At 35.1% G+C, this 71,488-nt stretch overlaps 3 protein-coding genes and 1 long non-coding RNA gene across 6 annotated transcripts; 1 reads left to right on the forward strand and 3 right to left on the reverse strand.

Moving 5' to 3' along the window:
- The first annotated feature begins 32,572 nt into the window (after positions 1 to 32,572).
- On the forward strand, positions 32,573 to 42,545 carry LOC147486068 (uncharacterized). Of its 2 annotated transcripts, none has more exons than XR_015201018.1 (3): positions 32,573 to 32,852; positions 32,981 to 33,080; positions 33,182 to 42,545. It is a non-coding gene; the product is annotated as an uncharacterized LOC147486068 (long non-coding RNA). The 2 variants fall into 2 exon arrangements; XR_015201019.1 differs by having other exon boundaries at positions 34,257 to 42,545.
- LOC147486069 (uncharacterized) lies at positions 36,614 to 42,591 on the reverse strand. Of its 2 annotated transcripts, XM_086570599.1 has the most exons (5): positions 40,891 to 42,591; positions 38,264 to 40,627; positions 38,014 to 38,111; positions 37,395 to 37,443; positions 36,614 to 37,309 (listed from the first exon to the last, which is right to left on the reverse strand). In XM_086570599.1, exons 2-5 carry the CDS (start codon positions 38,563 to 38,565, stop codon positions 36,763 to 36,765), a joined length of 996 nt encoding a protein of 331 aa, XP_086426725.1. In that variant the 5' UTR covers positions 38,566 to 40,627; positions 40,891 to 42,591; the 3' UTR covers positions 36,614 to 36,762. The 2 variants fall into 2 exon arrangements, with proteins under 2 accessions (XP_086426725.1, XP_086426724.1); XM_086570598.1 differs by lacking the exon at positions 40,891 to 42,591 and having other exon boundaries at positions 38,264 to 40,884.
- Positions 42,592 to 43,091: 500 nt separating this feature from the next.
- LOC147486070 (uncharacterized) lies at positions 43,092 to 51,112 on the reverse strand. The gene is given in 13 exon segments (XM_086570597.1): positions 43,092 to 43,477; positions 43,604 to 44,149; positions 44,810 to 44,907; positions 44,910 to 44,975; positions 44,978 to 45,467; positions 45,719 to 46,207; positions 46,295 to 46,507; positions 47,267 to 47,556; positions 47,877 to 48,016; positions 48,313 to 48,532; positions 48,719 to 48,896; positions 49,493 to 50,101; positions 50,962 to 51,112. Coding segments are annotated over 12 exon segments (3,225 nt in total). The 5' UTR covers positions 49,763 to 50,101; positions 50,962 to 51,112; the 3' UTR covers positions 43,092 to 43,252.
- Positions 51,113 to 53,513: 2,401 nt separating this feature from the next.
- LOC147486071 (RNA binding (RRM/RBD/RNP motifs) family protein) lies at positions 53,514 to 57,880 on the reverse strand. The gene is made up of 8 exons (XM_086572979.1): positions 57,723 to 57,880; positions 57,532 to 57,635; positions 57,358 to 57,433; positions 56,272 to 56,337; positions 56,114 to 56,179; positions 55,627 to 55,961; positions 54,669 to 54,792; positions 53,514 to 53,868 (listed from the first exon to the last, which is right to left on the reverse strand). The coding sequence occupies exons 1-8, from the start codon at positions 57,726 to 57,728 to the stop codon at positions 53,848 to 53,850; spliced, it is 798 nt and encodes a 265-aa protein (XP_086429105.1). The 5' UTR covers positions 57,729 to 57,880; the 3' UTR covers positions 53,514 to 53,847.
- Positions 57,881 to 71,488: the final 13,608 nt, after the last annotated feature.

Raw genomic sequence — 71,488 nt, forward strand, 5'->3', positions numbered from 1 at the left:
TTGGCAGTAGAGGATTTTACCCAAGAAGTAACAGCACAAAGAGAATGGAGTAAGATATAAGAACTTCAATTCCGAACTCAACACTGTTCTCAGTGGAGGATTTGACCGGAAGAGAAGAATTCCTTTACCTTTTCAGAACTTACACTGTGATGCAGCGAAGGATTTTGCCTGAAAAGGAAGGGAAAAGAGGTTTGAGACGATAAGTTGTTTTCCTCCTGACTTTTTTAACTATAAGCGGCAAAATATTTGCGCACTGGATCATAAGCGAAACTTAAGTTATCTCACATACGTTCGCCCACTTTTTGGTCCCCATTTTCCTCATCTGCCTCTATCAAACGTCACTAAATGCAAATGCATTGAAATAACCTCAAAGAATAGTTAACGGGAAATCAGAACCCGGATATAATTGTATCGAACTAACCTCAAAGCATAAATAATTAAAAACTAGATGCAAATGTATTGAACTAACCTTAAATAGTTATTAACAAGAAATCGGAAACTGGATCCAAATGCAATGAACTAATCTCAAAGACTAATTAACGAAACATTAAAAAATGGTTGAACTGCACTGAACTAACCTAAATGAATAATTAATGGGAAATTATAAATTTGATGTAACTGCATTGAACTAACCTCAAAAAATAATTAAAAAAAAATCGGAAACTTTATGCAAATGCATTGAACTAACCTCAAATAACAATTAACATAAAATCGGAAATTGGATGCAACTGCATTGAACTAACCTCAAAGAATAATTAACAGAAAACCAAAAACTGGATGCAACTACATTAAACTAAAATCCAAAATTAACTAACGGAAAATTAGAAATTGGATGCAAATGTATTGAAATAACCTCAAAAAATAGTTAACTAGAAATCAAAAGTCGGATGTTACTGCATCACACTGACCTCAAAGCATAAATGTCCCTTTTTTAGCCTTCTCACATTAGTAATTACGAATAATTAGGAACCCAAAACGAAAGTGAGTTTATAAAAACAGATTCTTACATGTATGCAAACAAATTGTAAACTATCGAACTAACCTAGAAAAACAATTAACAGGAAATCAGAAACTGGATGCAGATGTATTGAACTAACCTCAAAGAGTAATTAATGGGAGATTGGAACCTGGATGTAAATGCAATGAATTAATCTCAAAGACTAATTAACGAAACATCGAAAACTGAATGCAACTGTACTGAATTAACCTTAATGGATAACTAACGGAAAATCATAAATAAGTGGATGCAATTGCACTTAACTAACCTCAAATAATAATTAACAGAAAATCGAAAACTTGATGCAATTGCATTGAACTAAGATCAAAGAATAATTAATGAGAAATTGGAAACTGGATGCAACGTACTACATTAAACTAACATCAAAGAATAATTAATGGAAAATAAAAAACTTGATGCAAATGCATTGAACTAATAACCCTAAAACATATTTGTATTATATGTAGGGGGAATAAATGTCTCGACAAATATAGTTTTGTGTTTTAAATAGTGTTTATTATAATTCTTTTATTGTGATTGGGAATGTCTTGATATTCAAGTAGTTTCAATATTATCTTCGTCATATTGGGCATTCTCAAAAAACTTCAATCAAACTTCTATTATTAAACCTAACAATAAAAAAAAAGTCGATGAGTTTTATCAAGGTTTGGTGCTTCCTTTTTATAGAGAGTGGTGTAAGAAATTTAAATGAGTAATTAATATAATTTTCATATCTCATATCTATGCATAGTTGCTAGTATTTTTTAAAATAATTTAATATAATGACACCCGTTCGTAGGACACGTTCATGTGATAAATCTTTTCAAATGGGAGTAGTGTATTATTTGAGGATAAGAAAACAATCAATCTGTTTTAGTGATTTGTACACATTACGTAAGCCGAATGGTGATGATTTATCGCTAAATCACCATAAATCTAATAAAACTATTATACAAGCTAGATCGAGTTTAAGATAATTTCATTTGAAAATTACGGATTAATATTCTAAACCACAATGTGAAGAGGCTATCTCAATTTGATCCCTTAGTTTCCAAGTACTTATACACCATAATCACTGCTCATTAACGTATTTCGGTTTATTTTCAATAAAAATATTTTTTTATTCGAAAATTTGCCGCTAAATCACCATAAATCTAAGAAAATTATCATACAAGCTAGATCGAGTTTAAGATAATTCTATTTGAAAATTACGGATTAATATCCTAAACCACAAAGTGAAGAGACTATCTCAATTTGATCCCTTAGTTTCCAAGTACTTATGCACCATAATCGTTGGTCATTAATGTATTTCTGTTTATTTTTAATAAAAATATATTTTGATTCGAAAATTTGTGTGAGACATTTTGTAAAGCCTTTTCAACATACAAAATATTTAATAGATCCCGGGTGTATGCCCGGGTCCAAAATCTAGTTATTGTCTATAATCATTTAAACAAATAACATACGATCATATAGCTATATAAACTAATAGTTTTTATGCGGAAAATGCACCTCCCCCTTATTGTAGTGTGTACATATTAGTGAAAACAAAGTATACATACATATAGTTTAAATTTATGTTCCAAAATATCGACATACATCATACATATAAAAAACCCAGGTTGGCGCCCACATATAGCTCTCTTTGGAAAAACCTACCGAAAGTACATTGAGGCCTACACTAAGGTGACATGAAAAATATCATCTGGATGGATTTTATTATTTTAAGACGACTAAGCTACAAATGACTTTTGGGATGTCTAAATACTACAATATATGATAATTAGACGGTGGTTTGTAATTGTAATAATTCAATACTGAGGGTTATCTTTATATATTCTAGAACATTTTAATTGCCTAAAAAAAACATCTTGTATTTTGGTTATTTGGGCATTCCGCTAAATCTTGATTTTGTATGTTTTGTTTTGTTTTGATGGTTTCAAAAAAAAAAAAAAAAAAAAAAAAAAAAGGGTATTTGCATGATGTTTTTCGATGGCTCAACAACATTTTTAAAGTGATTAATGATGTTAATGTTCATTAAATATACTAGCAAGATGCACGTGCTATGCACGCGATGTCAAACAAAACTTAAGAAAGAGTGTAAACATAATTTGCTTAACACCTTTCTTATTTGGTAACCAACTCGGGGGGAAATTGATGTATTGTTCGTAATTGTGTTTATGGTTGCTAAATTTTCTTGTTGAGGGAATGAACTTAACATTTAAAGAAGGATATAGGCAAACGTCTTGCTCTTCAATATTGTATACCTGAATTTTGCAAGTTAACTAACACCATTTATTCAAATTGTAAGAAACATAAAGCTTCTCGTCCGAGTAAAAACCATAGTGTCATATACGATAGAAATCATAATATTATTCTATTACGATTTTTGTATTTCATTATTCAAACTTTTTATTACATAATCTCCTTACCGGTTATGTTTGGTGCACTAATGCCTGGAGTACTGCACTATCGTCTACAAGAAATGCTTAAATTTGATTTAAGCCCCGCTTCTTTAAGAATCACTGCGAGAACCGAAAGAGGCTTCTCGATTAAGGTGCATTTTATGGGCATATTCACAACAAAGTTAGCTTCTTAATGGCTCTGTTTTGTGAAGAGTTATATTTAGTTTGAGAAACTGTAAATTCTATTGAGCAACAAATATGTGGAAGACAATAGTTTATGAAAATTTTCATTGATTTTGTTAATGATAAAATGGAATTTTTCCATTGCTAAGCTAGGATCACCATATATACAGAAACGGTTTTCCAAGCTGTTTTGCACAAAAATAAAATAGAAAAATATGTACAAAAAGAAAGAGATGGGAGACCTCATACTATACAGTATTGAAGATGTGACAGTGCTGGTCCAATATGCATCTATAAATCTACAGCTTGAGCCTTGCAGATTGGGCACCAGTTCTTCTTCCGCATGGCCACCTTGATTGATCTGAGACCAAATGATAATGATGATCGACTGCAAGTTGCCCATCTCATCTCCCTCAAAGATACCCCTTCCTGCAACAACCAACATTAATAAATTTCAAGGATTGAAATTTCAGCACAATCTTGATTCCATTACTGAGATGGAATCAAAGCAGTTCTGATTCGATCATCGCAATCTTGGTATACTATTGGAATTCAGTTACTACCTACACTAATAAGCACCTCAAAAGAACTCCCAAAATCCCATACAAACACTACCAAAACCCACTTTATGATGATTGAGGTTTGAACTTGTTATTATACGGGTTATGGTTAAGAAGCACCGCACTGCGACAAACTTTGCATTTGGCATCATCACCTCTGTCCCGATCCCTGAAGTTTGGAGGCTTGGCATATAGAAGCTCTTTTTCAGGCAGTTTGAGAATTTTTCTTCCGTAAGGCATGTCTGTGCTGACAGTACCCATCTTCTCACCTAGTGCTAACAATTCTTGTTATAGCAATAAGCATATATAAGAAAATCACTACTCTTAAATCTTAGATTAAATATTTTATACAAAGAATTTAGATCATAAACAGGACGCATAATGCCTCATTTAAGGAAGCAGGATTTGACACTACAATTAAAAAATTCCTTTGTAAAAAGCTCCACGAAATATTATTAGAAAAAGAGAACTAATGAAAATGAAAGGAAAAAGAAAAAAAAAAAGTAAAGGGAATATGATCTGCAAAAATCCACGGCTATTAAGAAAAATAACAAAACCTCATACGACATGTTGTCAATGTCAAGTCTCATATCCCGATGCTGATCACGAAAACCAAGACCACTCAAGAACAAATTTGTCTCCAAAACCAATAATTCTTTGCATTAGATAAAGAAGCTCGAGAGAAAGATCTCAAGAAGAGGAGAAAAGCACAAAGACAAACAACCTCATATGTGAGCTCCTCATCTTGTTCGATCCTTTCGAATGCCAGCAATACCTACAAAATGCAAAATATAGCTTGAGTTAAAATTCCAAGTCAAGTCACAAACAACAATTTTCTGCTCTACCAATTAGGCCATTCCCCCAGGCAGGGTTTAGATTTGATCAATTATAATGATACCTCTGCAATTCCATCCCTATTATAGTGTTGATAGAATTTACTTGGTGTATAATTTGAACTCCATAAAGATGTATATTCATCTTATTCGCAGAAGTTAAGGTAAAGGGAAACACAATCCTATAAAGAAAGCGAGGCACGAGGCTAGGCTTGTCATTGAAGGTGTCAAGGTTTCCAACTATAATGGTTGCCCCACCATTGCACTTCCAGGGACCTCAAAGTAAGCAGCATTTTGACCTATCAAAATTAGAAGTTCATAATAATTTGAGACAAACCAGATCAGGATTTCCTTGTAAAGACACCAAAGTAAGAAAGACCACCAAAAGGATTTAACCATAATACAAACTGCACACGGGTTAAGGTTGTTGTGACTTGTGAGACAGTGAGAGTGTTTTCTATAATAAAGGTTGCCCCACCACGACATTTGCATGGACAACCAAGTAATAAAGTAGCATTTATTCTATCAAAATAAGAAGTTCTCAATTAATAGAGAAATCAGATCAAGATTTCCTAGCAACCACGCCAATAAGGATAACCACCAGAATCAGTAGGCTAAGCTTGTTGATAGAGTGTTGAAGTTTTCAACCACAAAGGTCGCCCAACCATAGCACTTCCATGGACGGCCAAATATGCAGAATTTAACCTGACATATAAGGAGTTAACAATGAGTGTAGATTTAGACACAACCCATGAAGTAAATAGTAGACCTGATTGAATAAAGTTATGAAAGCTGACGAAAGGGGAAAAAACTGACTTGTCAACGTTAGGTGTAGCCAACAGATCATATAGTTCTTCTTTCTGATCCATAGATGGGACATCACCTGCCATAGCTACCATCTCTTGCGTGCCTTCCGCCTGAAAATGTCTTGAGAACAGTTAGGTTACCAATGGAATTATATTCATGTATATTATACATTTCTTCCATCATTTAGTCCTCCTTTGTTTGAATCTAGTATCGCACACCTAATTTACATTGACACGGGTACGCATACCCATCCGACACCGATACAAAGTGTCTGATATGGCGAATAACCAAAAATTAGGTATATCACATACAACACGTGTGTGCCGTGTTTGACACAAATACATGGATACATATCCGACATGGATTATTTTTAAAATATGGAGTGTCCATAATACATAGACGCATACCAATTCTCGAGTGTTTCATAAACCTATAAATAAGAAGTAACACTAATAATCAAATTTTTAGGCCAATCAAACACATGCCAAAAAATTCTCTAAAGAAGCGTTAAACATAAGGATTATTTGACAAATTAAGTGTTTGCAATATCTTTCCTGTTGAGGATACCGCCCATATCCCGCGTATGCACCGTATGAATATAAAGAAGGGTCTAGAGCAGCCCCATAACCATATGCATCATAGCCTTGCCCATAACCATAATAAGCACCATTCCACTGATGGGGAGCTGATGGCTGAGCCCAGCCGCCAGGCTAATCCTGTAATTTGGACAGTAAAACATCGGTCAATGGCCATGTAAAAATGGAACTCCAACATTTTAGAACAGTATTTGGCGAGTTAAAAATCAAGAAAAGAACTTTGAAGGAAGTCGGGGTAATTGTGTTCCAGTCATGATTAATATGTGAGGAATGTGACAATGAAACATCATGCACTTGTTGCTTTGAAACCCGCCGGGGAATAAATTATTCAAATCCTCAACCTCCTCAAAATGTTCATAAGTATGGAAATAGTTACAGTAAACAAAATTCACTGGTTTCTAAGAATAAAACGTTATAGAGTTCATCCTCACACCATATATGCACAAATAGAAATCTAATTCAAGACCCTCCCTATTCAATAGCAAGCATATATCATAGATTTACATGTTTAGCTGCCATACTTCTACCCCATGAAAGGCATACGGTTTGCTGGCCAATCATAGTTCCATTCAATCTCTGTATTGCTACTTCTGCAGATTGCCTAGACAGAAAAACATAGATTTAAAACCTTAAAACTGTCAAGCTGACCTTATGGGCACTTTCAAGTGTTTGGCCACCTTTGATCAATACACCTTGAGAAAAACCAACTCCGGTACCAACCACAACTGCAGTGGGAGTTGCCAGGCTGAAAGCTTAGATTAATACAATTTTTTGGCAAGTATATGGCGATAACAGATATTCCAAACTGAAGAGTCAGCTGAAAGCTACCCATTGAAGAAGGTATCCAAGATTTGGGGTACCAACTAAGTTTACTGGCCATATACCAGGTGAGCCAAGTGGACAACGAAAGCATAATGACCTGCAAAAGTATAAGATATCATAAGATTCTAAATGGAGCAACACTGATTCAAAAAAGATAGCAGACAAAATTAATAGTACCGTCTAACTAAACTCAGTAGGTCTATGAAAATGTTTCAACTTCACAATAAAAATTATTGATCCAATCCCAAATGGCCCAACACTTTAATTAGGAACACTGAATTGTAATGTTGTCTACAATAAGCTGTTAAAGAAAAAAATGGTATGTTATTTTAGTCTGTCCATTTATTGAAATGTATAAAAAAGTTAATTGGCTAAATTTATCCAATAACAAATTTTCGCGAACTTTGCGAGTAAAAAAAAAGGAAAAAGATAAAGAGAAATCTCCAACAAACTGAAAGGGAAGAAGAAAATGGCAAAAGTAAATACTAACCATAGGCACAAAGTACTTCGAAATAGAAGGTATAAAGCAGAAAATAAAAGTAAGCACATGGAAAACACAAGTCCCTCTAAATAGATTACAACTTTAAATATATTACAACTCTAAATGTAGATCGAGTCTCACATACTACAAATCCAATAGGAAACCAAGGTATGAAGCAGAAAATAAAAGTAAGCACATGAGCACATGGAAAACACAAGTCCCTCTAAATAGATTACAACTTTAAATATATTACAACTCTAAATGTAGATCGAGTCTCACATGCTATAAATCCAATAGGAAACCAGCCACCATTGTGTTACTAAAAACAGATCATTGTAGTGGCAAAGCGAATTGATTTGATCAAATTTAAATAATAGTGGATGGAGCATGCACACTCTCACACATGCTTTTACACAAAATTAGGGTAATACTGAACTACGCGAAACAATGGTCAACTGAAGAACATCTACTTTAGGTAGGCAAAAGCACATGTTCTTTTGTTTGAAATCCAAACTTCATTACAACAGTTACTTCCAAAAGATAAAGTTAAACTACCATACCTCAACAGACTCTGCGATTCTACCGCAATTATGCAAGCTTCCAGTGCCTTGCTGATTGATTTTTTGTTTTCCTTTGGGTCTTCCATGATGAATACCTATTTTAATTCAAACACAAATGGAACTAAGTATATATATATTACATAAATATCCGGAAAGCTTTTCCACATAAACTTGTTCTAGTAAGAAAGATTTTTAATTTTTTTCGAAATGCTCAAGGTTTTTAATGAAGTACATGTGATGAAACCATATGTAGCTATTCACTCTAGGTATCATAACTATTAAACCAAATGTAAACATTTTATATTGAGTAGACCTCTGTGATAACTGATACAAATAATACAAAACAATTATAAAGTTATTCCTTCCTATACAAATATATACTAATATTTGTATGATCAAAATAACGGAATAACAAAAGACTAAAATGGACTGAACGGGCGAAAAGGGTAAATATTTCAGCCACCTACACCCTCAAAGAAACATCAATATGGAAAATGTATTATTGGTTTGACTCTTGCTCACTTAGTTTTGCATCTTTGTGAACTGGGCAGGCATGGAGCAAGCTTCCCAATAGTTCCATGTTTGGTGTCATGGCATGCCCCTTACCAGCTCTAAAGCCTCTCTAAGGAAACCAACCCGCAAAGGAGATGACCATGTAACCATAGTACTCAACTTGAATTTAAATATTATGACACCCTCTTAAGCAAATCGTCCTCTCCCACATTCATCCTATATCATGAAAACCCAATTTAACCCATGTAGACCTTAAAACTTAGACAAACTATGTGTTTAATATTGAAACCATGACAGCTTAATTAAACGGAAAAATTTGAGTTTCATACTGACATCTTTGATAGTTTCCCATTCCTATATATTGAGTGCAACTAAATCTCTAATCCACATAATCGATATGCATACAGGCCTTTCTAGAAGAGTGGCATATCAAGTAGATAGTCGAGTGAATCTCTAAAGCTCCACGTACTCAAAGGATGGACGACAGATACATAAGCTCCAAGACATTATATTACGACAAACACACCATGCATATTAAATATCGATTAGTCTGCGAAAAATATTTATCAAAGAAAATATCGAGTAGACCACAAATAACAACACTTAGAAACAATTATATTTGGCGTTAAAATTGAATTAGACACGCTAATATCTAATAGAATTGAAATAAAAATAGACTCTGGAATGACCACATGGCTAAAATTTCAACAAAAAGGATTTTCTTTTTCTATTTTGGTTAAAGAAAACACTTTAATGACAAAAGAAAGGATTAGCGGAATACGGCTAATCTAGCACCATGAATTTGAAACCATAAGTTGTGAGGCAGATTCGAACATTGCTTTCAAGCTTACCGCGCAGACTGACTCACTTTTGTAGAAAACTGTAAAAAGTTTAATATATATATATATATATATTATCAGTATACAGTGGAAATAAAGACGAAACAATACAATGCTTACTTCCAATAGAATGAAGATGTTTCTGTTGACCAGAAGAAAGAACATGCATACCAAGTATTAGGCGTAATTATTCTCTTGACAAAGACTGATGAGAACACAAATTAAACAAATAACTAATTCCGATTGAGAGAAATGCAGTCATAGAACCACAACCAAAAAACTGATTTCTAATGAAATTATCAATGGAAGCATGTGAAAAGATTAGAAAAGAATAGACAAAATAAAGTGAAGGCTAGTGAAATCCAATCCAAAAGCATTATGCATCTATATACACTATGACATAGCAATGAGAGTGATCTCGATTACTGACCATGAATTGTGTGAAATTGGCAAAAATTTAGCTAGTTGTGAGCAACACAACATCATGTCAATCTTTCGTAAAATACAAAGCGAATTAATTAGCTTAGAAAGTTATGCGTGTAAATTTTAAAAAGGGTCTTAGACTATAGAAGCTTCATAAAAGAGATGGGGAAGTTGCCAAGAGACTGCAAATCTAATTGAGAGTTTGGCATACCTTATTCAACACACTATGAGTCAACTGCAAACCCCATCCAACCTACTCGCAATGCATAAAATCATTCAGGATAAGGCAATACTTATTATTAAAAAAAACAATTATTTAAATAATTTTATCTTTCATTTTTTTCTCAAGTTCCTAAAGTTATTGACTAAACCATATATGACTTCGATAAGCATCCAACAATTTACTTGTATTTTAGCTGAAAGAATAAAGCAGTCAGTATGTCAGTATCCATAACAAAAACAAATAATGATCCGTCAAGTTAATACCTACCAACTCCACAAAAATTCGCATAACCTCAAGAGGAATTCTCATAAATAATAATTAAAAAAAAAAATCAGAAGATTGAAAGAATAAATCAACAAACATGAAGAATGATCGACAGGACAGACCGAGCCATCAGGACTCTACAGCAACAACAAATTGATCAACTCTCTAGCCAAAGCAGAAAAAAGGATGTTAAGAAACAAAAAGGCCTACCTGAATTGTCTTGAGTGAAGGCTTGATAATCTTCCTTAGATGGGCTCTTACTCTTTTTAGCTTGGTTGAGACGTTTGATTATTTGTGGAAGAACTCAATTTGAAGAGAGAGAACGATGACTGATTTTATTTTATTTTCTGTTTGCAAAAGAGGGGGAGACGTAAAGTGGAGAATTGAGAGGGCGAAGGAAGTTTGAGGAAGAGGACGAAGAGGGAGAAGAGAAGCCAGAAGTAAATACTTGGGAGAGAGAAGAAGAGAAAAAGAATAGACGGTTGGTTTTTTTTAATTTAATTTCGGTATAAAAGGTAATTATTTGGCAATTAATGAAGGGTAAGTCGCGAACAATTGAATAGGGGCGTATAGTTGATTTCCGACCTGAATTTACACATACGTCCTTAAGTTATTATATAATCTTAAGGGTATAGATAGTAGTAAATTTTAAAATGACTAATTAGTCTTTCTTAAAGACATTGAATAATTGATTTTAATATTTTATCAAGGGTATTTCATGGTAGAAAAAAGGCTGGTCCAATTTAAATGTCCATATTAATTATGGTATACTCTACTAATTGAGATAAATATTTCATCAATATTTTTAAGGTTTTAAAACTAAGGATAATAAAATAAAAAAAAACCTAAATAGAGGTGACAGGTGAGGACCAATTGATGCCTCAGTAGGTAACTAAATACTAAAACCTAAATAGAGGTGAGGACCAGACCAAAATTCTCGCATCAATAGAGATTTAAGTTGTTTTTCATTTTCGGAACTTTCCGTGGATTTTGACTTTTCATTAAATTTTGTTTTCGATCACTCTTAAAAGACCAGCAAAAAATACGAGTTTTCATGTGGACACTAGTCCATAAACGGATAAACCTAAAGAAATACACTCGGTCATCACGTGTGGACATTTTACTCATCATATGAAAGCCCACATAGGCCCAATCTGCAATGACTTGGGCCCTGGGTCTCAAACCCCGGTTCAAATCTACTGTTATTTTTTTTTGGTGTTTTACCGCGACTTGATCCCATAGTCAACCACACTAGTGTTATTTTCTTAGGGAACAAAACGAGCTCTATGATGTATTTCCTCGTCTTGCAAAATGGAGTATAATTGTTAACTCCTGATGATGTGAAGCTTCTATATATAAATCTCAAGTGTATGAATAAATTGTTGTATATAATGATGTATCACAAAGTTGACTTCACTCTACCCATTTTTTTTTGTACGACTTAGAACTTTAATTTATACTTACGTAATAGGAAATTTTTAGGATTAAGAAAATGTCATGCAAACATTGGACTTAGACCGTTGTACATTTTCCCCTTGAGTTGTCTGTTAAAATAGTTTGCATATCGAATAAGTATTCAGAACGATATATAGGATCCTAAGTATTTTTTGTTCTGATATAAATCCACATGCTGTAAGAGTTCCTCAGTTGCCTTTCTGGAGTAGTGGCAGCTGAAATGGAAGCATTCTATTTTCTTTATAGATTACAGTGTGTTAGCAATTTTTTCTTCTCACCCATCATTTATACTGGTCAGAATTTTGGAGTATGTGATTGTTAGATATTGAAGGTACTCCAATAACACCTAAAAATCAACTTGTTTTCTTCTGCTCTTCCATAATATTGGTTTCAAATTTGTAACATCTTTTCTTCATGAGGCTATTTTTTCCTCTGATTGTATCTGTATAAATCTCATAGGTTTCCTTGTCTAAAGAAGCTGAGGACAACGTGAAGAAACTTCAGAAAAGGAATCTGAAGTTATAAAGGAAACTCTTGTGGAGGTTCTTTCTAGGCACAGGTAGTGTATAGGACGTACACATGACCTAGGAGGTTAGTGGTGACAAAGGGACCGGATGCGGTATAGCGTGGGAAGACAGGTTGCACAGGATCAGATCCGCGGTATCCCAACCGCTGGGAAGGCCGCTAAACGTGGAGAGTGGAGAGGCGGAACGAACCGCAAGATAACCGCTGCGGTACGTGGAAGGAGAGAGAGATATATAAGAGAGGGAGAGAGAAAGAAAAAAGGAAAGAAAAAGAACGAGAGACGAGTAAGATTATAAGTTGTAATCACAGTTTATACATTTTGGCGCCGTCTGTGGGGAATAGCGAGATAAAATGGCCACCATAACAAAAAAGGGAGTAGGAAGACCTAGAAAAGAAGTTGTTCGAGAGGTAGTAGAGGAAGAAGTGAGTGAAGAAAGAGAGGTGGGTAGAGAGGAAGACATATCGATGTGGCGTGGGCCACCGGACTTATGCAAGAAGAAATAGTCGATTAAGAAACGAACGATGAGTTAAGAAAGGAAAGAGACACCGCACAAGATGACATGGAACATGGGGATCGCCGGGGCAGTGAGATGGAAAGGGAGAATGAGGTATACCAGTCTAGGGGAGTAGATACGGTAGAGGGCATCATATTTGGAAGTGGTACGAGCCATGATCGAGAAAGATAGAGAAGCTAACCGCGTCTTTGTAGAAAAAATGAACCAAAGTGCTGCTCAAAAGGAGGTTGCTAACCTCAACAAGAATCCACTGGCGGATTCGATCTGGAATTCAGAGGTACCTAAGAGATTCAGTCAACCAAGATTCGAAAGGTATGATGGGAAAGGCGACCCAACTGATCATTTGCATCATTTTAGACAACAGATGCCATTGTGGCAGGAAAATAAGTATGACGGACTGCGCTGCATGATGTTCCCTGCAAGCCTTAAGGGGGGCGCTTCGGATTGGTATTACCGCCTATCTTCGCGGAGCATCAGTAGGTTTGAAGAACTAGAGCGAGCCTTCGTGGACCATTTCATCCACCAGAAACGGAGGGTAGTGGATATCGCGGCATTGTTTAACATCAAACAGAGGTCAGCGGAGTCGTTAAGGGAGTTTCTGTGCAGATTCAAAGAAGAGACCCTGAGGGTGGAGAATCTGGAGGAGCATACCGCGGTCATTGCATTTCAGCACGGCTTGAAGCAGGGGACTAGGGTGCACGAATCAGTGTCCAAAATCGAAATCACCACTCTGCGCTCTCACCCCAAAGATAGAAAAATATATTCGATCTGAAGATATAATGCAAAAGAAATGCGAGGGAATAAAAGAGATCGGGAAGGCAAAGTTGCGGTGATGGATAAAGCAGCACGAAGGGATAGGGGTAAGAGAGAAGAGAGAAGGGGGGATCCAACGGAGGGAAAAGCGTGGACCGACGATCGGGAGATCGAACGGGGAGAGATATTAAGTGAAAGAAAGCCATACCGTGAGATAGAACAAACACCTCTTAATAGGCTATTAGAGGAAATCTTGCCACTTATCAAGGGGTTGCAGCATTATGAAGGACCGCGGAATACACCTGGAGAGATTGAGGGGAAACATTTCTGGGCCTATCATCAGATTAGAAACCACGCCACTAACGAATGTTATGCTTTGAAGTGGCTGGTGGAAAGAATGATTGAGAAGGGGATGCTTAGAGAGTATGTCGCGGAGGTTAAGTCATGCGGAGAGGACAGCTCCCCGCTAGGATCTTAGGAACAATAAATGTCATTTACAGTGGGGAGACACTCGGGAGGAATGCCCACCGTGACAAGATGAGAAGGACAGCGAGCTTACAACAGGTTAATGAGGTGACAAGCATGACGCGGTTAGTTTCAGGAACCGCGATTGCGAAAGGAACATAACTTTCCTCGAAAGACTTGGAATCGATTGATTTCGCCACATGAAGAAGATCGTTGGTGATTACCATAGCAATGGGTAATTATCTAGTGAAGCGAAAGTGTTGATAGGATCGAGGAAGTTGAGTAGACATGTTGTTTATAGGGGCCATGGAAGATATGAATATAGATAGGGATCAGTTGAGGGTTTCTCAGACTAATTTGTATGGCTTCAATGGAAGTATGACAAAGCCTATGGGGGAAATAACGTTACCCGAATAGCAGTGTCCGGCACGGTATTCACCAGATTTATGGTGGTAGATATGGGGTCCCAAAGATAATGCCATTCTAGGGAGAAGATGGAGTCATGAATGAAAGGTGATAATTTCAATTTAAACAAGAAAAATAATGAAGTTAATACTACTAACAACAATTTTTTATGTAATTGTACAGAACAACTCAATACAAGTGACTATTTGGGCTTAAAACGCAAATAATCAAAGATTGATACTTAAAAACTTTTCGTGCAAAATTGTGCTAATAATCATTCAAGATCAATTAGTGAATTTTCACGGTAAGTCTAAAAAAATCAAATTATTACTTGAGTCGATCATTATACGCAAACTAAACTAAAAAATCCAATGTCACAGTTCATATTCTCTATCTACAACATCGAATCTAAAGTATATCGGAAGTCGGACATTCAAGAGATTGCAAAATCTGAAAACAGCTACACTCGCTATAATTATTCACTAAAAATAACAAAATCAAATAAATAGAAAAACTAACTAACTTATTTTTTCACAGCATAATAGAAGTTGAAGCACAAAGAAGCATAGATGAAAAATCAAAAACTATCAAGAAGTAATGAATCACAACATAAGATCTCTTTGAGATAAAAAATTCATTAATGTGTTTTTTTCGATGTAAGTTGTTATTATTTATTTATTATTTTTTAGTATAGAAATATATTTATTACTATATTTATTTGCATTCAAAACATATTTATTTGGTGGAGACACATTTCACATGCAAGGCATCCATAACCAAGGTAATTGCATGATAACGGTTTACAAAAGCTTGCCCACATTGTGCAAAAAATCACCACCATGTAGAAGGGTACGAAAAGCACAAAACATGGCAACGGGAACCAATTCCAAAGTATGATACATGACTTTAGATTGTAAAATGCAATATTCAATTCAGACGATTAACTTTACTTTTTAATTTGTAGGTACATCCTAAAGATGGAAATAGAGGACAACACAGCCCACAAAGAATGGCAACTTTATTTGAACAAGAGGCTTCATCTTTACTTCCAGAAAAAGTGCAAAGGAATTAATTACTCACAATGGAGGTAGATTTATACACAACTTCAAAATTATCATAAATTATTAATATTTAATTTCACGAACGATCATTATCTTACTTTAATTTTACAGAGAATGGAGCAGGTTTTTTCTTTGAAAGAGTTTGGAAGGCTAATTGGGCACACAACTATATTCTAGATAAGACTAACAAGATTCAACAAAGAAACGTAACAACAATTCACTAACTATTTCTAAAAATCTTTCCAAAGGAACAAAATAGACAACAACACTAAACAAAATCGTAAGGTATACTTTATCTTAGTCAATAACAATTTAACAATATAATACATCTCGCACATTACTTACCATACATATTTTACTTTTCAGGACAACTACGATGCAACACCAAGTGACAATGCATCTCGAATACAAAAATAACTCATCGGATTACACATCATTCAAAAGCACATCTAGATGGAACTGTGACCACCATCATTAAAGATTCAAACAACACAAACGACGGAGAAGATGAGCAACCACCAACGAAAAGAATTTGCAGAACGAATGAAGATAACCAAGAATAATAATTTAGTAGCATATTTGATTTTATATTTATATTTGACTATCGCGACTTAATCGATGTTAGTTGAGGAAACATCATACTATAGTTTGTTATTTTAGTAGATTGTTTTAAACTTTCATTGTTTTATACTCAAGTTATTCTACTCTATATATAAACAACAGTTCCAATCAAAATTCCACCATATTGACGAATACCAAAATTCCCAATAGCACATTCATAAACAGATTTTAATGACTGTGGACTATGGTGATGTTACTCTCAAATAAAGATTTCTATCATCACTTCACCTAGGTGCTCAACCAAGAAACATGATTATTCAGAAAGGCGGTACACTTTAAGTTCTTTGCCCATAGATAACGCCGCCACCATTTCATTCTGGATTTAAATAAATCGAGATCATCCAATGCCTAAACATCGGACATCGGTAGACTAAAAAGTTGTTCCAACTAAATATGGAATAAGAAGATGTACTTACTACTAGATTCCTTACGAACCCGAGTTTTTGGTGGAGTGAACTGAACCCCTCATGTCGGGGTTGCAAGGGTTGGACCTTCTTTTTGGTTCTAATGTATATGTAATCCTTTGTTAAGATCAGCTTAAAATTCTACTAAGTCGTTTAAAAAAGTAAAACAAACAAATGGCAATAATTACAAAATTGATCAAAGCGATTCACAAAATTAAGAAACCATTTTCTATGATCTCCTACAAGTGTATTGATAATAGACCATACCGAAAAGAAAACAAGACCTTTTGGCTATGTTTTTGTAGTCTACAATTTCACATTCAGTACAGTTTTCAGCAACCTATCTATGTAAGCATATATGTGTTTAACAAATAAACTAGCTAAATCTAAAGTACGCTATATGAAAGATTCAAATAGCTAACCTTGAAGCAAATCCTTGGACTCCATTGTAAAATTTCACAAAGCACCCATGCTTTTCAATTTTGTAATTCATCCACGTGTCACCAATCCCTCCTCGACAAAGACATATGAACTAAGAATTTTCAGCTTATGGTTAAAACCGTGATCTCAATCACTAAACAAGGAAAGCCGCTAATCTACTTATAATCTACTTATTGGGAAAGGAAAAACTTGATAGAAGTAAAGTTTACTTCCTAATAAACAACTCGACCTTGCAATACAAGGTTTCAAAAATCTTCTAAAATTGCATCTCAATCACTAAAGAAACAGAGCAAAAACCTTTATTGGGAGGGGGTGGGTGGTGGAAATGATATTGGTCAACCTAAGAATTTTGCAAGGTTAAAGTACTGCTATGTGAATATTTACACATTCAATGAACCCATTTTATAGAGCAGTAGCAATAGATTCCTAAACAAAAAATCAAATCCAAATATACGGCTTACCAATTCAAAACCAATTCGGAATTCTGATACAAAACAATATTTCAAATTCAAAATCAACTAGAATTCTAAAATCAACAAAATCAACTCTATATAACACCAGATCCGACTACACAAATATTCGCTGATTTCTTCTTTGCAACAATCTAATTTCTTTCCAGTTTCCAATTTCAGGTATGTCAATTATTTTCTCTTTACAAATTCTTTCCAAAGCTTTACAATTACAATTGATTCTAGAGTAGACTGTAAGATAAAATAAAATAAACATGGATAACTAGAAAAAATTACCTTGAATTTACAATTCTTCAATGCTTCCTTTCCAAATTTTGAGTATATTTACTTGATGAAATTATCGGTAATGATCAACCAAACCCGAAATAGCAATCTTGCCAGAGTGCCAATGGCGCATGTTTTTGAATTGTTGAATAGTAAAGAAATATCGCTATGTGGAATTTGGAATTTGGAAATATCGCTATGTGGAATTTGAATTTTTGAATTCTAATTATTTAGAATTTGGATTACATGTACTTTAGCAAATATTTGGAATTTGGAAATATTTCTTGGCATATTACTTTAGCAAATAGAATTAACAACTGTATCGGTAAATGCCATATCCGGAATATTGCATTGGCACGATAGTAGATATTATGCCAACATATATATAAACTTATTCACAATTTAATGTACTAATTATGTTTAATTTTTGTGCAGCAAAAATGGATCATGATAAAATATTTCCTATTTCAAGGAAAGTAATATTGAATCGATATCTTTTGTTGCATAACAAAAATTTATACACCACCGGTTTACAAAAACGGAAATTATAGGCTTATAGATTTTGATCAAATGTGACTATAGACGTTCCTATTCTACAAGGATTATTTAAAGAAGATTGTGACGACTATGATAATTCGTCAACATTGCAAACATGTTATGGAACTCTGGAAGAAACACAAAATATAGCTGAAAATCAAGTTGCACAGGCTGCTCTCACATCACTTCGTGAATTGTACCAATTTGATGTCAGAGATTTCAACTTCAAAGAACTTAGCCATATACGACAACAACTTAAAGAAGCAAGGAGCAAAATCAATCATCTGTGTCAGATTCATGAAGAAGCTACAAACGAAATCATACAACTTCAAGAAGCCAATGAACTGTTTCATGAAATAAACCAAGAATTGCATGTCGATATCATGCACGTTGGACAAGAAAATAGAGAATTACGAACATCATTTGCTAATGTTGACATGACGAGTGATGAAGTTGTTCAGATAATCAACATTAGTGATGATGATGACCAGTATAATAAATTTTAATGGAACTACTACTTATTTTAGGAACAATAATTAGGTTATAGATTGTGCCAAGTTTTAAACTTATCAAGCACGCAAATATATGCTTAAATTTATTACATGTTTGTGATTTATTATGCAATAATTTCTCAATTAGTTAAATTACATGATAATACACTTACTCCTATTACAGAATGCTGGAAATGAAATTTCTCAATTAGATAAATTACATGATAATACCCTTACTCCTATTACACAATGCTGAAAATGAAAATTTCATAAAAGAACCCGGGCATATGCCCAGGTATAATACCTAGTCTATATACTAAAGTAGAGACCTTTAAAAGAGGATTTTATTTCTCCTATGTGGCACTCTAATATGAGAGTTAGCCTTTTCTCTATCCTATGTGGCACTCTAATATGAAAGATAATATCTTCTAATAGCCTACAATCTCATGTATATGAAACTTTTTTGGAGAGTTTGAATGTAATTCTAATTCTTATATTTGGAGAGTTTGAGTACATTTCTAATTCTTATATATTTGATCAAATAAAAAAAATTGCTAAAAAATAAATGATTTGTAGAAAATAATTTCCTAATACGAATCAAACACTTTTAGTGTTCTAATTCTTATATATTTGATCAAATAAAAAAAAATTGCTAAAAAATAGGTGATTTGTAAAAACTGATTCCCTATTACAAATCATACAATTTTAGTGCCTATGATAAAACACTGACTTATTTCAAATATATCTTTAACACAACCTCAAAACATAGTTAAAAACAATTATACAAAAAATAACATCACAAAATATATAATAGAAAATAATAAAAATAATAATAATAACGGCAAAATAATAATGACAAATATTTTAAAATATGTATAATACTGAATAAAACCAATGGGGAACCGAAAAGTGGATGCAAATGTATCGAACTAACCTTAAATAATATTTAACGTGAAATCGGAAACTGAATGCAAATGCAAGCATTAAACTAATCTTAAAATATAATTAATAGAAAATCACAATATGGATACAACTGCATTAAACTAATCTCAAAGAATAATTAACGGAAAATTAAAACTTAAATGCAAATACATCAAACTAACATCAAAAAATAATTGTCGGAAAATCTGAAACTGGATGCAAATGCATTGAGTTAACCCTCAAATATTAAATTAACGGGAAATCATAAACTAAATGCAACTGCATTAAACTAACCTCAAAGAAAAATTAATTATAAATTGGAAACATAATGCAAATGCGTGGAACTAATCTTAAAAAATAATTAACGGGAAATCGGAAACCGGATGCAACTGGTCTAAACTAATCTCAAAAAATACACTGGATGCAAAACCTCAAGAAATAATTAACGGGAAATTGGAAACTGGTTGCAAATTCATTGAACTAACCTCAAACAATAATTAACGGGAAATCGAAAACTATATACAAATACAACTTTATCAAATAATAAACGAAAAATTAGAAACTGGATGCAAATGCATTAAACTAATCTTACAGAATAATTAACGGAAAATCAGAAACTGGATGCAAATGCATTGAACTGACCTCAAAGAACAATTAACAGGAAATTGAAAATTGGATGCAAATGTATTGACCTAACCGAAAAGAATAGTTAATGAGAAATTAGAAACTAGATACAACTGCATTGAATTGATTTCAAAAAATAAATAGCGGGAATTGAAAATTGGATGCAACTACATTGAACTAATTTAACCTCAAAATATAAATAACGGAAAATTAGAAACTGAATGCAAATGCATTGAACTAACTTCAAAACATAGTTGGGTTATATGTTGTGGGAATGTCTCGATAAGTATAGTTTTGCATTTAAAATGGTGTTTATATTATGTCTTTCCGTATGATTGAGAACTCCTTGTTATTTAAGTAGCTTCAATATATATGAACTTCTTCTTATTAGGCAATCTCATAAAACTTCAATCAAACTTCTATTATTAAACAACAAAATGAAGTTGAAGGATTTATCAAAGATGAGTTATGTTTTTTTTAATGGAGAGTGAGGTTTTCACGTTATGAGAAATTTGGTTGAGTGATCAATATAATATCAATATATAATAGTTTTGCATATTTGCAAATAATTTTCAGAATAATTAATATAACAGCACCCGTTCGTAGATAATCTTTGAAGATTCCACATAATGAGTTATGCATAATTTAAAGAATAATTAACGGGAAATCGGGAACTGGATAATTTTCGATGATCCCACATAGTAAATTAAGCATAATTACTTTTTATATCATGTTTGTAAAGACACTACAGATGGATCAATAGAAGTTGGTATTACACACCAAATTGGATAATTATAAGGAAATCGGAAATTGGATTCAAATACATAACTGAGCTCAAAGAGTAATTAACGGAAAATCAGAAACTTTATGCAAATTGCATTAAACTAGTGACATAGAATAACTAACGGGAAATTAAAAATTGGATGCAAATCTTTGAAAAATATTTTAACAAAAAATCGGAAACGGTATGTAAATACATCAAACAAACCTCAAATAATAATTAATGGGAAACCGAAAACTAGATGCAAATGCATTGAACTTAACTCAAAAAATAATTAACAGAAAATCAAAAATCGAATGCAACTGCATTGATCTAACCTCATAGAATAATTGGTGGGAAATCGGAAACTAAATGCAAATGCATTGAAATAACCTCAAAGAATAGTTAACGGGAAATCAGAACCCGGATATAATTGTATCGAACTAACATCAAAACATAACCTGGATGTAAATGCAATGAATTAATCTCAAAGACTAATTAACGAAACATCGAATGAATTAACCTTAATGGATAACTAACGGAAAATCATAAATAAGTGGATGCAATTGCACTTAACTAACCTCAAATAATAATTAACGGAAAATCGGAAACTTGATGCAATTGCATTGAACTAAGATCAAAGAATAATTAATGAGAAATTGGAAACTAGATGCAACGTACTACATTAAACTAACATCAAAGAATAATTAATGGAAAATAAAAAACTTGATGCAAATGCATTGAACTAATAACCCTAAAACATATTTGTATTATATGTAGGGGGAATAAATGTCTCGACAAATATAGTTTTGTGTTTTAAATAGTGTTTATTATAATTCTTTTATTGTGATTGGAAATGTCTTGATATTCAAGTAGTTTCAATATTATCTTAATCATATTGGGCATTCTCAAAAACTTCAATCAAACTTTTATTATTAAACCTAACAATAAAAAAAAAAAAGATGAGTTTTATCAAGGTTTGGTGCTTCCTTTTTATAGAGAGTGGTGTAAGAAATTTAAATGAGTAATTAATATAATTTTCATATCTCATATCTATGCATAGTTGCTAGTATTTTTTAAAATAATTTAATATAATGACACCCGTTCGTAGGACACGTTCATGTGATAAATCTTTTCAAATGGGAGTAATGTATTATTTGAGGATAAGAAAACAATCAATCTGTTTTAGTGATTTGTACACATTACGTAAGCCGAATGGTGATGATTTACCGCTAAATCACCATAAATCTAATAAAACTATTATACAAGCTAGATCGAGTTTAAGATAATTTCATTTGAAAATTACGGATTAATATTCTAAACCACAATGTGAAGAGGCTATCTCAATTTGATCCCTTAGTTTCCAAGTACTTATACACCATAATCACTGCTCATTAACGATTTTTGGTTTATTTTCAATAAAAATATTTTTTATTCAAAATTTGCCGCTAAATCACCATAAATCTAAAAAAATTATTATCTGAAGCTAGATCGAGTTTAAGATAATTCTATTTGAAAATTTACGGATTAATATCCTAAACCACAAAGTGAAGAGACTATCTCAATTTGATCCCTTAGTTTCCAAGTACTTATGCACCATACTCGTTGGTCATTAACGATTTCGCTTTTATTTTTAATAAAAATATATTCTGATTCGAAAATTTGTGTGAGACATTTTGTAAAGCCTTTTCAACATACAAAATATTTAATAGATCCCGGGTGTATGCCCGGGTCCAAAATCTAGTTATTGTCTATAATCATTTAAACAAATAACATACGATCATATAGCTATACAAACTAATAGTTTTTATGCGGAAAATGCACCTCCCCCTTATTGTAGTGTGTACATATTAGTGGAAACAAAGTATACATACATATAGTTTAAATTTATGTTCTCAAAATATCGACATACATCATACATATAAAAAACCCAGGTTGGCGCCCACATATAGCTCTCTTTGGAAAAACCTACCGAAAGTACATTGAGGCCTACACTAAGGTGACATGAAAAATATCATCTGGATGGATTTTATTATTTTAAGACGACTAAGCTACAAATGACTTTTGGGATGTCTAAATACTACAATATATGATAATTAGACGGTGGTTTGTAATTGTAATAATTCAATACTGAGGGTTATCTTTATATATTCTAGAACATTTTAATTGCCTAAAAAAAACATCTTGTATTTTGGTTATTTGGGCATTCCACTAAATCTTGATTTTGTATGTTTTGTTTTGTTTTGATGGTTTCAAATTAAAAAAAAAAAAAAAAAAAAAAAGGTATTTGCATGATGTTTTTCGATGGCTCAACAGCATTTTTAAAGTGATTAACGATGTTAATGTTCATTAAATATACTAGCAAGATGCATGTGCTATGCATGCGATGTCAAACAAAACTTAAGGAAGAGTGTAAACATAATTTGCTTAACACCTTTCTTATTTGATAACCAACTCGGGGGGAAATTGATGTATTGTTCGTAATTGTGTTTATGGTTGCTAAATTTTCTTGTTGAGGGAATGAACTTAACATTTAAAGAAGGATATAGGTAAGCGTCTTGCTCTTCAATATTGTATACCTTAATTTTGCAAGTTAACTAACACCATTTATTCAAATTGTAAGAAACATAAAGCTTCTCGTCCGAGTAAAAACCATAGTGTCATATACGATAGAAATCATAATATTATTCTATTACGATTTTTGTATTTCATTATTCAGACTTTTTATAACATAATCTCCTTACTGGTTATGTTTGGTGCACTAATGCCTGGAGTACTTCACTATCGTCTACAAGAAATGCTTAAATTTGACGAAGCCCTACTTCTTTAAGAATCTGTTCAGAACTGAAAGAGGTCTTCTCGATTAAGCAGGTAATTTTATGGGCATATTCACAACAAAGTTAGCTTCTTAATGGCTCTGTTTTGTGAAGAGTTATATTTAGTTTGAGAAACTGTAAATTCTATTGAGCAACAAATATGTGGAAGACAATAGTTTATGAAAATTTTCATTGATTTTGTTAATGATAAAATGGAATTTTTCCATTGCTAAGCCAGGATCACCATATATACAGAAACGGTTTTCCAAGCTGTTTTGCTTATTTCACAAAAATAAAATAGAAAAATATGTACAAAAAGAAAGAGATGGGAGACCTCATACTATACAAGATCAAGATGTGACAATCTTTGGTCCAATAGGCATCTATAAATCTACACTTGAGCCTTGCAGATTGGGCACCAGTTCTTCACCGCTGCCACCGATTGATCTGAGACCAAATGATAATGATGATCGTGACCGCAAGTTGCCCATCTCATCTCCCTCAAAGATACCCTTCCTGCAACAACCAACATTAATAAATTTCAAGAATTGAAATTTCAGCACAATCTTGATTCCATTATAGATGGAATCAAACAGCCTCCCCGATTCGATCACTTTGCAATCTTGGTATACTATTGGAATTCAGTTACTACCTACACTAATAAGCACCTCAAAAGAACTCCCAAAATCCCATACAAACACTACCAAAACCCACTTTATGATGATTGAGGTTTGAACTTGTTATTCTGGGTTATGGTTAAGAAGTACCGTGACTGACAAACACCGCATTTGGCATCATCACCGTCCCCGATCCTCGAAGTTTGGAGGCGCAGGCATATAGAAGCTCTTTTTCGTGGCAGTTTGAGAATTTTTCTTCCGTAAAGCCTTTTGTCTTCGACAAGTATCCATCTTCTCACCTAGTGCTAACAATTCTTGTTATAGCAATAAGCATATATAAGAAAATCACTACTCTGAAATCTTAGATTAAATATTTTATACAAAGAATTTAGATCATAAACAGGACGCATAATGCCTCATTTAAGAAAGCAGGATTTGACACTACAATTAAAAAATTCCTTCGTAAAAAGCTCCACGAAATATTATTAGAAAAAGAGAACTAATGAAAAATGAAAGGGAAAGAAAAAAGAAAAAAGTAAGGGAATATGATCTGCAAAAATCCACAGCTATTAAGAAAAATAACAAACCTCATACGACATGTTGTCAATGTCAAGTCTCATATCCCGATGCTGATCACGAAAACCAAGACCACTCAAGAACAAATTTGTCTCCAAAATCAATAATTGCTGCATTAGATAAAAGAAGCTCCGAGAAAGATCTCAAGAAGAGGAGAAAAGCACAAAAACAAACAACCTCATATGTGAGATCCTCATCTTGTTCGATCCTTTCGAATGCCAGCAATACCTACAAAATGCAAAATATAGCTTGAGTTAAAATTCCAAGTCAAGTCACAAACAACAATTTTCTGCTCTACCAATTAGGCCATTCCCCCAGGCAGGGTTTAGATTTGATCAATTATAATGATACCTCTGCAATTCCATCCCTATTATAGTGTTGATAGAATTTACTTGGTGTATAATTTGAACTCCATAAAGATGTATATTCATCTTACTCGCAGAAGTTAAGGTAAAGGGAAACACAATCCTATAAAGAAAGCAGACAGGCTAGGCTTGTCGTGAAGGTGTCAAGGTTTCCAACTATAATGGTTGCCCCACCATTGCACTTCCAGGGACCTCAAAGTAAGCAGCATTTTGACCTATCAAAATTTGAAGTTCATAATAATTTGAGACAAACCAGATCAGGATTTCCTTGTAAAGACACCAAAGTAAGAAAGACCACCAAAAGGATTTAACCATAATACAAACTGCACACGGGTTAAGGTTGTTGTGACTTGTGAGACAGTGAGAGTGTTTTCTATAATAAAGGTTGCCCCACCACGACATTTGCATGGACAACCAAGTAATAAAGTAGCATTTATTCTATCAAAATAAGAAGTTCTTAATTAATAGAGAAACCATATCAAGATTTCCTAGCAACCACGCCAATAAGGAAAACCACCAAAATCAGTAGGCTAAGCTTGTTGATAGAGTGCTAAAGTTTTCAACCACAAAGGTCGCCCAACCATAGCACTTCCATGGACGGCCAAATATGCAGAATTTAACCTGACATATAAGGAGTTAACAATGAGTGTAGATTTAGACACAACCCATGAAGTAAATAGTAGACCTGATTGAATAAAGTTATGAAAGCTGACAAAAGGGGAAAAAACTGACTTGTCAACGTTAGGTGTAGCCAACGGATCATATAGTTCTTCTTTCTGATCCACAGATGGGACATCACCTGCCATAGCTACCATCTCTTGCTTGCCTTCCGCCTGAAAATGTCTTGAGAACAGTTAGGTTACCAATGGAATTATATTCATGTATATTATACATTTCTTCCATCATTTAGTCCTCCTTTGTTTGAATCTAGTATCGTACACCTAATTTACATTGACACGGGTACGCATACCCATCCGACACCGATACAAAGTGTCCGATATGGCGAATAACCAAAAATTAGGTATATCACATACAACACGTGTGTGCCATGTTTGACACAAATACATGGATACATATCCGACATGGATTATTTTTAAAATATGGAGTGTCCATAATACATAGACGCATACCAATTCTCGAGTGTTTCATAAACCTATAAATAAGAAATAACACTAATAATCAAATTTTTAGGCCAATCAAACACATGCCAAAAAAATTCTCTAAAGAAGCGTTGAACATAAGGATTATTTGACAAATTAAGTGTTTGCAATATCTTGCCTGTTGAGGATACCGCCCATATCCTGCGTATGCACCGTATGAATATAAAGAAGGGTCTAGAGCAGCCCCATAACCATATGCATCATAGCCTTGCCCATAACCATAATAAGCACCATTCCACTGATGGGGAGCTGATGGCTGAGCCCAGCCGCCAGGCTGATCCTATAATTTGGACAGTAAAACATCGGTCAATGGCCATGTAAAAATGGAACTCCAACATTTTAGAACAGTATTTGGCGAGTTAAAAATCAAGAAAAGAACTTTGAAGGAAGTCGGGGTAATTGTGTTCCAGCCATGATTAATATGTGAGGAATGTAACAATGAAACATCATGCACTTGTTGCTTTGAAACCCGCAGGGGAATAAATTATTCAAATCCTCAACCTCCTCAAAATGTTCGTAAGTATGGAAATAGTTACAGTAAACAAAATTCACTGGTTTCTAAGAATAAAACATTATAGAGTTCATCCTCACACCATATATGCACAAATAGAAATCTAATTCAAGGCCCTCCCTATTCAATAGCAAGCATATATCATAGATTTACATGTTTAGCTGTCATACTTCTACCCCATGAAAGGCATACGGTTTGCTGGCCAATCATAGTTCCATTCAATCTCTGTATTGCTACTTCTGCAGATTGCCTAGACAAAAAAACATAGATTTAAAACCTTAAAACTGTCAAGCTGACCTTATGGGCACTTTCAAGTGTTTGGCCACCTTTGATCAATACACCTTGAGAAAAACCAACTCCGGTACCAACCACAACTGCAGTGGGAATTGCCAGGCTGAAAGCTTAGATTAATACAATTTTTTGGCAAGTATATGGCGATAACAGATATTCCAAATTGAAGAGTCAGCTGAAAGCTACCCATTGAAGAAGGTATCCAAGATTTGGGCTACCAACTAAGTTTACTGGCCATATACCAGGTGAGCCAAGTGGACAACGAAAGCGTAATGACCTGCAAAAGTATAAGATATCATAAGATTCTAAATGGAGCAACACTGATTCAAAAAAGATAGCAGACAAAATTAATAGTACCGTCTAACTAAACTCAGTAGGTCTATGAAAATGTTTCAAATTCACAATAAAAATTATTGATCCAATCCCAAATAGCCCAACACTTTAGGAACACTTAATTGTAATGTTGTCTACAATAAGCTATTAAAGAAAAAAATGGTATGTTATTTTAGTCTGTCCATTTATTGAAATGTATAAAAAAGTTAATTGGCTAAATTTATCCAATAACAAATTTTCGCGAACTTTGCGAGTAAAAAAAGGAAAAAAGATAAAGAGAAATCTCCAACAAACCTGAAGGGAAGAAGAAAATGGCAAAAGTAAATACTAACCATAGGCACAAAGTACTTCGAAATAGAAGGTATAAAGCAGAAAATAAAAGTAAGCACATGGAAAACACAAGTCCCTCTAAATAGATTACAACTTTAAATATATTACAACTCTAAATGTAGATCGAGTCTCACATACTACAAATCCAATAGGAAACCAAGGTATGAAGCAGAAAATAAAAGTAAGCACATGAGCACATGGAAAACACAAGTCCCTCTAAATAGATTACAACTTTAAATATATTACAACTCTAAATGTAGATCGAGTCTCACATGCTATAAATCCAATAGGAAACCAGCCACCATTGTGTTACTAAAAACAAATCATTGTAGTGGCAAAGCGAATTGATTTGATCAAATTTAAATAATAGTGGATGGAGCATGCACACTCTCACACATGCTTTTACACAAAATTAGGGTAATCTTGAACTTCTGCTAAACAATGGTCAATCAAGAACATCTACTTTAGGTAGGCAAAAGCACATGTTCTTTTGTTTGAAATCCAAACTTCATTACAACAGTTACTTCCAAAAGATAAAGTTAAACTACCATACCTCAACAGACTCTGCGATTCTACCGCAATTATGCAAGCTTCCAGTGCCTTGCTGATTGATTTTTTGTTTTCCTTTGGGTCTTCCATGATGAATACCTATTTTAATTCAAACACAAATGGAACTAAGTATATATATATTACATAAATATCCGCAAAGCTTTTCCACATAAACTTGTTCTAGTAAGAAAGATTTTTAATTTTTTCGAAATGCTCAAGGTTTTTAATGAAGTACATGTGACGAAACCATATGTAGCTATTCACTCTAGGTATCATAACTATTAAACCAAATGTAAACATTTTATATTGAGTAGACCTCTGTGATAACTAATACAAATAATACAAAACAATTATAAAGTTATTCCTTCCTATACAAATATATACTAATATTTGTATGATCAAAAGAACGGAATAACAAAAGAATAAAATGGACTGAACAGACGAAAAGGGTAAATATTTCAGCCACCTACACCCTCAAAGAAACATCAATATGGCAAATGTATTATTGGTTTGACTCTTGCTCACTTAGTTTTGCATCTTTGTGAACTAGGCAGGCATGGAGCAAGCTTCCCAATAGTTCCATGTTTGGTGTCATGGCATGCCCCTTACCAGCTCTAAAGCCTCTCTAAGGAAACCAACCCGCAAAGGAGATGACCATGTAACCATAGTACTCAACTTGAATTTAAATATTATGACACCCTCTTAAGCAAATCGTCCTCTCCCACATTCATCCTATATCATGAAAACCCAATTTAACCCATGTAGACCTTAAAACTTAGACAAACTATGTGTTTAATATTGAAACCATGACAGCTTAATTAAACGGCAAAATTTGAGTTTCATACTGACATCTTTGATAGTTTCCCATTCCTATATATTGAGTGCAACTAAATCTCTAATCCTCATAATCGATATGCATACATGCCTTTCTAGAAGAGTGGCATATCAAGTAGATAGTCGAGTGAATCTCTAAAGCTCCACGTACTCAAAGGAAGGACGACATATACATAAGCTCCAAGACATTATATTACGACAAACACACCATGCATATTAAATATCGATTAGTCTGCGAAAAATATTTATCAAAGAAAATATCGAGTAGACCACAAATAACAACACTTAGAAACAATTATATTTGGCGTTAAAATTGAATTAGACACGCTAATATCTAATAGAATTGAAATAAAAATAGACTCTGGAATGACCACATGGCTAAAATTTCAACAAAAAGGATTTTCTTTTCTATTTTGGTTAAAGAAAACACTTTAATGACAAAGAAAGGATTAGCGGAATACCTGGCTAATCTAGCACCAGTGAACTGAAACCATAAGTTGTGAGGCAGATTCAACATTGATTTCAAGCTTACCGCGTGCTTGACCGACTCACTTTTGTAGAAAACTGTAAAAAGTTTAATATATATATATATATATATTATCAATATACAGTGGAAATAAAGACGAAACAATACAATGCTTACTTCCAATAGAATGAAGATGTTTCTGTTGACCAGAAGAAAGAACATGCATACCAAGTATTAGGCGTAATTATTCTCTTGACAAAGACTGATGAGAACACAAATTAAACAAATAACTAATTCCGATTGAGAGAAATGAAGTCATAGAACCACAACCAAAAAACTGATTTCTAATGAAATTATCAATGGAAGCATGTGAAAAGATTAGAAAAGAATAGACAAAATAAAATGAAGGCTAGTGGAATCCAATCCAAAAGCATTATGCATCTATATACACTATGACATAGCAATGAGAGTGATCTCGATTACTAACCATGAATTGTGTGAAATTGGCAAAAATTTAGCTAGTTGTGAGCAACACAACATGCGCCAATCGCCTGGTAAAATACAAAACGAAGTAATTAGCTTAGAAAGTTGTACGTGTAAATTTTAAAAAGGGTCTTAGACTATAGAAGCTTCATAAAAGAGAGATGGGGAAGTTGCCAAGAGACTGCAAATCTACTTGAGAGTTTGGCATACCTTATTCAACACACTATGAGTCAACTGCAAACCCCATCCAACCTCTGAATGCATAAAATCATTCAGGATAAGGCAATACTTGTTATTAAAAAAAAACAATTATTTAAATAATTTTATCTTTCATTTTTTCTCAAGTTCCTAAAGTTATTGACTAAACCATATATGACTTCGATAAGCATCCAACAATTTACTTGTATTTTAGTTTGAAAAAGAATAAAAGCGGTCCCGGTCTGTCAAGATCCATAACAAAAACAAATAATGATCCGTCAAGTTAATACCTACCAACTCCAAAAAAAATTCGCATAACCTCAAGAGGAATTCTCATAAATAATAATTAAAAAAAAAAATCAGAAGATTGAAAGAATAAATCAACAAACATGAAGAATGATCGACAGATGACCGAGCCATCGGGACTCTACAAAGAACAACAAATTGATCAACTCTCTAGCCAAAGCGAGAAAAAAAGGATGTTAAGAAACAAAAAGGCCTACCTGAATTGTCTTGAGTGAAGGCTTGATAATCTTCCCTAGATGGGCTCTTACTCTTTTTAGCTTGGTTGAGACGTTTGATTATTTGTGGGAGAACTCAATTTGAAGAGAGAGAACGACGACTGATTTTATTTTATTTTCTGTTTGCAAAAGAAGGGGAGACGTAAAGTGGAGAATTGAGAGGGCGAAGGAAGTTTGAGGAAGAGGACGAAGAGGGAGAAGAGAAGCCAGAAGTAAATACTTGGGAGAGAGAAGAAGAGAAAAAAAAATAGACGGTTTCTTGAATTTAATTTCGGTATAAAAGGTAATTATTTGGCAATTAATGAAGGGTAAGTCGCGAACAATTGAATAGGGGCGTATAGTTGATTTCCGACCTGAATTTACACATACGTCCTTAAGTTACTATATAATCTTAAGGGTATAGATGGTAGTAAATTTTAAAATGACTAATTAGTCTTTCTTAAAGACATTGAATAATTGATTTTAATATTTTATCAATGATATTTCATGGTAGAAAAAATGATGGTCCAATTTAAATGTCCATGTTAATTATGGTATACTCTACTAATTGAGATAAATATTTCATCAATATTTTTAAGGTTTTAAAACTAAGGATAATAAAAAAAAAAAAAAAAAAAAAAAAAAAAAAAAAAAAAAAAAACCCTAAATAGAGGTGACAGGTGAGGACCAATTGATGCCTCAGTAGGTAACTAAATACTAAAACCTAAATAGAGGTGAGGACCAGACCAAAATTCTCGCATCAATAGAGATTTAAGTTGTTTTTCATTTTCGGAACTTTCCGTGGATTTTGACTTTTCATTAAATTTTGTTTTCGATCACTCTTAAAAGATCAGCAAAAAATACGAGTTTTCATGTGGACACTAGTCCATAAACGGATAAACCTAAAGAAATACACTCGGTCATCACGTGTGGACATTTTACTCACATATGAAAGCCCACATAGGCCCAATCTGCAATGACTTGGGCCCTGGGTCTCAAACCCCGGTTCAAATCTACTGTTATTTTTTTTTTGGTGTTTTACCGCGACTTGATCCCATAGTCAACCACACTAGTGTTATTTTCTTAGGGAACAAAACGAGCTCTATGATGTATTTCCTCGTCTTGCAAAATGGAGTATAATTGTTAACTCCTGATGATGTGAAGCTTCTATATATAAATCTCAAGTGTATGAATAAATTGTTGTATATAATGATGTATCACAAAGTTGACTTCACTCTACCCATTTTTTTTTTGTACGACTTAGAACTTTAATTTATACTTACGTAATAGGAAATTTTAAGGATTAAGAAAATGTCATGCAAACATTGGACTTAGACCGTTGTACATTTTCCCCTTGAGTTGTCTGTTAAAATAGTTTGCATATCGAATAAGTATTCAGAACGATATATAGGATCCTAAGTATTTTTTGTTCTGATATAAATCCACATGCTGTAAGAGTTCCTCAGTTGCCTTTCTGGAGTAGTGGCAGCTGAAATGGAAGCATTCTATTTTCTTTATAGATTACAGTGTGTTAGCAATTTGTTCTTCTCACCCATCATTTATACTGGTCAGAATTTTGGAGTATGTGATTGTTAGATATTGAAGGTACTCCAATAACACCTAAAAATCAACTTGTTTTCTTCTGCTCTTCCATAATATTGGTTTCAAATTTGTAACATCTTTTCTTCATGAGGCTATTTTTTCCTCTGATTGTATCTGTATAAATCTCATAGGTTTCCTTGTCTAAAGAAGCTGAGGACAACGTGAAGAAACTTCAGAAAAGGAATCTGAAGTTATAAAGGAAACTCTTGTGGAGGTTCTTTCTAGGCACAGGTAGTTTATTGCTAAACTTATTTTGTTATCACGTTCATTTGTGTTAATCTTTTTATATTTTGGTGTGCAACTTTTGAAATCGTTTTTTGATACAATCCAAGCATGCAATTTGGGCTTGGGGAACACTACAATTCTGTCATCCCCAGTATGGTCAGCTCGGTATCATAAAGCGAGAAAAGAATTTTGGTGTGTGCATCTTCTTTGCAGTGACTTGTCATTGTGGCCTTATGGGCAAACCAATGTTGTGTTTTTAGTTAAAGTGTTAATACTTAAGTTTAAATTGTTTTATGATTTGTTGGCATGATGATGAGTGTATCCAAAGGAGTTTAAAAAATTGGATTTTTGACGAGTATGTTATGGAAAATTTGCGGTCTATTTAGTTGCTGTGTTAAAAGATAAATGTTAATGTTGAATTTGATAATTTCTCTTCATCATGTAAGCAAGTGTTAGTAGTGTGTATCATCTCCATATTGTTACGAGGATTACATGTAAACTTTTGGCTTCCTGACATTGTCTGGATTGAGGAGACCGCACATACAGCAACTTTATTTGTTTACTACCATTAAAGGCCATCTCTACTGCTAAACAAAGCTTTCACTATCTCTATAGGAAAAAGCATATAGCCCTTCTTCGTTCATGGTTGGTTTATTCCTTAAATGGTTTAAGTGCAGGATTTTCACTGTTGTGAGTTCAGAGTTTAGAGGATCATGACTGTATGAGTACAGAATAGGGCTAAAACTGAAAGAATTGAGGTTTTTTATAAGCCGATAGCCTAAGGTATAACCGTGAACCCTGGCATTGGGACCGACCAGACTGTTAAAGTGAGGCTCCCAGAAATTTCCATCTGAGGGCCTTGTGAAAAAAAAAATGTATTTTACCTACGGCGAAGCTTGGTTGTTTTAATGTTGGCATCTCAAGAGTTCTGAGGAGAAGAGTTCTCTCATGAACTGCAAAAAAGGGAAACATTTAGTGTAGTAATAGTCAAACACGGCTGTGACTTGTGACTATTGAATTAAATAACAGATTACATGATGCAGCCATGCAGGTCACAAATTGTATCAAAATGCCTTTTTTTATAACAGCACCCTCTGATTTACCTATCACTTATCAACTAGTTGCCTCAGTTTTTAGGATGACCAATAATTGGAATGTACTCATGACTGTTCGCTCTGTTAGTTATGCACAGAAGAAGGCCTTATTTTGATTTCTGAGTATCCATCCTGCATGCCCATAGTGTTGAAAGGCATGGTGACTTCTCCTGTCGCAGACACAGCAACTAAACCAACATTGCCTTTTGGGACACACTCCTCTGCAACATAAGCTGCAGCTTCCTGAAGGGAGAGTCCTTTGTACTCCATAAGTGCAGCTACATCCCAAGCTACAATAGCTCGAATAATGGCTTCACCTTTGCCTGTTGCGGAGACTGTACAGAGACTCTTGGCATATGTTCCAGCTCCTATAACTGGAGTGTCTCCAATCCTCCCAACCATCTTGTTTCACTATTTCAGAAGTGGTGGAGGTTGGTTCCACCAAATTTAGCTATTCGGTTGACGGTTGAAGACTTGGACCCAGCTTAGAATGTCTATTTGGTTTTCGTGATGTGGTCTTCTGATACTATAACCCACAACTTGGTAGCCTGAACTATGAAACGGCCAATGACTCAATCTGGTATTGCACGTGAGGGGGAGGGGGCTTTTGGTTTCTCTTTACTCAAAACTCAAAAACCCTCACTCTAAAACCTTCAACAGTCAACACCAGTAGAAACTCCCACTTTCTCATTCCCTCACACACAGTGAAACTTATTAAGAAACACAATTTCCTTGGTATTCCTTCCCGCCTCTTTGTAAGTCTTCGATCAATAGCAATATTTATGTCGAAAAATGAATTGTGATGTCAATGCCAGAGTGAACTGGATGTACACTGCCAAGTCACAACACTTTCAGAAGTAATGATCGAGCTAGGTATTGCAATAGATGGAGGGAAAGACAGTCTTTCAATGGAAGCACATGCATCTGGGACTCTGGGTCATGATATTAGTGATAGTGGGTTGATCTTATGCATTCTGGATCGGAGATGGTATTTGTAGGAAACTGTGGAGTCTGCTTGGATTTGAATTCACAAGGTAAGAGCCTCCTTGGTACACTTTTTGCAGAAGAACTTGGAATTATTCTCGAGGTTAGTGGGACAACTTGGATACTGTCACTGGAAAACTTAACAATGTTGGCATAGTGGAGTGAAGTTACTGCCTTACTGGCAAGGTGACAGTGTTACCTACAATAGAACTAGGAAAAATTAATGGAGAAGTAGTAGTTTGAAGAAAAAGAGGATACGGCCTAAATTGCTTCTGGCCTTGTATCACTTCAATACATGAAAATAAATGGTTTTCAATAATAGAAACTGCCTAATATATTCGGGTCGGGAGCTATTGGTCGATGGGGTAGCTCAAATGAAAGAAGAAACTCCTGACCTTAGAGACATGTGGAAGGATACCAGTTTTCAGCTTGAGGGTTTCCAGAGGTTGGCTTCATTCGTGGAGTTTGAAAAGAAGTGGTTGAAAATCAGACATGAACCTTCTTGGGCGTTATCTTTCTCTCTGGTATGGTGGTATTCACTGATGAGCAATGGTTAGCAGTAGCTTCAAAAGAAGCAATGGGGACAGAGAAATGTCTGTTGCGTTTTGTGCAGCTGGCTTTGAACCTTGGGATGTTACAATGTCGGATCTCTTGTAGGGTGCTATCTATCTTCATGATTTCCATGGGATTGCTTTTGTAGGAGGTTTCAGTTATGCCAATGTACTGGAATCTGCAAAAGGTTGGTCAGCCTCGATATGTTTCAACCAGCATCTCCTAACACAGTTCCAGGAGTTCTACAATCAGCCTAATACTTTCAGCCTTGGGGTATGCAACGGATGCCAGCTCATGGCTCTGTTGGGATGAGTTCCAGGAGCTCAAGTTGGGGGCGTCCTTGGTGTGGGTGGTGATCCATCTCAGCCGAGGTTCATCCACAATAAGTCCGGAAAATTTGAGTTCCGATTTACAAGTGTCACCATTGGGGATTTTCCTTCAATAATGTTTAAAGGAATGGAGATTAGTACATTGGGTGTGTGGGCTGTAGTGCTGCACGTGGTGAGGGCGTTGGCAAGCCTGGCTACAGAGTTACAGTACCAGATATGTCGGTTGACCAATATACTAAACTGCTACTGCAGGCATGTTCCTATAATGTATCCTGATACTTCTTCGGCCTCCTTTTGCTCGTGAATGGGTGAGTGCAACAGAATCATTTGTCTTACCAGAGAAACTAATATTCACAAGAAAAAGGGGAAATCACGTTTTACACAGGATCTCTATCGTTACAAGAAATGTAAATGTAGTGCAATCGTGCTGTGTTTTCTTAACACGAAAGGCAGTGACATAATAACAGTTATTTAGTTTGGGTTGACATGCAGCACAACTCTGATAATTTTTATTACACAAGACTTTTTGATGCATTGAATACTAATTGAGATACAACGTTATAGATTCTTGAGATAACAATTGTAAAAAGTATATTCATTTGTAAATGCAGAAATATCTGTAAAATATAGACTTCCATATGGTAGAACTATAGCAGATCCATCAATCAAGTTAGAAAAGGAAACATACGTGCTAAACTTCATCTCAAAACATCTTCAAGACTAAACCCCCTAACTCTGTCTTAATTCTTCAATTATTTCCAACCTACGCTGCTTTGTCTTCGTTTGGGAGGAAGGAGAACCATTTGAGCTGAATATCTTTCTAGCAAATTGACCTACAGGTTTTGGACTCTGTTGCTTTGAATTGCCAGCAATGGTCCTTCCAGTCTTCTGCTTAGAAGGGTAGGGAGTTGCACTTCGGGTACTGCTCCTGTTTCCATCACTACCTGAATTTTGAGGGGTAAGTAATATCACTTTCTTCACAGGAGCAGGGGGCTTTTTAGAAGATTCTGCAGGTCTTTTCTTGGCTGACTTAGCATTTCTAGGTGTAGGTTCATCTTCGGTGTCACTTTCATCCTCAGCCTCGAGCATACCCTCATCATCAGATTCTTCATCACTGTCATTGTCCTCATTGTCACTATCCTCAGACTCATCATCCTCAATTGTTTCAGCATTTTTCAGATTGTATATATTTGCTGAAGAGTGCAATTCAGCGATACTACTTTTTATTCTCAAACTAGGGCTGTTGGGTGCAACGTGTTCATATCTGCTCTTTGTCCTGCAAAGCACGATGACCATTAAAAAGACCGTCACATGCCAACAGCGTAGATAAAAGTTTGAGATAGACAAACAAAAATACATACGGCGTGTGGAGCTTCTCAGTCTCTATACTGCTCTTTCCATCTGCTGCTTCTAATAAAAACAGAAAATTGTGAATAAGCCCGTGAGTTAGAAGATGAATGAGAATGGTGATTTACCAGACAGTTTGATGAATGAATAGGCTTTTGATGGTGCTATGATAAGTGATAACCATGTAAAGCAATTCAACATGAGAACGACTGGAAAGTGGGATTTATGCACCAATAATATAGGTAGTTTCTGCAGGGTATACTCAGATAATTCAAATTAATGCCTAAGAGATGGTATCTTTGTTTTCATTCTACCAAATTCAAACAGTTTCAATCAGATAAATCAACAATTGAATTAACATTTTAATCCATCTAAGTACTCAATCAGACAATCACAGCTTAACGTTCCACATCGGAACTGCTGAACTAGACATGCTGACATGCACGGATGCACCGATTACAGGCATTATTATCAGAAAATGTATTGTTTCGGCGGTGTATAAACACTTATGTTTGCATGTCAATACATCATAGTTTCGAGGCAAGTGACTCATACATGAAAACAACCCATCTGATGACTAGTTGAATTGAACTGAACTTAACGAAGATGTGCCCGCGCATATGAAATAAATACCTAATTTAAGGAGGAACTTTCCCCCATTGACGTGTTTCCATATGTGTTCCTCAGACTTATTGACAATGTCTTCAGTGAGCTTGCATATTAATTTTGTCCTGCAATTTTGGGATCACCATATATAAGAATCACATATATGTCTTTGATACTCAGTCCAACAATATTACTGATATATATATATATATATGTACTAAACCCTGTTACTTTATTAACCTTGCAAAATAAAAATAAAAAGTGGTGATATATTTACTTGCACTGAGGATCTTGTTTGAACATGTAGAAGGGGAGTTTTTTCTGAGAAATAGCAATATCAATGAGAGCCACTCTACACTTTCTGCTTTTCTTGTAAGATTCCAAGTCTTTTGAAAGCATCTCATGCCCAGTTTCGACACATCTAAAGCGTCCATTCCCCATCTCTTTGAAGGTTGGAGAGTTCAACATCTTAGTGTAACACCCCTCTTCCTTCATGTTCTCTTTCTTTCCCTTATTTTCTTCTCCTTGATCTTCACTAGTAGTACAACTGGGTGCCATCGCCATTGGCCGTTTTTTCATTTTTTTTTTTTTCTGTGGTCTTCAAGTTTTGTGTTTTATTCTTTAAACCCCTAAACCCCTAAAATATCTCCCACAGGATACCCAAAAAGTAATCCTAAATTAGGTAGGATTCTTAATATAAGGAGAGAAAAATGGGAAAGAAAAACAATTAAAAATAATAAATAGTGGATACCAACGTGTAAATGTGTAATTAATACCCATTTACATTACTTTAACATCAAGTAATGTAAAAGAGTCAAATTAAGCAGCAGACTACACACACATTTGTGAGGTGCGTTGTTAAATTGTGTCGTAATCCAATTTTCAACTAGTGTCAGCAGTCGTCAGCTTAGCTGCACTAGTGAACTGAGTCTACTTTTCGTTTATTAGAATTTGAATAGAGTTGCTGTTGCAGCTTATTTATGACCTCTTTGTTTACCAACTTCACCATCCAATTTGCCCTTAAGGCTTCAAGAGTCCAAGCTATTGATGTGGTAGTGTGGTACCATATTAAGTTATTAACATACATAGACACGTAGATCATATAGCGAACAAGTAACTCCAAGTTTATCTAGATATATTTTTGGGGCCAGAACCTGTTTAACGCAAGAAACTCCAACGTGACCAAGTTTCCACTACTTCAGTGCATATCAATGATATCATACAGCTTGTACAACAGGTTATCAATTGACAATCAACAAATTACGATTAATATTGAGACACATTCAATGCACTTGCATTTTAACAAGTTAAGTTTAAAATTAATTACAATTGTTTCCCTGGATGTATATGCTAGCTACTCGTGAACAGTTCACGTCTGAGTGTCTGGCATATGTATTCATCAAAGTTTATTAGGTATCGCCAACATAAATGTTGTGCAATATAAAACAGCTATCTGAACTTTGAATACTCATGACGATCAAAATTTCAACTTCACTCAGCTCTGCATGCAATGACCAATTATTAATTAAGTTTTCAAGCATCAATCAGAGATGCAATGTTTCACCCATTTAGTTTACCGCCTGTTAATTTGTTATGCATGACCTCGTTGAATCATTTATCTACCTAAGAAGCATACAAGTCCACGAAGTTCATGGACGCAAAAGCCGACTAGTTGAGTGTACGTGTAACTACAATTAACAGTAACGTTTACTCTGAAAAATACATATAGCTTCTGAAAACAGCATCTATTATATATATATGCCAAGATTTATTTTCTGGAAATTATACACCATCAACAAAAACGTACACTATGCAGTCACCAAATGCAGTTAATGAATAACAAAGTTAAACCATGTGCGATAAAGCTATAATCCACCAAATGTTAGGTGAGCACTTCACACATCATTAAGATTAACTGATCGAATCAAATGTGAATTTGATTGATGCACAATGTCATATATGAAATTTGTATGTAAAAGCTTATCTCAGTATATATGAAATTTGTAAATGCATCATTATTATCGAAGTAGGTTTAAAGAGAACAAAATTTTAACAACTGAGAAAATTGTTCAAGCCAGTAATACAGATGACTATGCATTAGGTGTTTAAGTCAGAAAATAAAATTTTAGTAACTGAGAGAACTGTTCAACTGCAAATGCCTGTAAGTTTACATTAACTGGTTTGAATATATATATGATAACATTTCAAAAAATAAGAAAGAAGAACCGATGGAAAAGTAATACTGAAACATACTAGCTACAAAAGTTCAAAATTCAAAAGAAGTATATACACTACTTTTAAAGAAGATCAGTCCATATATAATGAGTTAATTATAGCAGGTACACACTAGGGATGAGGGGGTGTCAGAAAAGAATAGTACACTATAAACAATAGAACTAATTAACTAACTCAACAGCGACAAGAATTAAATGTAAAGAAACTTTGAAGGGAAACTTTGAAATATATGGATAATTAAGACACATATCGAAGAAACATTTAGATGTTATTGTTCCTCCAATGATTCATAGACTCATAGGCAATAAAAAGCAAAATGAGCTTACAGAAACAAAACCTACACTTCGCAAGGGATTGCAGATTAATCAGGGACCCTAATATATGTACTGAAGTACTCAAAACTGCACTGGAAAACACCAAAAACGTATGGATCAGACGACAAAAACCAACAAAAAATGATAATAACTACCAGCACAACTTTGACACTAATGAAGCAGATATGGTCAAGATCCGTTAAAAAATTGTGTGCAGACCTAGGCAAACTCCTTGTACAAAGATTAACAAGAAGGATAGCTCGATCCCTTCTCCTTTGGAAAACTCAAAATAAGGCTTAGCTAGGATATATATACATATATAAATTTTCGTGAATTCATTCGTGTAGGAGCTTACCTTAGATCTGTACGTCATGGAAAGTCTGGTGTAAGGAATGAAGCCTGGTCCGAGATCGATCCTTGAAACTCCAAAAAATCCGTGTTATAGGAAAACTAGGGAGAATATGAGTTTTGGGGAGTGGAAGGATCTTGGCACAAACTTCATTCCAAACACCTGATTTCCTTGTTCAAAACTGCTCTTCCTTGTATGACTATCATGACTCAATGATAAAAACTTGCAAGGCTGCAAGCTTTGTAACTTCGAGTTCTCTTTCTTCTAACAGTGTTAAATAGGAAAAATAGTTGTTCATGAGATATTAGGTTGATAAGAGAAGTAATAATAAGAATGAAATGCACATGATGGACAGGTCATTGAGTGCTTAAAATAATGGAAAGCTGATGATGTTTTGGGGGTATGTTGTTGTCTTGTTCTAAGGCTTGTTAGTGGATGAAGAGAGTGGTTAAGCTTTTACAGGCTAGCTCTCTGTGTGGAAAAGAGCACTAAAAGTAACGAGGAGTCAAGGGAGAATGGTATAGGGGACATAGATTTCAATTAATTCAATTTTTTATGATAAAGTTAGAGTCACACAAAAGCTAACAACAAGAAGGATTTCTCTATCAAGGTGAAAAAGTTCCTCACTACCTAAACTAAAGCTTAATAATATCACTACCTTATCAGTTCATTAACTGTTACTCATGTGGAGAAAAGGATATGTAGAGAAAGAGAGAGTACACCATATTTAGGAATTCCAAGCAAAATGAACGTGGTGATCGACAAGAGAAAGCAGTTCCTTTTCAGAATTCCCAATTACGCTAGACATACATTTTTTTAAAAAAACATACGAGGAATCCCAATAACATGACCATACTATAAAAAAATATTTATACATATAGTAAATGACAATACACGTAAGTAATCAAGTAAGCGGAGCGAACGTTCTAGGCCGAAGGGGTATGTGGACAAAATACAAAGTCTAAATATACTCTATTAATATTCTCTTGAAGTCAGTGCTCTCCGTTAGTGTTTTCAGTTTCATCTAGAAGGCAAAATACAAAAATAAATACAAACATTGATTAATACACATTGAAAGAGCTATATATATATCACAGTATGAAAGTATCAACTGATGGAAGTAAGCATGTAAACCAGAACTTAACCAGTTTAATAAACACAACAACATGCGTGCGAATTTGAACTAGAATAGGAGAGATATGAAAGAGAGAAAGATTCTTGTCAAGACTGAAGAAAGAGTCTTGTACGTAGCATCAAATGATTATTATTGTCCTACAGTCTACACAAAAGGAGATAAAGAAAATCCTGTGATTTCTTCATGGGTATTTCACATCAAAATAATTTTTTACCTTTTCCTTTTTATTTTTTCCCTTCTCTCTCTCTCCTCATGACCCAATCTAGTCATCAAATCTTACTTTCATCTTTTTCTCTCTTCTCTCCTATCTCTCTCTCTTTATATTATTATTATTACAAGACAGATGAAACACATAATTACACTTACCTCACAAGCCTAATAAGGAACAATAAAGTGAAACTGAAATCATACATAAGATGATTTTGGCCAATCATATCTTCATCTTTGTTTTTGCCCAAAGAATTGGAAGATCCAAGACTCCATTTTTGGTTGAAATATTAGTTGGTGTTTCTTCCTCCATGACCCTACCACTTTAGATAGTGTTGGGGACATACTTATTGGTTTTTAATGTGGGCCATCATTCTGTGAAAATCATTTCGTCTTGGCTTCTGTTAATTAAGCTTACAAGTGTTCTGGGTTCTTGTGCATGTGGGTTAAATTATGTCATTAACAATTACTCTTCCGTAAATGCTCACGTTCACTCCTTTTGTCACGGGTTTCTTACACTTTCGTGCTTTCTTTCTCACAGACAATGGCCCTGATCCATACTCTTTCTGTGTTACCGTCTTACCGACCATATATCAACCAATCCTTTCATCGGTTTCTTTCTCAAGGATTTATTAGATCTTAAAATTCTACCCAGCTACTATTTGCTCAACACACTTACCTAGAAGGCTAGAACAGCCACAATCTATTCTTTCCTCTGCATTGGTTTCCGCCAAACTTTTCCTTTCTACGTTGTTTTGGGCCTATAAAGATTATTATAGTCGATAATTTTGTCTCATGAACCAGCAGGACCTACAGTCTAAGCAAATAAGCATCCTCAATCAGGCAACACGAAAATGTCTGAATATAAAGGAGAAAGAACATAAATATGCTTAGCCTGAAAATCTACTGATTAAATGTACAGTGAGATCCATCTGTACAGTTCAAATTTACAGAAGGTAATTTTCTAACAAAAGAAAAGGGTATGAAATGCCTACTATCCTATACTGTCAAAGGAAACCAGTGAAATTAAATCTGGTTCCTCACCAACTTTACACTGCTGTAGAAGCGCTTGAGATCCTTAATTGCTTTCTCCTCAATCTGAATTGAACGAATTGATGAAGGTGAATCGATCTCCGGCTTAAACCACCGATTCGGACCACTAGAGTCTGATGGTGAGCCCTGTCCAGAACTAACTGAAAACCCTGCTGTCCTCGCCTTTGGGCTGTGGGAAAGACCATGCTGATTTTTCTTCTGTTTTCAAATAAAAAGTGAAGCAAAACTCAGTTAAAAACACTCACAACATATACAATATGAATAAATAAGTCACCTAGTGAGTTCTTTCTCAACAGCATACCAGCTGCAATAAGTTAAATATACCTGCTGCATTTGAATATCACGAAGTGACGTCCTACATGAGCTGGGAGAAGTCCCTGCAGCAGCCCAAGAAGGTGTGCTCTTCTCTCCTTCTGATGCAAGTGATGTGCAGGCTGAAACCACAGGCATTGGGTTGGAACGTCCTCCTATTTGCATAAATGAACTCAAGGGGATTCGCCCATCATTTTTAACATCAATAATATCTTCGACCTCGTTTTTTGTTTTTGCAATTGGCTGGCTCTTTTTTGTTTTGTTCTCTTCATCCTGAATATCACGAAGAGAAGCAGGTCCTTTCAAAATCTTCGCTCCACCCCATGCGGGGCCCTCAATTTTGGTGGTTGGTGGTGGCGGAGTAACTTCTTTGCGAACGTCATCAAGGCCCCCACTCAAGAACAAAGAAAGCCCACCTTTCTTGTTCTTTTTTTTTGATGCAGCTGGGGAGGACATTTTGTTGGTATGGCTTTCTCGAACATCATTTTTCAGTTTGCAGAGAGGAGACTCATCCAAAGCCTTGTTGCCTCGAGTTTGTTTGAAATCCTTCTCTTCCTCCTATAGTAACATGCAGCAAATTAATTAATCTGCATTTGCAAACCTGCATTTGCCTAAACCCTAAACCCTACCAACCCTGCCCTAAAAATAAGTAATCCTAAGTTCAGCATAGGATGAAGTAAATAAGGTGATATCCCAAAACAAGAATAAGAACAAGACCCATCATAGCTCCCATCAAATAGATCCTTTTTCTTTTACCTTCTGAAATAGACATATGGCCTATAGGAGTTACAAAACGTACCCTGTGTACCCATTAAAAAAAAGCACACACACGCATATTGTACATCATTTCAAGCAGTTTCAGCTCAGGTGCAAGTCTGGAATATTTTCAATTTTGAAAATTAATGTGCATTCAGTAATTAATGTACATAAAGTAAAATTCTACGTATGGTTAGATTATACAAGGCAAGTGATGAGGAGAGATCAATCTCTCCTCCAAATGGAGCACACATTAACAAGGGACATTAAATAGTGTGCACATCTCGAGGACAATGAGTCAGCAAAGGGCATGAAAACAAAACATTTCAAAGAAAAAACTTTCAAAAAATAGAAGAAGAAAAAATTCGGCCATCTTCTCAGGTCAGAACTGATGTAGAACAAAAATGAATTCTAAATAAATCAAAATAAATGGGAATTTTGTAAGAAGCAGGAAGAGCTAACCTTTTGTTTGGAAGTATGAAGATTTTCTCCATCCAAGAGACCCTTTTTTGGGTATGGATCCACAACCTCATAATTTTCAGGGGCTGTACATTCTGTGCCAACTTTTGCTTGTTTTTCTGTCTTTGCTTTGTAGGTAACTCCAGTTTTTTGTTCCCTCTCACATCCGCATAGCTGGGGAGGAAGGTCTATCCTGTCTCATAGCTGGAACACCAAGTTCAACAAGAGAGATTTCAAGGGCTGACTTGGACTGAAGTTTTGCTATTTGTTGGTCATCGAGAAGATGGCCATTTTCTTGCTTTGCCTCCAGCATCTCAATTTGTTGTAACTTCTTCCGCAGAGCACGGATTTGTTTTGATATTGCTTGATCTTCACCATTTTTTAATTGCAGAAAGTTGTCCGGTCTCTTCTCTCCATACATCTTTGATACAGGATTTGAGTAGTCACGAACCCTTGGGATTTCAGTATCACTATCTTCCTCCTCACTATTGATAATAACTGGAAAAGTAGCTGTTGGGGTTGGAAGTCGGCGGTGACTCCATGGCTCAGAGGACTTTGCATCCAATACTTTTTCCAAATTACCAAGAACATCAAGTGAAGCGCTTGCAATAGATTGTGCCGAGACTGTGAAAATGTAGTCTAGGTTGCGTACAGCTATGTCCTGCATATAATAAGTTTCTGTCATTAGCTGCGGGTTTGCTATTTAGTGCTTTAAAGTTGATTAATCTGACTCCAGCTGGATAAGAAAGGCTAATTACACGAAATGTTCATATATATACAATAATGAAGCCATGAAGGTACATTATTAAGTTAGCAGAGCCAGTCCGCAGTATGACTATTTAAACTTTGCTCTAAAAAACAAATAAATGTAACACGAGGATTGAAGGTCATCATACTAAATATCAACACTACCTCACAATGCTTTCGCAGTTCATCAGCACCCATAGAGTCTGCAATTTCAAGAAGTTGAATAGTATTTCTTGGCTCCACGAGTGACTCGGCTGCCACTTTTTCACATAGGCTTTTTAAACTTGGTGCAAGCATTTTATCATTGTTTTCATTGGAATTCAACATCATTCTGTTATCTTCAATATCATCAAACATAAATCCTTCATCTAATTCTTCAAAAGCATCTCTAGTCTCTAGTTTTGGCTTCTCAGATACTCCAGCAAGTTTGGGAGGATATACAGGATGATAAAGACCACAAACAATTAACAAGTGGGTTTCACCAACTGAAACTGAGGTAGCCTGCTTCACGCCAAGCAACCGAGTAGCTGCAGGAGGCTCGCCCTTACCTTTCTTCCCATCCCACATATATATATCACCTGTAGCTGAAGCTGCAGCTGTCCAATACTTTCCTGCAGATATGCTCACTAGGCTTTTCCCAGACATAGAGTATAGCTACAGGTATAACGTGGAGGATAAAAAGTCAGAAATAGATGAAGAGAATGGTAAAAGTGCAACAGTAAAATCTCAAACAAATAGAACCTGTTGGCATCTGAGATCAGGATCCGAGGACACCCAATAGAATAGTGAACCGTCATCAGTAAGAGCCAGGCTATGTACCATTCCTGCAGCTATTGCAATAACACGAAGCCTTTCCATACGGTGGAACTTCACTTGTGTGCCTCCACTTTTTTTAGTATTTCTAGCAATGACTACACGCCTTGGTGTAACAAGACGATGACCCCATGTGAACACCTGTAAGTGACAATATTCCAGTGAACTGTATCGTATGTACATACAGACATCAGCATCAATCAGAGTCTCATAGAGCACAGAAGCAATATATTCTGAAATATTGTTCATTTATTAGACATCACAAAATTACCAATTGACACGTCATGCATTATTATATGGGGACATCTTAAAGGTGTGGTTCAGTTTTAAATAGATCAGTAAAATAAGTCAAATATTCAAGATCAATTGTTAACTCAATATCAAAGGACTCGGTCAATGAAGTAACATGTTCAATAGTGACCCAGCCGAAAACAAATCGTTGATTTAATAATCACAGCACCCAGTCAATGGTCTCAAGCAGCATAAGATGCCAACTATAAACTGAATACCACTTCAGTATCTATGAGAAAATATTTTTTTATTAGTTTTAATCGGTAAAGTGAAAATTTTCATTCAAATAAAAACTAGGTTGAGGTAACCTACTGTTAAATAATCAAGTATGTGATGTATTGGGTGTAACCTAACTGTTTGTGTAATGTATAGTAGGAAAATATACTAGACATGTGGTATGTTAACAACTACTTAAACTACCCATGCCACATGTCTAGTAATATTTTCCTACTACACATTGCACAAACAATTAAGTTACACCCAATACATCACATCTTATTATCTTACACCCTACAAGTACTAAAAAAAAGTAAAAAAGCAAAAAAACGAGAACATCACCAAAATAAGAAAACAGTAATATTAATTAGAATAATCAACGATCAAGCATACCTCCCCATCTGCTCCTAATACAATTGTGTGATACTTTGCAGCCGCAACTTCTGTCAAACTTTTTCCCTTCAAGTATTCAACAACCCTTGGTGTATAGTTTGAAGCTGAGTTGGAGGTGCCATACCCTAACTGGCCCTCCTTGTTACAGCCCCAAGTAAAAACCTCGCCAGACTCGGAAATCACAGCAGTGTGTTTGTTAGCTGCCGCAACGGAAACTATTTTCGTCTTAAGGAAATTCACCCGCCTTGGCGTTGGTTGGGTATCAACCGAGGTATAACCAAGCTGACCCTCTGCATGACATTTTCAAGCATCTATTAGTAACTGTTAGTATCACAACATATAATAGTGGTAGATGAAGAAATAATTAAATAACAACAGTAATAGCACTAAAAGTGACAATAGATTAGACTTCTTTTCTCTAAGTTCCTATTTTACATTTCTTTGCATTTAGGTTTACACATATCAGCAGCAGAGAAATAGATTTTTCCCCCTTTTCCAGTATAAATTTAAATCAGATTTCTGTACTGAAATGCTGACAACTAATATACAATCACTACATGCAATTTTGTACATACGTACTAATATACAATCACTACATGCAATTATGTACCTCTGTTGGATCCCCAAGTAAATACTTCCCCACCCTCAGTTGTTATGACAGTGTGATGCTTAGCAGCTGCAACTACCTTAACTCGCCTAGATCCTAGACCGCAAGTGACCTGGCGTGGAGTAATAACTGCAGCTTGTCCACTGAAAATTAATAGCTAAATTAGTGCCCCAAAATGGAAAACCGCCCTCATCAATTGGGGATCAACTAATGTTGTAACGACAAACAATGCAACAAGCCTTTCCATCTAAAGTAAATTAACATCAGCAAGAAAAATTACAGGGTACTGTGGACGTCCATGATGTCAGATAGGGTATAGTAACAAAGGCTAGTGTCGATAGGCACACCGGTCATATCACTCTGAGCCAAATTCCCCCACACCAACTAGTGTATATATATTCACGTCAGGTGGGTGCATCCAAAGAAAGATTCAAAGTACCTGTGGATATCAAACTCAGGATGTCCAAGTCGGCCACCCCTTCCAAATCCCCAAGTATACACTTCTCCGCGAGTACCAACAGCCACACTATGGAACTTTGCAGCAGAAACCATCTTAATAGATAAGCCTTGAAGTGCATCAACTCTGCAAGGCAATTTCTGTATATGCGCATTCCCAGTTCCAAGTTGATAGTTAACACCACTTCCCCAACTGAAGACCTCTTTAAAAATTGCAACAAAAAAAAAGTCATTACCCAATGAATCCCAAAAGTTATCTACCTCTGTCACAAAAACAAGGCACATTTACCAGATCAACCTCAGAAGGTAAAATAAATGTGGTTGATCTGTGAAAACCAATGCATACCCCTAAGGCCCTAATGTCGCAAGTGATCTGTAATGAAACTCACCTGCATTACGTTCACTTCCAGTAACCTGTAGCACAGGCCCAGATAGGAGATCAATAGGGATTCGCCTCTTAGAATCCTCCAGCATAAGAGAACCACCAGACTGAAGGAGGATGCTTGCTACTGCAAGATGACCAAAATAGAGAGCCCTATGTAGGCTACTCCATCCAGATTCTCCATCCTAGAACAGAAAACAAACAAAAGAGTCATGCTTATGCAGAATAAATCCCGTACTTGTGCATCTGTTTCTGCTAATACAAAGAAGACTACCCTCCTTGAAGTGCTTAAAGTTGAGAACCTCCATAAGTCAGCCTGTATACCTTGAGGTATTGGCAGTTTGCCTTTGCTTACATTTGATATGGGCTTACCATTAGGAGCTTTGTACAGGAGCAAAGACATTCGGAACCTGTAAATGAGCCGGTCCAAAGGAGATTGGGTGGTAGGCAGAGAAAGCTTTTAAGGTCCTATGTTCGACTCTTGATTACTTATGCAAATTGTGTTGTCTTTAGCTATAAAGTGTCTTGCTCCTTAAGTAACTAATCTACATAAATATTTATAACAATAGCGATAACTCATTGAATAATCACCCTGCCAAGCAAAATGATTAAACATTATGGAATATCATCTATCATAAAAAACGGGAGTAAAAGGCTTCTGAAGAAACATCCAGTCCTATGATAGGCTTCCATAGGGGGGGGGGAAGGAATACCTAAAAATAACTCCCAAGTAATACAAGAAGTCCATAAATCGAATTACAGAAGGCAGAGAAAAAAATACCCTGGCATCAGGATCAGCACCTGCTGCAATTAGTCTCCTCACAATAGGTATGTTATTTCTCCATGTTGCAATGTGAAGAGGAGTAAGCCCAAACACATTCCTTGCATCAATGTTCCCTCCATTCTTCTTCAAAAATGCTAAAGCAGAATCAACTTCAGACAAGGACCCTTCTCTTGCAACACACCACATATCCTTAGGCCCTCCTGAAGCGCATTTGCGAGCAGGCATTTGCTGTGTCTTGTGCTCTAAGTGAGACACTAGACCATCCATGTGTACAAATTAAATTAAAACTTTACTAAATTTCCTTCCTTATCACACTATTGACCTACGCGTCCAAACCGTCTTCTTATAACTTAAAATTGGATTCCTCTTCACCTACAGATCTACAAGCAATATGCTCTAAAACAGTAAAAAGGTCAAAGCCAGTCAATAGAACACCGCCGTCTCTGACCACCTTCTGATGCTGACTAGATGCTATCTTGACAGTGATATGCAGACCTTGCTCATCATCCCCATTACGGTGAACACAAGCCAGCTGCCCCAACACTGTTCATGGGGAACTACACAGTTCTAACTTTCAAGGGAAGCCAGATGCTGCACGTGTAATACCTGCAAGAAGTGTGATACTTATAAGAAACTAAGAAAAATAAGAAAGCAATACAGTACAGAGAATAAACTACTCTAATTCAGGACCAGACTATTTCGTTTAAATTTAAATCCCATAATCAAATTCAGTCCAAGGAAAAAGAAAAAAATAAGAAAGCCAAGTTTGTAGGCTTCCACGTATCTAAAAATGCTATAAACGCCATATTTGCCAAGTTTTTATAAGCAGTAAAGAGGAAACTCAGTTATATGAAACTCAAAACTCAATCTATAAATCAAAACCATCTAACATTTTATTGCCTATTTCAACACTAAACTTTATTTACACATTTGCTTCGACAAGCTAATAATCATAACTTGGGTATCAAAACAGTATAACTCTCAGTAACATTACAGTTAATAAATAAATAGGTGACATAAAATTACCTCTTATGAAAGATAGATAATAAGATGTTTAAGGATCATGCTACTAAATATATCAAGTACAACCAAATGCCTATAATACTTGCGGAATCTGCATTGCTAAATACACTAACCAAATAAATAAAGTTGTACAATTAAAATTTTCCTAAACATTTCAACTATAAATGTCACTTCCACACCAATATATCTAGATTAGTAATTCATATACTTTAATAACCACATGATTCATGACATGAAATTCCCAAGTCAACAAAACATTAAAACCCATTTATCCAAAAAAAAAAAAAAAAATACCCATTTAAGCATTCCATCATTTCTACCAACTCAAATGAATCAAAATTCATAAAAAAAAATAGACCACACCCAATGTCAAACACATGACAAATATTGAAAAAGTCAAAAACTTTAAACACCCCCAAGTCATAAATTCATAAAAAATTAACCTATAGATTTCCATTTGAAGAAGAAGAAGAAGTTTTGATGTTTACTAATGTGGTTGTGAAAATTTCAGTTGTTATAGAAAATAAAAAAGAGAATCAGAACTGTGAACCACCGAATATGCCCTTTTAAAAGAGAGAATCATTTACTTGAAAAGAATGATTCACCGAACAAAAACTATTCAGTCTTTTGAGGGTATTCTGGTTATTTCGTGTTGAGAGTGTTTGGTCAAACGTGTGAGAGAGTTTTGTCTGAAAGTCCTATACACTTGTTGTTGTTCTTGTTTGCAAGTTTTGGTGGTTGACACGTGGAGATTAGGAAACATCAGTGACATGTGGAGGTGTTCCATGGAAAAGAATTCGAGGACCAATAATAACCTTTGGAACTTAATTGATGGAATAAAATATGAAGGGTGAGAATGTCTTTACAAGTCGTTGATATCGAAAGTGCAACCATTTCTATCACAAACCTTATTGTCAGTGTTAATATCCAAAATATTATGTGATCTGTGCATCTGGCAAAGAATATGCTAAGAGTCTGGAGACTGTTATTATTCTGTTAAGCTTTGTACGTTTACGGTTTAAGGGAAGACAGCATTGACGAAGCTAATTACTATGTTGTGTATGACATTATGCCACGATGGGTCATACATAAATCAATATCTCACTGACCAGTTGTATCCATCGATCATACATAAAATTTTTGAGGGCATGAAGTCGAAGTTGTACTACAGAAGTGCAGATTTAAAATTTGCAATCTCAAAAAGGCTGTAACAGTTGAAATGGCATCTTCAATGGGGGTGTAAAATTACATTTCCACCTAGGTTCTACGTAGGTGCCATTAGAATTTTACACTTCTAATTGTATACTATTGTATAGCTTATAAATATCCACACTCTATATTCCTGAGAACAAGTGTAAAAAAAATTAGATTTTAAACTCGGACGTCTGTCTTTAATTTAAACTAGGACGTCATTTTACGTCCAAATTTTAAAAAAAAAATTACTTTAAAATTAGAAAGGGATGTTACTTAAAGTGATGTCCGACGTCCGAATTATTTTTTACTCAGATATCTGTTCGAGTGTTGCCCGGGCTTTTTATTAGCTGATAGCGAGGAGGAATTCTCATACTCTATTACCTACGTATAACACTCCTATTAGAAATAGTTTTTTGACATTTGGAGTGTAAAATTTCTACTTTATACAGTTTACACCCCAACTGGAGATGCCCTAAGTTGTACAGCTATCACCCCTTCAAATCTTCAATTAAGTAAAACCACAACCCTCAAAACAATCGCCCAATACAAGGCCAGCCACATTACTAACCATGTGTGAAAGATTCTATAACTGTGAAGTAACAACCAAGATTTCCTTTTGACTTGCTCCACACAAACCTTCCTTTATTTGAATGCTACGGCAAAATTCTTTAGCCAATATATTCTAACTTTATAAACAACTAGCATGTGTCTTGTGCTACGCATCAGTTCGCCAAGTTGTAAAAAACTAAAATGAAAATTGTTAAAAAAACTAAAGAGAAACAATTTTTTGTGAATCTCTCACTAATAAAAAAGAAACAATTTTCTAAAAATGGGGAAGATATACAATTTCTATACATAAATTTTAGCTTTTAAATTAAGAAAACTATCATACAATTATTGAAGAAGGAGGTGGTTCAATTTTAATAAAGATCAGGGAGCCAATTGTAATTATTAATAAATAGGAGAGATATAATTTAAATAAACGTAGGGAGGTGGTTCTAAAATCTTAAAATTGAGAAATTAGAAATACACTGTTCGGTTGAGAAGTGTGGTTCCTACAAACCAGGCTATCATATAGTGTAGAGATTTTAACCATCTAAATAAATCGTTGAAAACTACAACCAGAACAATATAATTTTTTAAAAAAAGTCGTGTGTTGGCTCGCATTGTGGATAGTCCACTCTAGCTAGGCTGTAAATAATACACAGGCTGACAGGCCTCATGTATCAACTACCATATCTATGACCGTCATCAAGAGAAGTCTATCTGCACATCCCTGAGAATCGTAGCAAGTTCATGAAGTCCACCCTTTTCACTCAGAGTTCTGTCTACATGTTTAAGTACTGGTGTATGCAAGATTGCAAGAAAGTTTGAGTTCTCTGGTGAACCTGTAGGGAGTGAGTAATATATTTATTTCATGGACCTAACTTGGATTCCCAACCCCTATGATCATCTATATAATACCAATAAAAATAGCAACTAGCAATCTAGCATGAATATCTAACTAAATCCACATTTCTGTCAAATGTATGCATCTCAATATTGTGCGCATAAATCAACTGAAATGGCACCTTATTGAAGTCAAAAACCTAAATGCCATGCGCCACACACATTATCCAGTATCAGTAAGATTGATGGAAAGTCCAGATAATGTAGCACAAGTTACGGAGAGAATATCAAGTGAAAGAATTAAACTCGCCCATTCCTTTCATTTCAAACGGAATTCAAGGCATCAGCATTCAGCAGTCTATCATTTGTAGAAAAACTCTTCTGAGTTGAAACAAAAATACAGAAATGCGAGTGACCAAATGGTTTCCTTCATTTGAAATGAACAATAGGCATTTCACAAATATATCTATTACCCATATATGGAAAAGTTTCAATGTGTAAAATACAAAATACAATACCCAATGACCTAAACCGAAAAAACAATGACAAAAAATATAATGAATGACCTATGGACCCACACATGGTATAACCATATAACCATCAACTAACACACAAACCTACAACAATCCAAAATCAGAAACAACCCCCAGGGCCCCGACCATGCACCAATTTCGAACTTCAAGAATACATTGTAGACCAGAATCATCTGAGGAGATTCCTCCAGCAGCTTTGAGGGAGAACAAGACTTATGCAGCGATACGTGAATCCTACATTCAAGAAATGTTTTTATTAGAATATGGGAATAAAGCATTTCAAATGTACGTAGAGGATGAATGTTAAATCCAAAAGAACAAATAAAGCAAATTACAAGAGATTAAGGTCATTAGACTACTAAACTGTCAACCACAAAAACAGAACACTAACAGTAGATAGGTAAATAATACTAAGAACAACTATTCAAAGTGGAGAGATATGCCTTCTGGTAGATTTGTTTTCCAACGGGATTCTTTGATGGGCACTAGTTAGTGTTTCAACTGTACTGTCTTTTTTTTGTGTGTAATGTTGTCTCATCCAACATATGTGCCTTGTTCACTTTCTTTGACTACATACATAAAATGTCTACACTTTTACAGTTTTACCAATGACCAATCACAAAAAGAATAACTATGCAAAGTTAGCGTTGAGACTTGACATTCAACTAAGAAGCATAGCTCCCACAACATGTAGTTTGCACCTGGAAGACTTCGCTACTGCTTGATTAAAAGACTTTACATGTCATCTCACCCTCAAAATGTTTTCACAAAAAAGCACAAGGTCGAATCTATCTTCCAGACAATTTAATGTCATAGAGACACCATAAGTCAATTAGCACTATATGATCAAGTTGTTGTTTGTCAGGCCTATAACAATCCAAAAGACAGCAAGCATTAGACCATTCAGAAAAGCTCGTGTAATAAGACATTAAGACAACATAAGCTACCATATTCCCTAGTTTTTGTATGGTTTATTTTTAAGGCGTGTTTTATGTCTGTAGAAACACATTATTCATAAAAAGGTCAAAACTTACTGTTGCACTCAAATTTGATACGGCTAAATCAAATTTCTCTCTGGTTTTTGAACCAGCAACTTGTCCAACCTTTGCCACTTTGCTGAATGCACCATTGAGCCAGGCTGTTCCAGCCGTTACATACCTGCCACAATCATAAAATAGATTATTTTCAATAAACCAAGGTAAATTCAACTATTCAAGTTGTCTTTGAGCTACAGAAACTAAGATGTCCGACATTTAAGATCCATAATGAGTTTAGAATCACAAGTAACATGACAAAATAAAATGAGTTAGATCTATTAATACAAGTAGCGCCTGATAGTGCAATTGGCACCAATCCATCAACAACATCACTTGGACGGTGCAATATCAAGAATCATATATTCCAAAAAATTAAATATAATAATAATATTACTAATCTCCCACAAAAGCTCAATGGATGTAGAGATTGACTTACACAGATATATTTCTAAATAAAAGACTGAAGAATCAAATACAAGGCAAATTCATCATATATTTCAAGATTCCATATTGAAGGAAAATCTGTGGTACCAATCGTTCAGTAAGGTAGATTGGTGATAGACTTGAACTGAGCCCCAAGATGATTTCTTGTACAAGTAGCTACAAGGCTACAAAGTATGTAAAAAAGCAAACCTACGCAGTACAAAGTATGTTAAAAAATCAAACCTAAGCAGTGCATACCCCACCCTTGCACACTGAAAAAGTCATATGACTTGTGATTTTGGATACGCCTCCCATGTAAATTTCACATTGTTACGTAAAAGCGGTACATTAAGTAAAAGGGTCCAAAGACTTTAGCTATTACCGAGAATCACTACATACCACAATCAAAACTTGTTTACACAAATCATGCGTGCAGAGCAATTACCTGCATGCATATATCATAAGGCTTCCAATCTAATACAAAGGAATCACATTATCATGTCACCAATCACCATAACATACAACCAAGTACCTGCTTGTTTTGACAGCCGATCCTGTGTCATTTAACTTCCTTTCTGCTGCAACTAATGCAGCCATTGTTTTATCAGAGACTTGCAATCTTTGATCAACAGATTTCACTTTCTCATTGACCACTGATATGCCAACAGTCAGTTTTTCTGTAAGCCCAACCCTCCTGTCAAAAGAAATGACCTTGGCAGATGCATTGGCTGTCAACTGATGCTTCTCATCAAACGCTTTAGCTTTGTTCAGGGCATCTTGTCCAATAGCTGACCCCTTTGCGAGTATGTTTGTGACAGCGCCTTGAGCTTTACTGACATATACCCGTCCATTGGTTGGAGAGCTGTTCTTAAAAAAAAAAAAAAAAAAACATAAAATTATAAGCCTATTAAATTGGTTCACTTGTTCTATACAATGATGGGCCAATCCAATTATAAACCTCCACTGTTACACCATTTCTAGAGAGAAGTACGACATAATTTACGCATATAGAAAGGCACCTCAACATTTAACCCAATACTTTCACCAGTAGCCACACTAACAGCATTGTCAACCTCCCTTACTTCCTGCACAAATTGCAGTGAAATGTATAAGACTCATGCAAAGAACTGCTAAAAAGAAAGTGCCAACTGAAATACTTCTTGTGAATTGTCTATACCTCAATTTTTGGAATGTAATTTTGAACAGGATTTATACTGACAATCTGGTCTACTATTGTTGCTCCCTGCATGGACAACATATACCTCAAGTGTCAATACCGAAACAGCTCAATGCAAATGGATCATATTCAACTTGATCAGAGACTCAGCTACCAAAAGTAATAATTTCTAATATGAGTTATTTATTCATTGATAATTTTTAGTTAACGATTCTAGTTTTTCAAGAACAAAATTTCCAATAGTATTACTGTAATAGAATAAATAATATTAAATATTAGATAATAATAATATGGGAATGTTAGTTGTAGAAGAAAATGTAAATTAGACGTAACTACATAAGTGAAATACTGAAATACAAGTGGGTATGCATCCATATAACATATTATTTGGCATATATCAATCATTTTAACAAAAAAATAACAGGCTAAGTGTGTAAAATTCGCATACACTACTACCTCCTCCACAAAAGAAGGCACCAAAAATATGAAAATCCAGTTTCCAGGTTTCAATTAAAGATAGCGCAAACCCAATAAACTGATACTTCTAAGTTCTAACATACAAATACAGTCATAGAAACTACCAATCATACGAGAAATCCACGAATCAAAGTCAACAGATGCACAACCTACATTGACCCTGTGTAATGCATTTAACATGAGACAACCATCTTCAGAACTAAGAACTAAGTGGAACAAGTAAACAGGAAGGAGGTTCTTCTTTCACACTTGATGTTTATCCAAAAAATGAACATAAACCACATACTTGTTCTCTAATCAATGTTTATGGAAAATTTAGTCTGCATAACATCCCTACTAATTACCAAAACTCTGTTGTTGCTTAAAAATTTTAATTACAATAGAGGGTTTCAAGGACTCAGTAGGTGGTTTGTTTCCTATAAAAGAATGTACAAACATAGATACAACTTTGCAATTTGAAAATGCCAGCATCCTTTCTACTAAATCATATCAACAAAGCCTTCAATAAGACGTTTACCTTAACACACACAAACACACCAGAGCAAATGAGGCTTTCATATAGACATACATTGAAATCAACAAACACAAAGGGTGGGAACAGTAAAATACCGATAACAATAACGCGATTTCAAGAGCTTTCGCATCTTTAAACGTAACGAAAGCATGCTTCGGTTGTCCAACACCACTACAAACACACATTCACACACAATAAGAGCCAATCAAATCTCTATTGAAGTTTTAAAAAAAAAAAAAAAAAAAGGAATGAAGAGAAAAGTAAAGTACCTATGAATCTCAACGTGTTCAATTTCACCAGAGAATGAGAAAAATTCACGAATCTCTCTTTCTCCAGCTAGATCTGAAACATGTCCTACTTCCACTGTTCTCGTCTGTATATTAAAAAAAAACAACGACAACATAATTATAGAACGAAACTATTAAGAATGTTTGAAACTAGGCATTGAAGAAAATCTTACCTCCATTTTGAGTTTGGGAGTTTGAGGAAGGAGCTGTTTTTAATGATTGGGAGAGAAGCTGAGTACAGCAGACAGAATGTTTATGAACAAGAATGAGTGATGGTTTTACGTATATGCCCTTGTGTTTTGTTTGTAATGTCAGGATTTGGGATAAGGTAAATTTGGTATTTTGAAAAATGATGCGGGTGTTTTAGGTAAATATATTTGTGTTTTAGTTTTTTATATCCAAGTTGGATTCTTTTCTTCTTTGACGACTTTTGGATTTTACCTTTTGGATTTTATTGGATCCAACTTAAAGCAGACAAATAAGGATACAATCCAAGCCCGACCCGCCAACTTTGGAGGAAGATGGAGGCCTCAAATTTTTGATTGGGCTTGAGTTGAGTTGAAATTTACATATGTGCAGGAAAACAATTTACATATGGTTTTACTTTTGGGTGGTGATTGTTTCCAGTTAAAGTGCTTGTTTTGTTTAGACAATATTGCCCTCGTATATTGTTGATCACACTCACCTCCATTCACTCAAGTTTTAATTTATGCTAACAAAAATAACAATTAATATGATTAGAATTTGATATAACTTTCAATCTAAACAAATATTCATCATGATGTGGATTTTATAATTAATGAATCATGTAATGAGTTAATTTTGTGTAAACGGGTTCTTATTTTGTTAGATAAATTGAATTCTTGGAAGTTGTTGAGCAAACAATGGTCTTCTTTGGTGATTTTCATTAAGATTAGTAGTTATGTTCTATATATCAACCAAACAATATATGGGTTCTTCTTGTTGTTGAAGAATTAAACCCCTTCCCTTTTCTATATTTTCTATAGGAATAAAAAGTGGAAGCAAATGATGGAACACCACTCCAACTATTCTAGATAATGAAAAGTGAAGCAACTATTACCTTACTTAATTTAACAAAATTGGAGAAAGAATATCTTCAATTTGTTTTTCTTAGTTTTCATTTGGGGTTTTATAATTGTTAGTTTAGAAGACTTATGAGCTGATTTTTTAGAATAGCACTCTTTTTATAAAAAAAAATATGGTGGGTTTATTGATAAAGTGGGTGCAAATTCTTTGGATGGTGGGTTTAGTGCATAAATGGGTTTATTTGTAAGTAATATGGTGAGTGTGGATATCATCACCCTTTACTTTTCCTACATATAAAATTCAATAATATTTTTAATTTCAATTTGAGCCGTCGTAATTGTTGATGAAGATGTACTACAAGCTATTCAAGCTCGCACACAAAGGGCTCATGAACCATAGTAGGAAATACTTACATTAATGTGTATTTGATTGCAGCAGGGATGACAATGTGTATGCTTTCTTAGAAAGAAATTAAATTAATATTAGTATGTGGCGGGAGATTTTAAACTTTTTTACATCAATCGTCACAAAACATTCACAAAACATGAATGTCTTCAAAAGATTTAGGTATCATTTGTTTCTCTCAAATATTTTATTCTATATTTTGGTGATTCGGTGGTTTGTTAGATATATTTTTTATCAACTTAACATAGTGAGAGATAATGCATTTTTAGAATATGTACTTTAACAAGTCAACCTAAATAAGTTGAAAGGTAGTTTATTTGACATCTAAATCTAACTATATAAATGAAATAATCCGCATAACAATGTTGAATGTGTCTAAAAATAAAAAGGTTTGAATGTATGCAAATTGCATTTCTATTTACCACCTTCATGAGATTTCATACTTGTTTATAATGATTTATTCTCTCATTGTGGATCCGTGCATGCATTTTTGTTGTATTCATCTATGCAGGGTCTAAATATCTAGTTTATGAGAGCTTTTTGGATTACTCAGTTTTTTGGTGCAAGATTGAGAGTAGTATGGATAATCTTTTTCAGTATTTGTATACACTAAGCAAAATGTTTATATTTTTTGTTGTAAACATAAACAATAGTTAAACGTATTGTCGTCTTTTACGATCTATCAATATATTTAGTTATATACGTTTTTATGTTTTTTCTATCCATATTACAGGATCTTATGTGAATATCTAGGAGCAAACTTTTTGGAGTAGTCTCGCATTTTGGTGGCCGGTTTATTTATTGTTTTTTTCTTATCAAGGTGCTCTAGATCTTTGTATGGGAGCTCTTACTTTGGTTGTGTGCATTTTGTTAATGGTTATTTTTTATCTGCTACATACTTTTCTTGTTAAACTAAGGAGCACCTTAATAGATAATTTGTCTTAGCTTCGGCAATGTTTTAAATGTGAGATATTAGACCAGTGCAAACCTGAAGAATTCACATAACTTCATTTCATTGGTGAATGTGATTCATTCTTAGATCAAAATCCAAAAGAAATATTGTGTATTTGTGTTGTTGCAACTGACCCTAACAGGTTCCCCTGTTTTGGGTGCCAGGAAACGAAATTAAATTTCTCAATTCCCACCAAGCTTTAATGGACCACCGGAAGGTTCACAGGAATTTGCCATATGCTTGTACCAAAAAGAAGTTTTTTGGGGATAACAAGAAGAGGATGGTATGTGGTGAGCGATTTTTGACAGAAATGCAAAGAGATAATCATGAAGCGATCAAAAAATTCCACTAAAGGTAATTTTCTTGATTTTTTATATGTTTTCTTGTTGTTGTTGAAGTTGTAATGTGCCGGTTTTCTTTGTTAGCTAGAGTGATTTAATTTGTTACTTTTTTCTTGATCTTGATTTTTTTTTATGGTTTTAATTTTCTAAATAATCTTTGCAGATTGTGAAGAACAGTGACGTTAAAGAGGCGAGTAGTGACATTAAGGATGGCGTTTCATGTTTGCATCGTCATTGATTCTTTAGATGTAGTGACATTTTATTTTGTTTGTTTGCGAATTCTATTTCTTTTCCACTTTTTAGGACAAGTTTACTGCTTTTTAAACGAGAAATTTGGCAGGTGTTGAACTGTGATACATAGTACGTATATAAATGTGTTTTTTGTTATCATGTATTCCTTAATTACATAGGTAAGATGTTATGTAAATATTGTATCTTTCAATATTTTTTAAGTATCCTAAATGAAACCTGGAAGGTATGTTGAGTGGTTTAGGATGGCGACCTCGATTATTTTGAGAAGTGCATGTCACATCGCGCACCTGTGTATGGTTGTACACCTGAATTATGCGATCGTCTTACACTTGTACGGAGTTTCCATATGCATAAAAAAAAATTACATGCATCAGACCCGACCCCTAAGAAAGGTGTCTAGCTAGGTGGAAATTGAAACCGGCCACTGACTTTATGCTTTGAGATTAATATGAAATGACTTAGTTTGTTTTTTCAGTATTAATTAAATCACACTAGGTAGCTGAGGCATGGCATGGTTTTACTCCATTGAATCTAGTTGTTAATTTTCCTTAAATGTAGATATAAGTAATCTTCAGTTTGTTCCTTAACATTTATGTTGAAGGCTAGGCATTATATCTTTTTATCTTTTTCTAATTTAAAAATCGTGATCCTGAGCTACAATCCCACAACAGTACTATAATATTTGTTTATTTTGTGATTTGTGACTCTTGGTCACACTTTTTAGGACTGTTTTGCCCATGTTATTTTCCTATATTTACAATATTACCCTCATTGTCTTAATCATTTGATTTGTGGATAAAAACAACATGTGCGTCATCACATGTATCATACTAGTTACCTATATATGGACAACAAGTGGCATATATTATTGCCTTAGGGCATCTCCAATGGGGGGTGTAAACCGTATAGAGTGGAAATTTTACACCCCAAATATAAAAAAAAAACTCTCTCCAATAGGGGTGCTATACTGTAGGTAATAGTGTATTAGCTAATAGAGAGGGTGGGGAATTCCCCTTCTCGCTATTAGTTAATAAAAAAAGCCCGGGCGACACTCAAATTGACGTCTAAGTGAAATAATTTTCGGACGTCACTTGGAGTAACGTCCCTTTCTAATTCTAAAGTAATTTTTTAACTCGGACGTCACTTTAGGCGTCCCAGCTTAAATTAAAGAGGGACGTCACTTTTAAGTGACGTCCGAGTTTAAAATCTATTTTTTTTTACACTTCTCCATTGGGGAGTATAGAGAGTGGATATTTATGAACTCTACAATAGTATACAATTAGAGGTGTAAAATCCTAATGGCACCTAAGTGGTGCCTATGTGGAGGTGTAATTTTACACCCTCCATTGGAGATGCCCTTACAGTGATTGTCTCATAGGGATTAGGGGATGCACTTCAAGATGAGAATGTACATCTTCTCACATAGACAGCCAGGCCCGGCCCTGAGCAGGTGCAATGTGGGAGACCGCACAGGGCCCCCAATATACAAGGCCCAAAAAAATAGTATTAGTAGAAAATGCCTATTTAGCAAATCACAAGCCCAAACCAACCAAAACCGGAAATTTCACAAATCACAATAAACAAAGGAAATATCCCCTCATATTCTCTTTGACTCTTTCCTCATTAATTATTTTCGTAAAAATAGGAAATAAGATATATAATAAATGAGCATTATCGAAAAAAGAGTACTGGAAGAGGGCCACATTTCGCTGTTTGCACAGGGCCATTGAAAACTCAGGAACGGCCCTGTAGGCAGCCATACTCATGAGAGTATACAGTTGGAAACTAGTGTGGTAGTTTTACAGGCTTGTCAAAAACTGGTGCTATGTGTTGGCTAGTTCCACCTTTCATGCATGAATAAAGTTTTTGTCAAGGTTGAGTCTTGAATGGACTCCCAAGAGTTGGGTCCTTTTAGAGTTTTTAGTTTGAGATTCAACTACATGAATTAAGTAGTTGATATTTTTCACTAGAATTTGAACTCCAGGAAAACAAGACTCAAAGATGAAGCAAAGAATTATAATACAAATTTGTGTTGAACTTGACAGCAGTGACCCAGACTTCAAATACACATACCCCATTGTTGACAGGCTGACAGCCCATATTACTTGTTGAATTAAGATCCTAGATCCAACCCACACCCAATACGTTCCCTAGGCCACTTGCAGTATCCCTAGGAATTTAGGAAACAACACGCCTCAACTCCCAAGTAGAATCTGTTTAGGAATCGGCAGTTTGTATTTTGTGAGAAGGCATTCGGTTTGGAAATTTCTATTTTGTGAAAAGTGACTCTCACATATTCTAACTTAAATAATCTATCTATCCCGAATCCACCGATTCATATGCACTTTATTCTTATGAGCTCTATTCTTGTTGTCTTCGGCAGAGTTTCAACTACCTTGGTTTAGCCATTTAGGTAGGTGTATTTTTTTTTTGTGAGATGGGTGTTAATAGATCCAATGACAGAGAGGTTGATTGGTAGGAACTTCCAGATGAAATTTGGTCTCAAGTAGCAAATAAGTTAGTTCGCATCAAGGACAATATCCAATTTGGTATTGTTTGTTGTTCATGGCAAACCATCTATACCGAAAAATCAACACAGTTTACCCCGTCAACCTCCTATGCTTATGCTCCCAACCAAACTAAACTAGGATGGTCAAACCCGCAGTTTCAACAGCCTTACTGAAAAGAGAGTTTATAACTGCATAGCTCGGGTGCCCACAACAGATACTGTCTTGGTTCTTGTTTTGGTTGGAAAGCAACGGTTTCTAAGAATTATGAATTTAGTCGAATTAATCCCTTGTCATCTCCAAATAATGTGATATGTCTCCCGCCTTTAACAACTACTGAAACTGACAGAGACACTGAATCATCGATAGCTGAGTACGCCGGTTAAAATGGTAGATACCTCGGGTGGTAGTCCAAGCTTGTGTTGTCTAGCTATACAAACCCAGCTTCAAACCATACTAACTTTGTAGCCATGGGAATCTACGGTGCTTATAATAATGTAGCCTCTGTCAAGCCTGGGATGAAACGTTGGACTTCCTTATCTCGTAAATACGATGCCGATATGTTTCACTCTCAAGATAAATTTTACACTCTCAATTCCTGTGGTGAAGTTTATGCTTGGGATCTCAATAGTTGTCCCTACACGGTAATGAAAGTTATTTCAGGGCCTCTTGATCCAACATATAAGGATAAGTATCTCATGGACGTGTTGCAGATCCAAAAAGGATGGGATTACGAAGAGCCTGCTGATGATGATGAAGACAACCATTATAATAGTTACTTTGCCATTGATTTCCTTGTCGACAAGCTGGATCTGGATAGCGGTAAGTGGATTGAACAGGATAACCTACACGAACGAGTACTATTTCTAGGCCATAATTCTTCTTTGTCTCTATCGACCTTCAGACTTTCCAGAATGCAAGCTGAATTTTATATATTTTACCGATTATTGCTATGAAGGACACTTTGAGCGAGATGAATATGGAATTTGACCTCATGATATGGGAGTCTTCAACCTTAAAGATCGCACCATTGAGCCACATTACCCAACTGAGTCCAAGAATATCAACCCGCCCCCATCTAGGAGTGTAAAAAAAAACCGTTGACCCATCATCCGGTAGGGTACCCGGTCTTCACCCGCCACCCAAACCCGCACCGACCTGAAAATAGCCACCCGCCCTGCATCTGATTGACCCGTCCGGATTGAATCCCGCCGACCAAGACAATTTCAAGACTCTAACTCTTTTTTTGTATTTTGTTTATAATTTTTTAACTTTGTAGAAATTTGAGATATGAATCTGAAACTTATTCAGATTTCACATATTCAAGTTTGAGCGTTGGGAAAATATCAAAAATTCAAATTCAACTTTCGAATTTTGGAGAAGATAAATTATTCATCCTTGTATTCATTTTGAATTCTTTTAGTTTATATTTTATTGTTTTTTTGTTAGATTCTTTCCCCATCTTCATTTTATCATTAATCAATTTACAAATGGTAAGTCACCGGTAAATAAGTTTCAAATTTACAAATATGGTTTTGGATTCATATTCAAGTTTTTTTATTTTTGTTTATTTTTTATTGATTGATTCCATTTTTTTATACATTTGTGAATTGGAAATATATTCTTACTCAGAATTAGAAAGTTTTTTAGTGAAATTGGGTTAAAATGATAATTTCCACCGACCCAAAATGACCCGCAAAAACCAACCAGCCCTAAAACCCAACGGGCCGGGGTGATAGTCTTAAGGCATTTAATTTCAACCCGCCCGCCCCGTCGAGGTTAACCCCCCCCATCACTATTTGATTTGACCAGTTGACCGCCTAAGAGCCTATGTTGTAGTGGTGCTCTGCATCTGATTTACCTTTGTTCTTTTAAGAGGTCTTGTTACGAGTCCAATTAACTTTGAGTTTAACTAATTTGTTATCTCAGTGTGTTTTGCTCGCCTTTTTTGGGTTGGTAACGAGTGAAAACTTTCGTGTAAGCGTAATTGTGTATCTTACGTTTCGAAACAAGTTAGAACTTATCGCCATATGTAACCAAGATGCCGGAAGATTGACCAAACTTCATAACAAAATCATAGCACTTATTGCCAAGAGTACATCGTTTGTAATGTAATAAACACCATATAAGTGGGCAGCTGTATATTGGCAGAGAGGTGTAATGTGTTGTCACGGAGGTGCTGAAACAATATATACCTCAGACCAGAGTTCCTGAATAGGTTTGGTGAGATGATTATCTTCTGGTAATTTTGACAAATACGGAGGCCCAATATCATGCTGAGGGAGGCGTCTGAAATGGCGAGGAGGTGGAAATACAGCTCTTTAGGTGACAGAGAGGTGCAAAGGTGCAAAACCATTGAAGGTATAAATCGATCTATGGGGCAAACCCATTGAGAAGAGCCATAGTGAGGCTTGTGGAAGACAATTTGGCTGAGAGCCTATGGAGGATGATTCAGTTACTGAGGATGTTGAGGTAATGGAAAAAATGACGTTTTGTACCATGAACTTTGTTGTTTTTATCAATTTAGGTCAAGAACTTTTTTTTTAGCAAATTGGACTTTGATCTTTGCAAAATCGATCGCGTTAGGCCACCTGTGTGTTTCCATTCCGTTACTTCAAATGCTAATGTGTACTAAGGGATGTCAATGTAGCTTAACAAAAACTTATTTGGTGCTGCTGTAATCGACACCTAGGAAACAACTGATGTGGCATGATGATGTCATAATGTTGTCATCGTAAAATCACGCTTGTTGCATGTGAATTAGAAGCACATGAATTAGAAACATTGTAATATAATCCCAACTGGCTAAAAAATCCCTCAATAGTGGGTGATTTTGATTAATGTTAATTAATTTGTATTTAAGACAGATTAAGTAGAAAAATTTCTGTATTGCTTGAATTATCAGCTGTAGTAAATGATATGAATGGATTCAGACGTGCAGTTGAAGAAGAGGGGTTGGATGTTGACGAAGTGAGTTTTTGGTATGGAAGAGTTGATGCTAATGGAAGGAAAACTTGTGATGTGATTGGTTTGATTTCGAGACCGTCTTTCATTTCAAGTAGAACAACTATTGAGATGTTACGTTGTTGAAGGAGTATAGTTTTATTCAAAATCAGAGTTTATAAAGTCAAAGCCAAAGTCATCACTGCTAGTAATGTGACATTCATCATCATCTGATCAACAACCACTAACGAGGAGGTGGGCAACTCAGTTTTACTGACCGGAGGTCCGGAGGATTATGAAGACTATTTAATTTCTCTCTCACCTCCTCTAATTTCCAATCCAACGAACTAGCCAAATCAATCAAACTCTCTTTCTATAACAACATGTCATGACTTTTCGAGCAATATTGGTGGAGTGGGTTATTAGGGACGGTGGTGTAAGAGGTTGTTGATTAGATAAATAAGACGGATTAGATAAATTGTAGTCGTTGGATTAATGTGGGTCATCATAACAATATGTGGCACTAACTTAAGTGTGGATGCCATATTATTTGGTGGCATTTTAGAAATAAAAGGGCATAGGCCTTTTTGTTACTTTCTTTTAGTAACAAAAATAAAAAATAGTAAAAATATTTAGCTTATTAGGTATGCACTTCAATAGTGACACATGAGCGCATATACATCCAACACGCCACATAAATATAAATATGTGAAGTAACGGAACAGTAGCCCAAACTGATAAAAAAAAAAATCACGGCCCAATTTGCTAAAAAAAAATTATTGGCCTAAATTGATAAAAACAGCAAAATTTATGATACAAATCGTCTATTTTTTCTAAGGTAATGAGGTTGACGAGAATGGAAAAGTACTATTCAAGTCGAGACATGTACATTATTCAAAGCAAGATCTTTTGTGACAGCTTTGAAAATCCCTCTATAGAAATTTTAATTGATTTCAATAAAATCTACTACTATACGCTTTAGTTAATGCAGAAAATAAAAGAGATAGAAAATAAATTAAGCACCACTTTCATTAAAAAAAAAAAATTATGTGGTAAACCCAATCTGGGAAACGTCCACGCCCATTTCACAAGCAGTGGAAAAAATCCACTCAATATACTCAAGGTTTACAATATCTTGTGCTCACAACGAAGTATCAAGACTCAAAGGAAGAAATACTCACAACGAACATCAAACCCATGATCATTCGAATACCACAATCTACCACTAACAATCCTTGACACTGCAATCTCCTTCTTGCAATCTCAACAAACTTTTCCTTTCGCAGGAACAACTATTAGTAATTTGGATTTTGATTGTGGGAATTCTAATCCTCTCAGAAAAGCATCAAAAGTAATAACAACTCTAGATACACATATGAGAAGGTAATGGAGAATAAACAAATCAATAAACAACTGTGGCTCATCAACCAAACACAAAGGTTTTTCTTTTCTTGTAAACTCTCGGAGACCCCTTTTTGGGAATAGAAAACCTTTTATAAAGCCTCCGTCCAAATCTCCCCCTCAACATGGAAACCCTTGAATATATAAAGCATATATACGTTCAGTTGTAGCAAAGGATTTGGTCCATTATATATTCGGTAGGTTTGTTGCGAAATATGTCCAACATAACGTTTCAAGCTTAACACTGATCTATCCATGCATAAGCCGTTGACGAGCTGTCTTTTGAAGTTTATTCTTCCCAGTTTATGCAGTATCTCTTTACTATATTGGCGGAATCTGATGGTGGTGCAGTATCTCTTTACTATATTGGCGGAATCTGATGGTGACATTGTTGTACAAAACTTCATGTGAATGGTTTAATGTTTGATTGGACTCCAAGTGCCAATTTGCGATTATGTTCCTCAATTGTTTGTGTAATTTAACAAAATTAATCAGAGTCTAGAGGAACCTGTTTGAAACTCAAGATTGATAATTGTAATTGGTGGTTCACAGCACATCAAAACTTCACAAGTAAAAATACAAATATTCCATTACATCAAAGTATCTAGAAATATAGCACTGTTACAGACTATAGTTTGAGATTTAATCTCATGTTTTGGAAACTAACGTATGTAGGCTTAAGTGCTAAACATCTACAGAGTCTTACAACTTAAAAGTGTGTATACCTCACAATTCTTATTACACTTGTTTCCAATTCAAAACCGTGCACTTTCGAAAAACTTAAACCGTAAGACTCCAAGAGCAAATCCAAGTCACGTGTCTTCATCCAAAGACACTCCACCATCTATGTTCCCGAAGAACACACCCACGTTATAAAACAAAGCAAACATGGGTCAGCAAATTGAATTTCTTTGGTATGAATCTAGACTAACAACAAAAAAATATATAATAATATTTCAAATGAATAAATATAACATTACAAAACAATTTCAACTTGGAAGACAATATAGTTCCGTTTTCCAAAAGCGGTAGTTTCTTCCCAAGTAAGATTTCACCCCCAACATACAAATTCCAAGAATCTCATATAATATTACTTTCGTCATTCCCACTTTCCAAAATAACTCACAATACAATACCACTTACATTTCATTTATTAACTGCACATATGATAACCTAATTAAATATGAGTTTGGTATACCTTACCTTTAAGCCAACACCGTCGTCTTAGGGTAGGATATTTTACGTCCTGCGAAAAAGATTAATAGATCCTACCCTCACGCAAAGCGAGTTAGACATCACAATAAATTGATTTATCTCAGCCAGTCAAAATTCTATTCATGACCCAACCTCATTTAAGACATTGAAGTCTAATTGATATAACCTGGTTCGTCCCGTATCTTTGAGGAATACCACTTATCATAATACCTATATCAATGATAGTCATTCATATGACATCATTACGTCATAAAGTTTCTGCGTAAACCATAGATCTCGGACTATCACAAGTCATTAATATTTTCGTAATAACATATCAAGTTATAGTCATTTCACAGTCACATAGAAATTACAATCATTTACTAATATTATTCACCGTCACACTTCATATCCATAACATCACACAATTCATATACTTTTACTTTAGTATCACTCGTCTACTTATGAAAACGAGGAAAAGTCACAACCGAGGAGTACATTCATCCCTTGTGAGTATCAACTCATACAAACCACGTAAACATTTATCATAAGAAATCATATACATCATATGTATGAATCTAGTATCGAAAAACAGTAATAAGAAAGGAAGTAAAACTTATCACTGAGGATTGTGCTCGGCACAATTTCCTTAAAGCAAAAACCCCGGTTATGGTAGGCTGCCGGCCCTCAATGTCGTCTCTCGAGGATACAACGATGGATGGCGTGTCGGCCACCAATGACCCGGACTCTGCGGGGAACTCTCGGCATACTCGGACCAGTTTTAATCGGGAGGAAAATAATGTTGTGTTTTTGTATTTTCTAAAACAGGAGATACCTTAGTTTTATAGATCTGAAAAAACGCAACTTCAGGCTATTGCCTTTATTGTTTGACTTCGAATCAAGGAAAAATCATTCTGAGTTTGAGTTTTGGAAAGAAGACCAAAAAAGCAAAACCAAGCCCAAGATTACCCACACCCGCGAAAGCGATTGGGTGGATTTGCACCCCTTGCGGCGTGTGTGGGCACACATCGCCAAGACTAAGGTTTTCTGGAGCTCCCACCTCCCCGAGAGCCCCAAAACCAAGGAGGCCTTGTGTGCGCCAGCGCGAGCACCTCCTTATATCTCTACACTATCCCTCCATAAGGACCGCAACCAATATAAACTTAAAGAGTCTTAAGTTTAGTAACCAATGGGACTAAAGCCCCCATTTAGAGTGTAGTAGATACAAAAGGTCATGGGTTCAAACCCATGAGGACCTAAATTCATTCACATTTCCAACAATCCCCACATGAATGGAATTATTAAGAAACGAGAAAAACAAAACAAGAATGTCTGGAGTATGAAGAAGTTATGAATGGGCTGAAGGTGTCATCATGCGACTTGAACCTTCGGCTTGGTGTTTATGCAGCATCGGGGATTACTAGTTGACCCGTGACCTTAGTCTTGGAACTCTGTTCAACCTATATGTAAGCTAGTCGACGGGTAACACACATAACTTCAAAAATCATCATAGAGTTCCCTCGGTTGTTGCTCGTTATAGCCATGAGCTTCCGGGTTTCATGAGTGCTCTAGAGAACAAGCCTATAAGTTCTCATAGGAAGCGGCTTTTACTTCCCTCACTCATATAGGTGCCTCTATCGAGAGGTGTCTCAGATCTTTACACCCCAATCGAAAACCAGGCTATAAAAGCATTAAGAGTATTCACTCATCCTTTAAATGATCTGACGAAGGTACTACTACATCATAGGGATGGGTACGGAGTTTTTCACTCTAGGTGTAGTACCCCCACAAATCACGCAGATAACTTGTTTCCCCATTGAACCTTGATCCCGGGATCTCCATTCCGCGAAGGTTGGGTGTGGAGTTATCGGTGATTTAATTAAATAGGCAATTAGTCTTTAATAGACTTTAGCCCCATCCCCTACGATGTACTAAAACCCGACTCTCTAGCTAGGCCTTTAGTTAAAGGATCGACTAAATTTTCTTTTGACCTCACAAAGTCAATAGCTATGATCTCATCTCTTAACAACTGTCATACGGTGTTATGTCTTCTCGACGAATATGTCGAGATTTCCCATTATAGGAAGTATTTTGGCCCCTCAAGATAGCGGCTTGGCTATCCGCGATGAATAGAGAGAGGGGTGGAGCGGGTTTAGGCCAAAGCGGGATATCCATCAAAAATTCTGATCCACTCTGCTTCCTTACTAGCTTTGTCTAAAGCTATAAACTCAATTCCATAGTGGAGCGAGGGCAATGCAAGTTTGCTTAGATGATTTCCAAGACAATGCACCCCCCGCCATAGTGAACACATAACCACTAGTGGATTTAGATTCTCGAGAATCGGCAATCCAATTGGCATCAACTGTACCCTCAAGCCGCAATTTGGATATCCGCCATAATGAACACCATAATTTGAAGTATATTTCAAATATCTGATACCGACGATAATCCCGATGCTCATTCTTTGGGATTTATGGTGTATCTACTAAGTTTGCTTCTGCGTAAAGCTATGTCGGTCTAGTGCAGTTCATAAGATACATGAGACTACCTATAACCCTAGAAAACTCTAAAGGAGATACACCTAATCCAAATTTTTGTCAAATGTATACTAGGATCATATGGTGTTACTCGCGGTACCACAAATCAAATTGATTAAATCTTTTAAGCATTTTCTCTACATAATGAGATTGAGACAAAGTAATTCCATCAGAATTATATACTATCTTAATGCCAAGAATGACATCGGCGATACCCAAATCTTTCATGTCAAAATGCTTACTCAAAAAAAGATTTAGTCTTATTGGCCGGTCTCTAAACTGGTTCCAATGATCAACATGTCATCCACGTATAAAAACGATAATTACACCCGGATTGTTCCTCAAATTTGCAATAAATGC

The sequence above is a fragment of the Coptis chinensis genome, chromosome 7, assembly GCF_015680905.1.
Source record: "Coptis chinensis isolate HL-2020 chromosome 7, ASM1568090v1, whole genome shotgun sequence".
NCBI classification, from domain to species: Eukaryota; Viridiplantae; Streptophyta; class Magnoliopsida; order Ranunculales; family Ranunculaceae; genus Coptis; species Coptis chinensis.

Excerpts from the sequence above, each read along its gene's own strand:
- LOC147486069 (XM_086570599.1), bottom strand. The coding sequence starts at position 38,565 with ATGAAAAAACGGCCAATGGCGATGGCACCCAGTTGTACTACTAGTGAA. Across the intron at positions 38,112-38,263 it reads AAACAAGATCCTCAGTGCAA|GACAAAATTAATATGCAAGC; the intron begins GTAAATATATCA and ends CCAAAATTGCAG. Across the intron at positions 37,310-37,394 it reads ACTGAGAAGCTCCACACGCC|GACAAAGAGCAGATATGAAC; the intron begins GTATGTATTTTT and ends CGTGCTTTGCAG.
- LOC147486071 (XM_086572979.1), bottom strand. Across the intron at positions 57,434-57,531 it reads GAACACGTTGAGATTCATAG|TGGTGTTGGACAACCGAAGC; the intron begins GTACTTTACTTT and ends GTGTGTTTGTAG. Across the intron at positions 55,962-56,113 it reads GTATTGGGTTAAATGTTGAG|AACAGCTCTCCAACCAATGG; the intron begins GTGCCTTTCTAT and ends TTTTTTTTTAAG.